The sequence below is a fragment of the Cyprinodon variegatus genome, unplaced genomic scaffold, assembly GCF_000732505.1.
Source record: "Cyprinodon variegatus isolate N-32 unplaced genomic scaffold, C_variegatus-1.0 Scaffold185, whole genome shotgun sequence".
NCBI lineage: Eukaryota > Metazoa > Chordata > Actinopteri > Cyprinodontiformes > Cyprinodontidae > Cyprinodon > Cyprinodon variegatus.
This window is the reverse complement of record NW_015150638.1, coordinates 833,592-905,680: the sequence shown is the minus strand read 5'-3', so window position 1 is coordinate 905,680 and position 72,089 is coordinate 833,592. Positions and strand designations below refer to the sequence as shown.

At 37.3% G+C, this 72,089-nt stretch overlaps 4 protein-coding genes across 4 annotated transcripts in view; 3 read left to right on the top strand and 1 right to left on the bottom strand.

The window, feature by feature from the left end:
• LOC107087471 (adenosine receptor A1-like) overlaps positions 1–10,671 on the top strand; it is a 16,137-nt gene extending 5,466 nt beyond the window's left edge. Inside the window, exon 2 of the mRNA XM_015379057.1 lies at positions 4,596–10,671. Within this exon, the coding sequence (XP_015234543.1) occupies positions 4,596–5,403 (808 nt within the window). The 3' untranslated portion in view covers positions 5,404–10,671. The remainder of the gene's footprint in view (positions 1–4,595) is intronic.
• A 14,199-nt stretch (positions 10,672–24,870) lies between these two features.
• Positions 24,871–29,450, top strand: mmp9 (matrix metallopeptidase 9). The gene is made up of 13 exons (XM_015379056.1): positions 24,871–25,174; positions 25,426–25,664; positions 26,236–26,384; positions 26,469–26,597; positions 26,685–26,858; positions 26,947–27,120; positions 27,218–27,391; positions 27,472–27,627; positions 27,718–27,937; positions 28,041–28,180; positions 28,267–28,417; positions 28,536–28,639; positions 28,730–29,450. Exons 1-13 carry the CDS (start codon positions 25,034–25,036, stop codon positions 28,852–28,854), a joined length of 2,076 nt encoding a protein of 691 aa, XP_015234542.1. The 5' UTR covers positions 24,871–25,033; the 3' UTR covers positions 28,855–29,450.
• An 8,065-nt stretch (positions 29,451–37,515) lies between these two features.
• Positions 37,516–55,237, top strand: znf335 (zinc finger protein 335). Its single transcript, XM_015379087.1, has 28 exons — positions 37,516–38,151; positions 40,259–40,452; positions 40,529–40,805; positions 41,392–41,469; positions 41,681–42,814; positions 42,896–43,078; positions 43,731–43,892; positions 43,972–44,230; positions 44,311–44,488; positions 44,577–44,689; positions 44,783–44,801; positions 45,536–45,652; positions 45,757–45,830; positions 45,921–46,081; positions 46,162–46,382; positions 46,474–46,573; positions 46,650–46,738; positions 48,209–48,465; positions 48,558–48,666; positions 48,751–48,942; positions 49,098–49,240; positions 49,327–49,466; positions 50,139–50,236; positions 50,811–50,897; positions 52,453–52,536; positions 52,612–52,653; positions 52,774–52,879; positions 54,470–55,237. The coding sequence occupies exons 2-28, from the start codon at positions 40,261–40,263 to the stop codon at positions 54,589–54,591; spliced, it is 4,737 nt and encodes a 1,578-aa protein (XP_015234573.1). The 5' UTR covers positions 37,516–38,151; positions 40,259–40,260; the 3' UTR covers positions 54,592–55,237.
• An 11,852-nt stretch (positions 55,238–67,089) lies between these two features.
• On the bottom strand, positions 67,090–70,639 carry prok1 (prokineticin 1). The gene is made up of 3 exons (XM_015379076.1): positions 70,493–70,639; positions 69,565–69,690; positions 67,090–67,510 (listed from the first exon to the last, which is right to left on the bottom strand). The coding sequence occupies exons 1-3, from the start codon at positions 70,565–70,567 to the stop codon at positions 67,391–67,393; spliced, it is 321 nt and encodes a 106-aa protein (XP_015234562.1). The 5' UTR covers positions 70,568–70,639; the 3' UTR covers positions 67,090–67,390.
• Positions 70,640–72,089: the final 1,450 nt, after the last annotated feature.

Genomic DNA, 72,089 nt, shown 5'->3' with positions numbered 1-72,089 from the left:
TGTAGGGGTGTAAAGCACCAGTTTTATGGTGTTATATTGATTTGCTTGGATTACAATACAATATTTATAGATATCAAAAAGTCTCTCACAGTACGATTTTGATCCACTTTGCTTCAGAAATCCTCAATCAATGTGATGCTTTGATAATATATATAGTATAATGTATGAACTTACAAATCTGGAATATGAATTAAAAACTGCTTTCTTCTTAACAAAAGAATGCTAAAAATAGACCAGCTGTTTACACTGACACAATAAGCTAAGACGTCCTTCAGGTGTTGATGTGGATTGATATCTTCATGTGTGCATCAATGTAACTGGATGATTAATCATTCAATCAATGAATCAATATAGATCGATTTATTGTTACATCTCTAGTGTTTCAGTGCTGAGTGTTGGAGGGCAGACAGGTTGCTTGAGGTGGATGATCTGGAGGGTTTATGTCACAGAGAATTCAGAGACTATTCTATAGGATAGGGTTCAGGAGGTTACTTTAAAACGGGTTAGCAGGAGCTTAAAGTCAGAGACACATCAGATCGAATTTCTGCAACTGTGTCCGAGTAGCTCCGACTGAAGTGGCACCCTGGTCTATCTTGGGTGACGGAAATATCATGAGTGTAAGAGGAAGAGAGACAAGGTGATAATGCAAAGTACATCTACTTTGGGAAAAATAACATTTAAAATCTTAAAAAATTGTACAGATGTTAGGCATATATAGCAAGCACAGCCAACTAGCACATTCACAATAAGTACAATATTTTAATAAATAGTGTTTCTACTCATGGTAGGAGCTCAGGAGTACAGAAACAAGGTTAAACAGGGCTTGTTAAAGAAGCAACTGTATCTTTATGCTTACTGCCCAGCTTGTGTATGCGGGTGGAATTTCAGCTATACTTGAGATAAAAATGGATCAGAGCTCGTAGAGTTGTATGCAAACAATATATTCCTGCCTAAACGATTGCAGAAGGGGAAAAGTAGAAGGATCTAGTGCTAGAGGTACAACTCTGGTTATCACTCAAGCATTCATTGACCTGCATCCTCTTTCTGTTAAGCTCCAGCAGATTGGTAATAGGAAGCAGGTGTGTGGGAACACACCACTCAGCGCCGCCCTTACAGGGAACCTGCAGCTTCATGGAAGTCTGGGGGGAAAAAAACAGACTAAAAACACAGACTCACACAGATCCCTGAACCATGACAGGTATGCATGTAGGGCAAGATCACATCAGTGAAACTTAGGTGAGATCTAGTTTTGAATGAAATCTGATACTCACATGAAACCTCATGAAAAACACCCCATTAAATTGCTTAGTTCTTAATTGAAAATATTTTCATATGTGTGCTTTATCTTGCCGAAAGAAAACATTATGTAATTGCACTCACACATCCAACAAAATGTTATTTTACCTAAAGAGGTATTGACACAAATTCTCTGGAAAAGGTTACGACACCCTACCAGACAGCAGTTATGGTTATCACCATTGATGGCGATATGTTCAGTACTACACACTGCAGCCCTCTATCATTCTTTAGCAGTGGTCTAAGGAAGTTTGTCCCTGTCCTTACTTTAGGTCTATGTACTTCTTACTACTGTTCCTTGTGTTAATTATATCACAATACAGCATCTCTATGAGATTCAGTTTTCAGTTGTTTTTATTTTGAAGATGGTCTCACATTTTTTCTCCATCACCCTCTGTTATTAGGTAGAAATTATGGTGAATTTTCAAATGTTAAACTAAATAGCCACTGCAACAGAAAAGCAAACCTTGATAATTACACTGCAACAGTTAACACCTGGGGTAATTCTACCAGATTGATTGATTGACTTTATTGATCTCACGTTGGAGAAATTTACTTGTTACATCGGCTGAAATATTCAAAAAGAAGAAGAAGGTGCCAAAGGAAGAAAAGGTGCATGGCTGAATATAGAGTGTATATATATATATATATATATATATATATATATATATATATATATTAGGGGTGGAACGGTTCACAAAATCCACGGTTCGGTTCAATTCACGGTTTCGTGGTCACGGTTTTCGGTTCGGTTCGATTCGGTATATGTTCATTGTTACACTGAAATCCCATAAAAATTAATGAAATTAATGAAAAAATCCCCCAAAAATAATGGATTGTAATTATTTTAAATGATCCGCGGAAACCCTGAATCATTTCCGTATATTTTGCTGCTTTGAATTTAATCATCTCGCGCATGCTCTCTACCATCTCCAAGGGACTCAGAGGGGAGCGGACGAAGCCACAGTGGGGGCTGTAGGCTTTTCTTTGAGCAGCCGGTCTGGAGCGCAGCGGGGGTTGCTGACGGAGTATGAGGGATTTCGGGGTTAGCATGACATGTTGGTCATGTTGCTGTTAGCATAAACAAAACGTGTTGCACAATGCTTGCACACTGTTGCACTTTTATCCACAACTTTCTTTCCGCCGTCATCGTAGGTCACTCTAAATGCAAAGCGGTCCCATACAGCAGACCTTTAAAGTGCTGCTGGCGCGTCTTCCAACTTCTGTTCTTTCCCACTCGCCAGTCCCACCCAACAACTGATTTTTTTCCCTGTGACACCCGGCTAAGCTGCTTCGCTTCTTCTTGCTTACTACACAAAGCACAAAGCAAAGCCTACAGCCTCCGCTGTGGCTCCCGTCCGCTCCGCTCAGAGTTCCTTGGGGATCGTAGAGGGCATGCGCGAGATGATTAAATTCAAAGCAGCAAAACATGCGGAAATGATCCATGGTTTCCACATATCATTAAAAATAATTACAATTTCATAAATTTCTATTTTTTCATAAATTTTTATAATTTTTATTAATTTTTTTATTTTTCGTTGTAACAATAAACATATATCGAACTGAACAGAAAACCGTGAGAACGAAACCGTGAACCAAACCGAACCGTGGATTTTGTGAACCGTTCCACCCCTAATACATATAAATATATAACTGTTGCACTGGGTTTCAGCTATAAAAACAGGTTATTGCACTGGGTATTAAATGGTAATTGCACATTAGATGTTGCATAAGTTACGGTGTCTGATAGTTGGTGTGCTTTGTTTAAGCGAAACATGTCTTCTGGTGTCCAAACAATTATATTTTGATACCACTTTGAATCACTTACCAGTCTCTCTAATTTCAACAATGTTCTCTTTTAAGAAATCTCACTATAGTGTGAACTCAGATCTCAACAATCAGGAATAAACCAAATGTCTGAGGTTGAAACAAGACAAATATCCATCACAATGTGTTCAGTATTGATAATGCTTGGTATTGATCATCTGTTTTCATACACCTGTGTGTAATTTTAGAGATTTTAAGAGGGAATTAATTTGAAGATGTGTCTGATTTTATCCTCATTAGATGTTGCATAATTTAAGGTCATGTTTGATACAGTATAAAAAGTTGTTTTTCTGTTTAAATGTGTCTGGTTATAATACTTTCAAATTTAATATGCACACATGGACAAAATAGTTTGCATCCCTCTATTAATGAAAGAAAAACTAAAATGGTCCCAGAAATAACTTCGATCTGATCAAAGTAATAATAAACAAAAATTCTATGAAAATGAACAAATGAAGGTCAACCATGTTGAAACAGAATAATTTAAAAATAACAGGAACTCTTAAAACAGACCTGGACCAAAATACTGGTTTCTTTAGAAAAGACTGAAAATAATGTGTACTATGAAAAATGGAGGACGCCCTGTTATGTTCTGGGGCAGCTTTGCTTCATCTGGTACAGGGTTTTTGAATCTCTGAAGGGTAGAATTGAATCTCAAGACTATCAAGGGATTCTAGAGCAAAATGTGCTGTCCAGTGATGGAAAGTCTTCACCATGACAATGACCCAAAACACTCAGAAATGGCTTAGAGGAAAATATTGGACTATTCTGAAGTCCCCTTCTATGAGCCCTGACCTAAATCTTAATGAGCATCTATGGAAGGAAGAAGTTTAGGGAATGCTGACTCCTCCAGTTCATACTGTAGATCAGTATTGGTTGCCCGTCCTATGACTCAGTGCCCATGAAGTAGCCCTCAGTCTTAAAAAGGCTGGTGACCCCTGATGTAGAAAAGATCAGAATTAATATATATATATATATATATATATATATATATATATATATATATATATATATATATATATATATATATATATAATATTTTTTGAAGAAGAAGAAGAAGAAGAAGAAAACCATGATAGAAGTGTTAGTGACTCTGATATGGAGATTTGCTATATTTCATATATTTTTCTTGGGAACAGATCTGCACAGAGAAAGAGGCCAGCAACCACTGAAAAAAGCTTTGTTTTTTCGGCCTCTTCCATTCAGCTCAGTTTACCTCACCCTGATTAGTTGGATTAGCCAATATTCCAGAGAAAATGACTCATTGTTCAGCATGTAGGTTAATTGCAAAGCTGACTAGTCAACAGTTTATGTGCATTAACTTACTGTACATTCATCTTTTAATCTCTGCACATTTTACTTACTTCACTATTTTACTTAATTACTAATATTATATCAGAGAGAACATTCAAGTCCTATCAGTGCTTCACTAAAAACATCTTGACATATTGTTTTTTTTTTTTTTTTGGCAGGTACAAGCGGGTGGTGACCTCTCAGCGTGCTGCCCTGGCTGTGGTGGTATGCTGGACTGTGGCATTTATTGTGGGACTAACACCCATGTTAGGCTGGAACAAGCTAAAGGAGCATCAGCAGCAGAATGGCTCAAACAGCTCGAACCCTATTGTCACCTGCAAGTTTGAAGAAGTCATTGGTATGGACTACATGGTTTACTTCAACTTTTTCGGCTGGGTGCTGCCGCCACTGCTGCTGATGCTGGTCATATATATTGAGATCTTTTACATGATCCACAAGCAGCTTAACAACAAGAAAATCACCTCCAGCTACTCAGACCCAAACAAGTACTACGACAAAGAGTTGAATCTTGCCAAATCTTTGGTTTTGGTGCTTGTCCTGTTTGCCATTAGCTGGCTGCCTCTTCATATAATCAACTGCATCACACTCTTCTGCAAAAGCGCTGCTCCGCAGGTTCTGCTCTACATCTCCATCCTGCTCACCCATGGCAACTCCGCTGTAAATCCAATCGTCTATGCTTTTCGGATCAAAAAGTTTCGCACCGCATTTCATAAAATTTTGCAGCAGTACTTCTGCTGCAAGAAGACGCAGATGCTGGACTTCCAGCAAAGTGACAGAAAAGACATGACTAATATGGGACCGCCGTCGTCCTCTCCACAGCAACCCACTCATATAGGGGACTTTAAATCTTATCCTCCACTTGAACTGCAGCAGCAGCCTCCACAGACACTCCAGGAGGAGCAGAAGATTAAAACACCTCAGCAAACATACAATTTTTCCCATTTCACGGAGCAGAACGCATCCTAAACAAATGAGAAAACAAATGAGAAAACTGGATGGACAAGTAGGCTCCCTTCTTATTTGAATGTAATTTAATGAGACTGATGGATTAAAGCACAAGACTACAAAGCTCTTGCGATTAGCAACATGGGTCTCTGGAAGAATTTCTTGGGAAGAGCATGCAGAAAAATATTGCAGGAAGCCTGCAGTAATATAAGTATTTGACTATGTGCTTTTCTTAGTAAGATAATGAGTTCATGGCACTTCAATTGTCTTATTCTTTATGATGAAACGTTTGTGTGCAATATAAGTTATTGTGGTTTATCACTATCAAAGTCTCTATCTTATAACTTGCCTGAACATTTATACATTAAATAGAGAAGGGTAATATTACTATTTAAGACTGTATATTTTCACTGACTCCTGCAAAAAAAAAGAAAAAGAGATTGTAATCATGTAAATATGAGACAACATTCAGCTGTGAATACTCGACTAATCTTCAGGGTCTAAACTGTACAGCAGCGTGTGCAAGGAGCAGACTCCTGAGGTTAAGAAATAAGGGGTGTTGTATGCAGTTAGTGTCTCTCAGCTCCAGCTTTGGCCTCAGGTGATCGAACTGCAGATTTCCACTGCAGAAGGAGTGAATGGTGATAAAAAAAACGAGCACACGGAGGTTTTAAAATTACAAAATAAAAGTAATACATGTAGGACATTTGTAGCAGCGGACAGTCAGTATCCTGTAAGTTTTCTTTTCATCATTGGCAACAGTTTACTATCACCGACTGTGGCTTTCTTGGCCTTATTCAAACATTTAAAGAATACTGATTCAATACTGAAATGTCAGCCTGAAGATTGTGAGGTTTCACTATTCTGTAAGCTCGTTATTTTTGCATATTGCCAAACTGAAGCATTTTAAGACTGATAATTAAAAAAATGTCAAATTCCTCTTAAACACACTATAAGAGAAAGTAATGCTGTTTTTGTCTTTTGTGAAGCATTCTGGCCATAACTGATTAACAGTCTCGCATTTTTTAGATAAATCTGGGTTTTTGAAATGAAGTTATGTGGTTAACATCTGGCAGTTGTTAATGCTGTTGACAGCCTCATTCTGAATACAGAGCAGCTAAGAGCTGTCATCTACTTCAAGATGGTCAAATGGTCTCATCTCTTACGACATTAGTCTAAAAAATCTTAGTGTTTATGAGAATTATTTTTTTTTAAACTACGCCATTGAAACATTTGTATGTGGTCTGCCACAAATGATTTCTCCTTCTCAAAATGAATGTACTTGGAACAAAAGATCTGAGGAGTTACCAGTTTAGAAAAAGAACCTATTAAAATCAATATTTTCATTTAAAATGATTGTAACATGTTTGAAAAGCATAATTATATTTGCTGGAATAGATTCTGAGTTTCAAGAGATATCAAAGGTAAAAAATATATATATATAAATAAATGAATAAATAAATAAATACATTTTTTTTAGTTAAAGATTTTATTTGTTTAGATTTAGATGCCTATATTTATATGATGACATGATTTAAGGTGTGAATTACCCTAAAATGTGCAGTATTGTTTATGAAAGAAAGATTAAACCTTTCCCCATTTACTAGATCATTTTGGCAGGCATGGGGAACTAGAATCACCTTGTTTCATTCTTGGCATGTTTTTCACACAGTAGTAGTAAACTATTGTGACGATTAATTTCCTAAATACATATGATGGTCCTGGTCGCTCTGTCTTGTAACCTTTCAATAGAACCTCGCCAAAGCAATTCCTTGAAGGTCAGCATTTTAGTAGATGATATGAAGAACATTTTGATACCTATAAAAAATGAAAAGGAAACTTCAGAGGAGTCCTATAAATGAGTATTGATAACACAGTCGAGCTTGTCTTTTTAGAACCTGCGGTTGTGAACTCAAGATGATTAGCAGCAGGAAATATGATTTGAACGAAAGGTCAGGTAGACCAGTCTGTGTTCTATTCATTTGCAGAGTAAATTATTGTAAATAGCAACCCTGGCAAGCCACAAATTACTGTTGCTAGACACATCCACGCAAATGGAGCATTTCTGATTATTTTTTGTGCGCTCACAGGATATGCAGCGTTATGAGTCATTTCAGCAATGGGTTTGGGTAGTAAAAGTGTTATTTCTTTAAATTTGTTTCTTTAGTAGAACAGAAAGACATTGAAATACAAAAAATAAAAATCCAATAAAACATGAGAAATTTAAATGTTTGAAATGTCCAAAGGAAATTGCACTGTGTGAAGTTCTACATTCTATAAAACAACTGGAGTTACATATGCACCCATGTTGTTCTTTTTGTACAAAATGCACAAACTGCTTAAAAATTTATATAAATGAGTGGTTGTTTGCAAACTAACTTAGAAACATGCAGTCCTTCCATTCTTGATAAAGATGTGTAAAAAGCAGGAAGATATGCTTATTCAGCAAAGTCAGCTAATATATAACAAAAGCACAATTAAAAAATAGCAGGTTGCTATCAAAGTGTTGAACAATCAAAGACAGAGAATAAACCAGATTTATATCGTACATTTTCTGGTAGAAAACACGATGACATAAAATTGAAAATGGTCCTAGGAATTTCTGAAAAGAAGCTGTCCCACAGCAACACAGACCCCCTACTATGCTTAGCAGCGGACATGTGTTTTTTTGTTTTGGTTTTTTAGTATCTATTTTTTGTTTAACACCAAACCAACAGTAAGAATTTTCTGACACATTGTTTACCAGACAAAAAAGTCTCACTGATTTAAATTCCAAGAAACTTTTAACAATTCTGAAAAAGTAAAGTATAACTTATAAAATTTAAGATAAACATTTTTTGTTTGTTTTTATCATTTAAAAGCAACATCAACAACTGTACCACTGGTGATCTTGTAAAAGCAAAAAATCTTTACAATAACTGACAATACAAGTAAAGTTTTATTTTCTATGAGAGAAAATGTGGTTTGTTTGAACTCAGCCACTCAAATTGTATATCTATTTAGTTATTTCCCGTAGAAAGTAATGTTTCTTTTCTACTGTTTCCTCATTATGATTCATCACTTGAGATACAATTGTTTGACCACAATCACCAGCTCTAAGCCTTTGATATTCCTCATTGCCTTGCAGATTGCTGCAGCAGAGGGCTTTCAGGGTCCTTTTCTAACACAGCACAGTAATGCAGCTCGTGCTTGTTAAGAGAAACATTTTTTGTTCCCATCATGAAAAAACCTAAATTCTTTGATAGGTTGAGACATGAAATTTCTCATAACTCATGTAATCTCAGTAAACACTTCCCATGCAATGCTGTGTCTCTGGCAAGTTTCCTCCTAACAAGTTGCCAACATGATAGCTTTACTCTCTACACTAGGATATAACATTCCCAAGAATTCCCACAGCAGAATATGTGGTCCTGTTTTACGCAACACAATATTGAACCAAAACCTTTTAGAAATCAATGGCCAAGTTTGATAATGGTTTGAAAATGATGTTAAAGAGTATAGCTACAACATTTCAATATAAGGCCATTCTTACGCTGAGCGTAGAGAGTGGGATCAAATATCAATATGTTGAAGAGTATTTCTGAAATGAAAATACTAGAGTTGTGTTTTCCAGCTGGACGACTATGACCTTTCCCTTAAGCCACAAACTGTCTGTGGGTTTAGGTGGGTATTAGCTACAGGTTCTACAACTAATCAGATTTACAGTTGCAAAACAAAATGTTATCAAAAGAATATATTATAAAAAAAATTATAAAGAGTTATTAGACACATATCATGGTCTCATAACCTTGATAAAAAATGGCTGGGCTGAGAATCCTACCTCCTTAAGGACCAGCATGAAGGTTTAACTGACCATATTCACTGTTTGGAAAATTAGACTAGTTAATTATGTGTCTGATGAATGTTACTAATAACAGCACAAGTGCCCCTTATACTCCTGACCCTTCCCTTTGGTGGACTGCACATGTACTGATCAATAAATGCCTCTGGTCTGTTTATTTCTGTCATGTTTTATGCTGATCATCTTGCACAGTTATCAACCTTCCAAAGACATCCTGCAGCTCGAGCAATGCTGCAGGCTAAGGAAGAAATGCATGGCATAATATCTATGCCACCTAATAAAATTTCTTAAGGTAAACATGGGGAAGCAGTTTGATCTACTGTTGGCTTTCATCAGGCAGGAATAATGAGTGAACTACAAAGTTCCCCAAGGAAATTTTGAAGCTGCCTGCCACTTGGTGCGTAGTTGTTATACTGGCAGCAAAGGCTTCATGGAAATAGTTAGATTCAACTCATATGAGGAGTGTGAAGCCTTATGGCAACTTATGTCTCCATACTTGGTACCAACTAGCGCTGCCATACCTCGTGGTGGTGCCTGTCAGAAAAGGCTTTTCCGAAAAGGCCGTGCTCGTCTAATTTGCTAAAGTGATTGAGTTTGGGTTTTAATGCTTAGCCATATGCCTCTATGACTTGCTGTGTATAATGTTAAGGCTTTTGTTTGTTCGAGTACATACATTTTGAAATTTGCAGTGGGATGTGTTGTGAAAAGGCCGTAATAGTCTAATTTCAAGAAAGTGGTTTTAGTTGAGCAAAATTAACATTGATATAACAAGAATAAACATAAATATAAAGGTAAATATAAATATAAAGGTAAAATAAAGGTATAAAGAGTCCTTTTAATTCACAGAATGATAATAGGTTTCTCCATGCAATGAGAAGGAACATGGAATGCCATGGCAATGCTCCTTTGCATTGCTTTGGCAGGTACTAAAAAGAAATTGTATGCTTCTGTGTTTCAGTTTGTGCTCCACAACAGGAATAATTGCTCTTGTAAGAATGCTTTTTGCTACTGCAACATCTGTTGTAAGGAAAAGCTGTTAAACAATACAGCTGAGACCAGGAAACCTTTCACACCTCGGTGGTGCTACAATGTAAAGTGCAGAATCCACTGTTAATTGTGAGCATTAGCTCTGCATGTTTGACTTCTAACAGAAGCGATCCGTCATAAAAGAAAAACAAGCACGCTGATTCTGCATCTGTGTCAAGCTCTGCTGTAGTATATATATAAAACAAATCAGAGGGAATGAACCCCAGGTTGGCATCACAGATAATTATGGCGCTTGCATCAACAATGATATGCAGAGAAAATTATATGCATAGAAAAAACAATCAGACCATCTAAATTTGCAGCAGATGGAATATGTACACTCAGTATTAGCCAGCGAGGTAAACAGAAATTATGTCTAACATGATTTAGAATAACATCTGGAACAATGCAAAGAGAACCGAATGAAGTCATTAAAAATTGCACATTAAAAAGCCTTAATGGTTTCCCTTCAGTTTATCATTTTGCAACAAGATTTGATTCTATGTTGAGACCCTTCAATAAAAAAGGTCATGTAAATGTACAAATTCATGTATGGTCACAATCAATTATTAAAATAAAGTAAGAAAATGCATTGATATGTTTCTTTAATGGCTTAGATTTGCTCTTTATAATTTAATACATAAGAACAGTTGTGCATAAAGTGGATTAGTATTAATGTGTGATGTGAAAGGAAAATTAACATGGCAGCAACATATTTTATTCAAAATTATATTTTCACAGCTCAGACTGAACTGTGAGGATTGTTTTAGCTACATGTTTATTTTTGTGTGTAAATCAGAGCTTTTCCAGAGGCAATGCATGACTTTTAAAGCTCACTGCTGCATTATCTGCTCTGCCATTAATTCCCACGACCAAAGCTCTATTTTTTAAGCCACATTGGCCCTGTTCTGGTTCTAGTACCAGAGTGCCACCTGCTGGTAAAAATATTAGAGGTAAAGTCTTTCATTTCTCCTAAAGTCATTATTTAGCTGGCTCCTTTCCAGAGCAGAATCTTTTATTAAAACTCGCTTGATGGCAGCTCTGAAGAGCAGCCTGGCTCTTATTCAGAAACTAATTAACTCCAGAAGAGAAAAGAATAATCAAGCTACAAAAAATAAAGTTTAAAGAAATAATTGCACATAATGACAGCTGAAAGAGAGCATATTCATACGGGGATATTCAGGGCCAACATAAAAAGATTATTAGAAATAATAGTCCAATGGATTTATGGATAAAATAAGGGTTACATAAAATTTATCACTAGTGCTGCACTACTGTGTGACACTTTCCGGTTAAGTCTATAATACAATTTAAAAGCCCCCCTCTCAGATTAAAGCTCTATTATACTTCAAAGATCTAACTGTTTTTTCTAACAGAGACCACCTTGCGCCCAAATTGATGGTTTGCAGATAATTCCTTGAGTTTGTGAAAGGAGTGGGAGGCAAGCCTTTTAGTTTTCAGCCCATCTCTTAAAGAACCAAAGGCCAGTTTAAAGTCAAAGAGGCAGGCATCCACTCTACTTTTAAAGGCTTTCTTTTTTATAAAGCTAATAGTTAGAGTGGCTTACCTATATTTTCCTACCAGTTTCTAATTTTGCATTCATTTTTATTTTTTTCTATATGTATAATTTTATGTTTGCTCTGTTTTTTCTCAACAGTGTAGCTACAGCTGGCCTGGCATCCTGTTCAACTGGGATACAGTCTTAGAGGGCGGGCATCGACTGAGCTACCCCTGTCAAGAATGTCATGTACTCCTATAAATTACATACTTTGTCCTGCCTTTCAGTGGTTAACTGTCTCTCTCCTAGACAGAGCTACCGGCTGAGCTTTTATTGTGACTGACTTTATGTGCTCTCTTTTCTTTTATGTGTTTATTTCTCTCCTAGATGAAGCAACTAAAGGAGCAACTACTGCCATTAATCTTTTCCTTTTTTCATAAATAGAAAGCACTGTTTCTGAGTTCTTTTTGTGTGTATCTACCTGCTTAAATTCACAGTCCATCATTGCTGAAAGACGACATTGAAACTGGTTCTCTTTTTGCTAAAGGGGAGTTTTTCATCTCTTGTCTTTACATGCATACTCAGTTTGAGGGATAACCTCAAAGTTAATGGCTCAAAAGACAGGGTCCACTATTGCTGCTGATCCAGCAGGAGGGAATTCATGTCAGTAGCTATGTTTACCTCAAAATGAGTAATTAGAATGAAGTGTTGATCTGAATCAAAGTAAGTCGTGTAAACACAATCACAAAACTGTTTTAAAATTGTGAAATGAAATCATGTTCCGTTTGAGAGGAGTGGCTTATGCTGAAACATAATCCAATTATCGTCTTTTAAAACCTTTGTTCTATGTCATTCGGATCAAGCAAAACTGACCTGGTTGCACAATAATGTGTACGATGAGATGACAGCGCTGGGCAGTGAGATGTTTACATCCTCCTGTTCTCTCATCTTGTAAAACTAAAAAAAGCAAGAGCATCAGTTTTGTTGGTGACAGGCAAGGTGAGGCAGATCCATTGTCTTGCCTAAGGACGCAGCTAATGAGATGAATGGAGTTGGGATTCAAACCAGCAACCCACAGGTCTCAGCACAAACCTCTACCTCCTCAGCAAAGAACCGAAATAAAGGAATTCATAAGCATTTACAGTGTTCTTTAGTAGATGTGACAAAAAAAAAAAAACATGGGTTTTTATTGTAAACATCTTTCTTTATTATTTTTCTTAAATTGGTGTCTGAAGCTTTCAGCCATGGTGGAGAATGTATCCCATTACCCACATCAGATGATCCTTACTGTGTCATGTATTATTTCTATCACCAAAGTCAATCTCAGCGTTCCATGTTTCGGAAAATGCAATGTTGTTTTTGCTCCTGATGCATTTTAAAAGTGGGTGAGGTCAGCACCTGCCTTTTGCATTGATAGTGATCCAGTCATCAGCAGATGCGTAACTGGAGCAGTAATCCCACAGTCCAGTTTTGTTTTGCTTGATTACTGGAAACTGACAAGAGTGTGAACAAATAAGCAGTGTGTGTACTGGTAAGAAGCGTTGCTTTTACCTATGACTGCGCAAGCTCAAACCTCAGTGACCGCACATCTGGCAGTGTAGAACCTGAGGGGCAGCAAACATTCATCCAAAGGAGGAACATCTGCCTGCCTCAACAAGTTTGTGCCCAGAAATGTGGCAGCTGAGGCACTGCTGAGCCTGACTCACTTCCAACCTACTATCAGCTGCTCCTACTCTATTGAGGAGGGGAAATTCCCATAGTTTTTCCCGTTTTTTTCCCCGGAGGCATGTATTTAAAAAAGTGCAGAGAAGTGATGGATCAGAAATCTTTTTTTTTTTTAACTAGAGGGTGGTGGGGAGGTAGATGGGTTACAGGCCTTATTCTCTTGGTGGCAGATTCTGAAAACAACTTAAAAATGTTATAAGGGCGTTAACAGACAATAATAATATTCTGTGCAATCAGAGCTCCCATCATGGGCATTGCTACCCTCCTTGTGGTTATGTTTTGGACAGCATCCACCCATATAAACCACAGCTTAAGACTGGCAGCACATTATTTTTAATGATGAAAAAAAAGCCTGCCCTTCTATAATCCCCCGTCTGCCTCCGCTTGTTCTGTGCTGACAGCCGGCTCAGTGAATCTTTATGCAAAGGGGACAAGCAGAGCTGTCTTGTGTTACTGTTATAGATTCATACCAGTCGACACAGATTGCAAATAATATAAGTTAGATTTGCAGTTCCCTTGGGGTGGACTAGTGGTCTGGGTATTAAGGCGCCAGCCATGAACCACAGTAACCCCTTTCACTTCCTGCTTCGTAAGTCCTCTCTTCAAAGCTCCTTCTCATTCTTATTGTTTTATCTTTTGTCATATTCTAAAGTCTCTCTGAAACCTTTAGAGCCTTGTTGGGCATTTCAAATCCAGTAGAACATGTATACATTTAGAATGACACATCAGATACTGCAAACCCAAAATTACCCAATAAAGCATCAAGACTGTTTTAACCAACATCACTAACCACACAAAATTGTTGCAGAACCGTGCAGACGCACAGACCTTCCATCTGAAAGCACTCCATCATATCCTGTTTCACTCATCAGCTCATTATGTCACAATCCTGTGGAGTACCTATTTGGAAGCACAAGCAGAGGATGTGTTTTGTTCTTCATATAAGCCAAACAATAAGTGCAATAATAAGCGAAAATGGCCTACATGACGCATGCAGTTTAAAAGCTTTCATGTGCTTCACATATTGCTTTATCAATGAAAGAGTCTTTGAGGCTTGCAATTGTCTGTTATGTGAGCAAAATTTTGTTTTAAAGGGATCATTTGTTTTTTCTTTGAAATTATTTTTGTTGAAATGATATTATTCTTATGGCTCCAAAATGTAAGAACACAAAACAAAAAGGTTAGCACAACATGTGAAACAGCAGGGCCAAATTAAACAGTTTTTGTCATAATTCATTCTAATTTTCTCCTTTACTGTGCTCAAACTTTTTATATGATGTTTATTTTAATGCTTGAAATCCAGACTTGTAATGAGAAAGTGGAAATAAATAGGAAGCATGGTACATCAAAGAGCAGGATGGGAAGCTATCAAATAGGGATGTAGTACAACTTACTTTGACATCATTGCATCAAACAATAGCAACCTCAGAAGAAAGAAGTGACTGTAAGCTGTTCAGCTTGAACGAAGAAGAGGACGTAAGGAGAAGTTGTCTGTGAGACAGTGGCTTAAAGACCTAAAAGACCAACACCCTATGGAGGGAATTTATAGCTCTGTGTGGTGAGCCCTGCCTGTTATTTGGTTTAGTTGTGAACTACAGTTTGCTATGACTATAATCCATTAAAGGCACACTATGCAACATTTTTCAGTTAATTAATGTGTTCCATAACGTTTTGGATGATTAAATGAGTCATTTCAGGTTGAAGAAAGGTATTCTCGGCCGCCCTGGTGGTCTGTGGGGGAAATACTGCACTTGCAATTGCAGGAGCACCGACCTGCACCCACAGGCTCAGAAGTCTCGCGAGAGTCAGTCTTGCTTTACGGCGAGAACTGCTACACCCCCCAGTTAAAAGCATTCTCGTTGCTAGCACAGTGGCGATCTTTGTGCAGTTATGCTACGTTCACGCAGCAAAAGCAGCAAAATCGCGTCTGCTGCTTCCTTTTTGCTGCTTGTACCAGTTAGTTCTGACGCGCGGCTGAAGCAGCTTTGCTACTCTGGCTGCGCGGTGCAAAAGTGTGTCTGACGCGCGTTGGGCGGAGCATCACTATCCTTTCTCTGCCTTGCAGCTATATTTGCTGTGATCAGTGGGAATAAAGTAGTTTTAATATGTGTCTAAATGAGAAAATACACCTGAAAACGTAATCAGTGCCGTCAGTTCATTCAGATTATTATCCTGCCTTCAATGTTTTTTCTGTCGGAGCCGCTCAGACCCCCACATACCAGCGGTGCGCCGACAGAAGGAATCCCTTCATCAGCAGCCTCTGGCCGGGTCGCCTCCTCGCGGTTCACCGCGGCAGCTGGTAGGTGTTTTTCATCTAAATAATCCAAACGGCATATTCTGCCGGCAGATTTCTGCATTTTAAGTTAATTTAGGCGTCAATAAACTGTTTAAGAGGAGTGGTCATAGCCTCTGATCATCAGCGCTGTGTCTCTCTCCCTGCGTCAGATGATTAAACGCGCCTGACGCGCTGCTTCAGCTGCTCAGACGCGCTGGGCCTGCTGCTCAAAACACGCCGCGGGACCTTTTGCTGCGCCTTGACGCGCGTCAACCATTGACTTTGCATGTAAACTCGCTGCTTCTGTCACGCCAGCTGCGGTGTGAACGCAGCATTAGTCATTCGTTGCGTTCGCCTCTCTGCTAAGCTCAAAACAACCGCGCCTGGCTTGACGGAGAAACCAGGAGAACAGCTGTGCATATTTACGACAGTGCACTTTTACTTTCGCCCTCTGGGGGGAGCCTCGCTGGAAAATCAACACCGGTTGCATAGTGTACCTTTAAACAGCTAAACTTTGAATTATTCAGCTAAATGTGACTTGTGCTTCAGTTCTGACCAGAACTGTAACCCTTTTCTCAAACAACCACGTCTCTCGAAAAAATCTTTGTTCTGGTCATATTGCCCTCAAAATGTCGCCTCTGTAGAGCCACCCACAAAGTTTCCCATAATCACACAGCAATCCACAGTCTATAGGCACCTAAAGGTAACTCAACATATTCTAGTGAAGATATGAATGTGAACAATAACTTTCTGATTACAAGATGACCACTCTAGTCACTAAGCCACAGTCATTTAAAGGCAGTGTAGGGCAGCAGCTGAAAGGTTCCCATTGTTACAAATAATGAATCTATATTTAAAGCCGGGCATACAATATAAAGTGTTTTTTTAATCGTTGCACGCAGCTACAACTCAAACTGTATGACAAAACCACAGGGTTTAAAAGTTCACACCTCACGATGCATGTTCCCACAGTGTGCGGCCTGACACTCTGATGCGATCTTACGAAAGCCGACTGAATTTCAGACATGTTTCTCCCGACCTTACGATTCCTGATCGGGAGGTGGTCATGAGAGATTAGTCACCCCTTGTTACACCCTGTATACTATACGACACACGATGAGTCTGAAACTCAGTCCGAGGGGAAGAATTCTGGCATGACTGAAGAATCGGCCTGAAAAGGGCAAAAAAAATCTTACATTGTATGGCCAGCTTTATTAATAGGTGTTTGACAATACATACTTACAATCAAAGTGAATCCCTGGGAAGCTTTCTGTCACCACACTCTTATGTTTACAATTAATTTTCTCTCCTTCTTGGCATTTAAAAAGGAAGCAGATTATTGTGCAGAAGGAGAGTGTGGAGAGTGTGATTTTTGCAATGACTTAAAAGCAAGAACAGTGCAAAAATAATAAACAAACATGAACAATGCATTTTATTCCCCAAAACAAACTTACCCATTGTCTCATTGTTTCATTACTTGGAAGTTGCTACAAACATAATTGTTGGGGATTTTAACTAGGCTAACTTGAAGACTGTGCTCCCTCATTTCTACCAACGGGTGGACTTTGCAACTCGGGGTGTAAACACTTGACCTGGTTTACTCTAACACCCAAGATGCATTCAGAGCAGCTCCCCGCCCTCACCTCGGGTTATCAGATCACCTTTATGTCATGCTAATTCCTGCATACAGCCCCCAGCTAATCAGGGCTTAACCGAGAGACAAAGAAATCAGAGTGTGGTGTGAGGGGGCCATGGAGAATCCCCAAGACTGTTTTGAATGCTCTTAATGCATAACCAACATCCCTGGATGAATGGGGAGGTTTAGAAATCGCTAAAAGCATGGAACTCAGCTTTCAAGTCTGGTGATAAAGATGCACTGAGGACAGCTGGTGCCAAATTAAACAGTGCTATCAGATCAGCAAAGCAGAACCTCAGACGAAAGATCCAGGATTCCTCCCCCCGGGTAGATGCAGCAAATGTTGACTTCATTAATGTCCTAAACAACTTCTTTGGAAGGTTTAAGGCAATAAACAACACTCTAGCAGTGAAAGTCGTTCCACACCAGGGGGAGGAGATACTCAACCTTGACATAGCTGAAGTAAGGAAAATTCTGAGGACACAAGAAAGGCCAAAGGTCAGATAGCATACTTGGGTGGGTGTACAAGGAGTGTGCAGACCAGCTGGCTGGTGTCCTCACAGACATTTTTAAGACCTGGAGCAATCCATAGTGCCAGCTTGCTTCAAGTCTGCCACATCATTCCGGTCTCAAAGAGGCCTCAGGCTTGAGACCTCATTTAATGACTACCAGCTTGTCGCACTGACTTCTATCATTATGATGTCCTTTGAAAGGCTGGTTAAAGAACACTTTGTTCTCAGTCTCCCCCTAACTTTCAACCCTTTCCAGTTTGCGTACTGACGAAACTGCTTCACTGAAGACGCTATCTCTTCACCTGAGCCTGGCACCCAAATAGGAGAAGAACACCCACGTATGAATGCCATTCCTTGACTTCAGTTCAGCTTTCAACACCATCATCCCACAGCATCTGACAGGAAAACTGGAAAAGCTGGGTTTCAATACACCCCTCTGCAATTGGCTGCTAGACTTCCTCACAAACAGACCTAAGTCAGTCCGGGTTTGACAGAACACCTCTGATGTCATCACCCTAAGCAGAGGCTCCCCTCAGGACTGCGTCCTAAGTCCCCTGCTGTTCACCCTGATGACACATGACTGCGTCCCCAGGTTCAACACGAATCACATCATGAGGTTTGCAGACAACACTATTGTGGTGGGCCTTATCAGAGACGACAATGACCAGGACCACAGCAAGGAGCAGCTGGTGGACGGGTGCAAAGATAACACCCTGATCCTGAATGTGGAGAAAAGGAAGGAGATCATTCTTGACTTCAAGGAGAATTGGCCCAACCACGCTCCACTGGTCATCAACAGCTCAGGTGTAGAGGTGGTCAACAGCACCAAATTCCTAGGGGTTCACATCACATACAACCTCACCTGGACTGTAAACATCACCTCACTGGTCAAAAGGACACAAAAGAATGCATACTTTCTGCGGAGGATTAAGAGAGCCCATCTGCCCCCACCCATCCTTGCGACCTTCTACAGAATCACCATAGAGAGCGTTCTAAACAGCTGTCTCACTGTTTGGTGTAGAGGCTGCAGCGCTCCTCTTCCCTCCATTAAAGACATTTCATCCCAACGCTGTCTGTCCCGAGCCCATAACATCATAAATGACCCCTCACACTCCCACCATGGACTGTTCTCCCTGCTGCTTCTCCCTGCTGCCCTCTAGGAAGAGGCTTTGCAGCATTCCGTGCAGGTCCAGATTCCGAAACAGCTTCTTCCCAACCGCCATCAAACAGCTTAGCTTTTGAAAAAACTCAAACTCCATCATGTCACAGACTCTGCATCAAACAGACAACACCAGACCAAAACACTGCAAAATTACACAATATATATTTAAGGCTTTGAACTTCTATATGAATGTGTTTTTTTGCACCATGTTTTTTTCTCCCACACTGTTTACATTTGATCAATGCTGCACTTTAAGAAATGGAAAATGTCATTAAAGCTGTACAAAAAAAATTATTCAAAATATCTATTTGTCCTCAATCTGTCTGAAACATGTTATAGTTCAATTCAAGGTAGTACATCGTCTACACTGGTCCAAGGATAGACTGTGCAAATTCAAAAGGGACTTAGATCTGACGTGTGATCGTTGTAAACAATCTCCAGCCACACTTTTACACACATTCTGGTCTTGTCCAAAGTTATACAGGTATTGGCAAGGCATTTTCGACACTTTTTCAGGAATATTTGGACAAACTGTCTGTCCATCACCTTTCATCTCTCTCTTTGGGGTGGCTCCAGCAGAGACCTCCTTCAGTAAACATCAGAGGACTGTGTTAGCTTTCTGCTCTCTACTGTCGAGAAGACTCATTCTTCTTCGATGGAAGGATCCACATCCTCCAAGTTATGGACATTGGTTAAGAGAAGTTATGTCTTACATTCATTTAGAGAAGATCAGATATACTGTTAGGGGATCTGTAAACAAATTCTTTGACATTTGGCAGCCATTTATATCTTATGTTGGGAATATGTCGGCAGATAACTTTGTGTAAAGGTCAAATATTGGTTCTGTGTGTGCAAACCTGTGCTCTGTATCGGTTGATGTATGAATAAAAGGTGTACTCTTGTTGGGGTAGTAGATCTGGTATAGGAGGGGAGGGTTGGGAGGGATTTTTGTTGTATATTTCGTCTTTTTATTTTTTTTATTTTATTTTATTTATTTATTTATTTTATTTATTTTATTTATTTTATTTATTTATTTATTTATTTATTTTTTTTGTTTTTCTGATGTGTATGTGTATGTGTGGTGTATATAAAAAAAAATAATAAAAAGACCTTGATCAAAAAAAAAAAAAAAAAGCTGTACAAAACGAAATTTCCTTTTTTCTAAGTCTAATTCTAAAACATAACAGCTAATTTTGACAGCTGAGGAATCCAATATATCCAATGACTATCTGCTTCAAAAATTTTTTTTCCAAAAAAAAAAAAAAAAACCTTTTTAGCTTTTTGTGGCACTCTTGGTTTGTGGTAGAATCTCTCTGATCATTATCCATATGTTGTTTTTTTTTATAGATTATCTTCTTTAAAACCTGATCAAAGTTTCCATGCTTCTAAATTTTTTTTGTTTTTTTAATTCTGAAATATGAAATGTATTACCATTCAAAAACAATTCAAATATTTTGTGGTCCATTTAAATGGCGTTTACGAAAATGTGAGAAATAATGAATTAAGTAAGAAATTTTCAGCTGTGCCTGGTACTGTAAAAACGTATTAGGTTTGATAAACAAGCAAACACAGTCATAGTAAGACTCCCCTGAGCTGACGCTAAGCCTCTATTTGACGGAGATATTGGTAAAGCTGAGGTAACTTTCCGGTCTTTTTCCTCGGGAAAAAAATGAGTCAAACTCTCCTGTACTTATCCATTTCCTATTAGATGACTGTACACACCATTAGACTTCTCTGTCTCTGAATTATTTCCTTCTGTCTTTTATTTTCTTTATACAAACTTCTTTGAGAGTGACATTTAAGGTTTTAAAGGCGATAACATGCTTCCTGTCCTTTATTTTCAGTTTTTTGGTTTTAACATTTATGCCAGAAGGATGGTTGATGTATCACTGATACCCATAAGCACGCAAAGTGTCCCGACAAAGGTTTAAATATATATTCTAAGACAATGTATTTACACTGTTTTTACTCTGAAGAAGGGAGGTTGAAAAAAACAACAACAATGGACTAAAAATAAAGCTTCAGACTTTTCTTGGAATATTAGAATAAACTGTTTGACAGGGTTAGAAAAACAAAACTTTTCCCAGAATCACTGCAGGGCACATGAGAGTCAGCTTGGTAAAGTACCTGGAGTTCGATGATGGGGCAACGTTTCCTCCACATCAGATGAGGTGACGGCCCTCTTTGTTGACAAGTCTCTGAGTCCCACCACAAAGTCAACAAACCAAACAAGCCAGTCGTCATAAAACACAACACAGCTGAAAAGGAAGCAGGCCAAAAACCACATTAGTGGCAGCAGACAGGGAGTGATTTATTTATTTATCTATTTTATAACAACCTACTAGAAACATACCATAAAGCATAAAAAAGCCACTTAATGAGCTGAATCCAAACAGGGCATGGCTGAATTAGAGACAAATTTAGACCGAGATTATTATGCAATAACTGAATAGTAAACAGTGAATCTAGGCCGCCTGAGGGAAAGACAGAGCACAAATGTTAAGTTTTTGTGAAATACTCTTCACACGCAGAGTGAGATTTGCATGTAAGCAATTTCTCTACTTAAACTATAAACACTGAATCTCCGTAGGCTGACAGAAAATGGGAGTACTGTAGGAGTTGGTTTCTTGTGAAACAGCTTGGTTTTGAGTTTCTGCTTAAAAAAAAAGAAAAGATCTCTCACTCTTTTGTAAATAGGCACCTTAAAATGTCAACATTGAAAAATACTGCTCAGATATGAAGCAGTATTTCTGCATTGGCATTTCTGTCTTTTTACAGACTAAATGAAGTAAATAGAAAAGTCAGAAAGGATAATATTTTGGCATTTCATGTCCTTGAATGTAATAAAATTATTATAAAAATCCCACCCATATGAGGAGTGAGGGTGTTGCTGCTTAGCTCTGATATAATCCAGTTCTCCGGTGACGCAGTTTGACCTCATATGGGTCTATTGTGTGTGCCAACAGGCTGTGGCAGGGCCATTTGCGGAAGAATGCCATGCAAAAAAAGTTTATCCATGGGTATGAGCCAAATTTCAATTTAAGTGCAAACTGTAGAAAACAAATGAAAAGAGGCATTCGTAAAAGTCAGTGGAGCCGTTTTCATTAAATCTTTGACGCCAAGGGAAATCAGTGACAGATGTTTTCGAAGGACAGCTGCATAAGCTCTAAGGAAGTACAGACAAACATAATTAGCCTTGTAATTTTGGATACAGTATTAAAAAAGGAAACAAATAAAAAGAGAATATTATTTTCGGCACAACAAAACACCAAAAAAGCGAGTTTCAGCAAAAAAGCTGTGTTAAAAAAAAGAGACATAATGTAGCTGCTGTTTTGCTGCTACATAATTTGTCTTTAAAGACAGGTAACAAATTATTATAATTTATTTTTTATTTTGTTATTCTTTTCCATGTTTAAAGCACTGAATAAACACAAGGTTGAAAAGAACAGAAGGGAAAGTTGCTGAAGACTAATGACACATAGAAATTGCTGAACTTGGCATTTCATTCATCCCATGGTAATCAAGAAAATCAGAGGTAGCAATAGAAAAATGTCATTTTCCAATACATATTTATAAGTCAAACGTCTTATCCATTAAGGAGGAGGAAGTCATATCGGAGAAATGTGTTCAAAGAGCAAGGCAGAGAGAGCTCTGCCCAGCATTTAGAAGCAGCTCTAAGATGAGCACAGTCTGCCTGAAATTAGCCACAGTTGTGAATGACTTATTGCGACCAAAATCTGAATAGAAAAAAAGGACAATTCTAGCAATATTGAAGTAGAAGTTGCAATTTCTGCTTCAGTACTGCGGAGCACTGTTACTCTGATGTACACTGATGTACATTAAAACAACAGACACACTTTTGAAAACAATTTAGAATATAAATAGGACTTAATAATAAAAGTGCGATAAACAAATATTAGCTGGTACCATAAACCTATTTTTACACAATGTAGTTTCTAGTTTTATCAGTATTAGCTTTTATTTGCATTGTATGCAAACAGTAACAGTATTATTACTGCAACTGTCAGCCTATATTTCTGAAAGATGAACGGGAGGAGATAAAAACATTTATGAGTCACATCTACTAAAAGTTTGCAGAAGGATATGTGTCAAACTAAGTAAGACCGACCACATCTTCCTCTATAGGAGGTGAGGCCATCATCTTACATATTTTTGTCCCCTTGAAAGGCGGACAACTACCATAAAAGGTAAAACATCTGAAAGGCAGAGGGTGTGCAGAGGTGGTGAAAGGCAGACTGAATTAGGTCAGTGCAGCTTGACAACAGGTTTTTCTTTTTGCAGAGGATTCTAAATTATATTAATATTTTACACTGGAATCATTACTCATCATGGGTTTGCATGGGGCTTTCTTTCTCGGCCTTACAATAATTTTGCAGATTTCTGCCTGCATTAAAAAGTGCTGGACAGCAAACTAAACAAAACATGTTTTTGCAGTAAAAACAGTGTCAGCAATGTGTTCACATCAAAGACAAGCCCAAATCCTCTACTCTAACCATCCATGTGGGTTTGCAAGTCACAACATACTACTGTATCTGGAGAACATCTGACCACCATGATTCTTGCATCTCCCAAAATTTGGATAACATTTTTTTATCCACCATTATGATGTACCTATCTTGCTTTGATCCCAGATAAATATGCAAGTTATTCTTTTTAATAAGAAGGGAAATGTCAGTTAAATATATGTCTGTCTCCATCCTGTAATTGCTGCAAGAGGGAAGCATGCGTGAGAAAAATAGGCTTACCTCTTTTTTAAAGGAGGATAATCAAAGCATTTGAGGCAATATGTGTTTTGAAATTTACAAGCTATTGCTAATGATTTGGGTCATTTCTGAATAAAATCCTCAGTGTTGCATCAGCAGGTACAGTGACAAGATAACCGGAAGTTACAAATAACCAGCCCAAACATGCACTAATGTATTGAAACTGTCTGAAAAGGTTTAATAAGCACATCTGATTCATTTGGTCTTTATTTGATCTCCTTTAATATTGTTTCTTATACAATTATATAGCATTTAAGCTTTTATTTTGAAACTATTATATGTATAAAATGCACACTAATTCTGGTTTTGAGAACAATCAGTAAAAGTAAGTTGGTTGGTGTATTAAATATCAGAACAATCTTTTCCCTATTCTCTATGATTGTCTTTTCCTTGACCTATTTTCACATTTTAGTTGGAATCCATCTTAAAATAAACAGGAAATATAATTCTATATTTAAAAAAATGGAAGCAGATATTTTTATATAAACTCTTTGAGCAATAAAATAGCAGAAGTGTCTGGCTTGGTCTCATGATGTTTTGCTTATTTATGAACACACTCAAACAGCTGTTTCAGGATGACAACAAATCAACTCCTTTATCTGTCTTTGATGCTCTTAATTAGTTTTTTTGTTCAATGTGGTGAATTTTAATCTATATGAGTTTGTTTGATTACATAATCGCCTTCAATACACTGTTTTTTTTTGTTTGTTTTTTTTTTTTAAGTGGATTCTGTTAGACAAAAGAGCCAAGAGGTTTAATACTTAACAATAACTTGCTACAATTTATAAACAAGAATAATATGATATAAGTGTTCTTATTTTACACAAACGGAATGTTTTCCTAGAAAAAAAATCTACTTATCAACCACTCATTAGTTCATAGGCATAAAATAAATGTGGAAATTCCCTGCCTTGTAAAGTCTTGAGCAGCACTTATGACAGAGGAGGCGGGAGCGACGTATGGTGACTAACACTTTACTCTGCATAAATACTAGATCTACAACCCCAAGCAGCAGCACAGTGCAGACAGACAGCAACAAGAGCCACCTCAAAAGCAAAGAAGCCATCGCTGAAGTGTAGACGTTGTTGATCATCTGAGATTTTCCGTTTTTTTTTAACCTTAATTCACACTTAATATTCTGATCTTGAAGTTCGTTTTAAAATTTGTTGCGTTTTGTGCCACAGTAGATCTCATGATGGGAGGCTGTGCGTTAGTCGTGTGTTTACTTTTGGGAATAGGTGTGCAGAACGGATGGAGCCTTCCTGTCAAGTCGGTCTTTGTCACCTTCCCAGGAGAAGTTGTCAAAAACATGACAGATACAGAGCTGGCAGAAGTGAGTAGCAGATGGTTTGTTGTTGTTTTTTTCATAGGCTCAGGGTCAGAAAATTAGGTTTTGATAAATCTGTGCAGGAAACAAATTACCTTGAAAAAGATTGACATACCAATGTTTGATGAAATGTTTATCTACTAAATGAAAACTACAAATAACTTTTATAGAACCTATTTAGAAGTTCCACTTAACAAAAAATGAAAAAAAAAAAATGCATTTAACTGAACTGTGATCTGCTTTACCTTCTTCTTCAGAGTTATCTAAAGAAATTTGGCTACATGGAGACAGAGCTCCGCAGTGGCTTCCAGTCCATGGTGTCCACATCCAAAGCACTGAAGAAGATGCAGAGGCAGATGGGTCTGGAGGAAACTGGAGAGCTGGATAAACCAACACTGGAGGCCATGAAGCATCCTCGCTGTGGTGTTCCTGACGTGGCCAATTATAAAACATTTGATGGGGACCTCAAATGGAGCCATAATGATGTTACATACAGGTGAGTTGAAATAAGGCATCCTATTGTTTCACATTAGTGGTTCCATACAGTGGCATGTGAATAACTTAACTTATATCCACTGATTCTAACAACTCTGCTTTTATGGATTTTACAAAATATATATATTTTTAAAGGCTTCAAAGGGTAAACAAAAACTGCTAATGACATCACAAAGGCCACAATAGTGCATTTGATTAACACTACTAGTGAAGGATAGAGGACTTCTACATAATGTACAAATTGTTTGAAAAATGCCAAAAAATAAAAACAAAAAATAGACACAGTGACCTGGCCCTTTTGTGATATAATGTGATATATACCACAGGTATGTCCATGAAGGCTTGCTCTTGCCATGGTCAATTTTAGTATAAAAGATAATGTTTTACAGCCTAAAATCAAAAGAATACTGTATAAAACAGTTGCAAAACATGATGTTCTAATGTTAAATAACTGTATTTAAATTGAGTTTGGTTGACCTCACTGAAAAGTCTGACCTGTAGCTTTATAATACTGTTGATCTGAAATGGTAGAGAAACGTTTGTTAAGTCATCTTGATTTTTCATCTCCTCAGAATCCTGAACTATTCTCCTGACATGGACAGCTCCCTGATTGATGATGCCTTTGCAAGAGCCTTCAAGGTGTGGAGTGATGTCACTCCTCTGACGTTTACTCGCCTCTTTCAAGGCACTGCTGACATCATGATATCATTTGGAAAAGCTGGTGTGTGTCTTTTGCACATCTTAGAGAATTGATAAACATAGCTCTAAAAATCAAGCATTGATAAGCTGCTTCTTGTTCTTTTAGACCACGGGGATCCATACCCTTTTGACGGTAAGGATGGCCTCCTAGCTCACGCCTATCCTCCTGGTGAGGGTATGCAGGGTGATGCCCACTTTGATGATGATGAGTACTGGACTCTGGGGAAAGGAGCAGGTAATTACACCTGAGAAATCACATGCTACTGCCTCCCTCTGGTGTTCACTGTCAAGATTTTCTTTAACACCCAACCTGTCATCTCAGTGGTGAAGACTCGCTTTGGTAATGCAGAAGGTGCCAACTGCCACTTCCCCTTCACTTTTGAGGGAAAATCCTATACCAGCTGCACCACTGAAGGTCGCACAGACAATCTGCCATGGTGTGCAACCACAGCAGACTACAACAAAGACAAGAAATACGGCTTTTGCCCAAGTGAACGTAAGTATGACAAATATCACATATGTTTAAAAGCTTGTTGAAGAACACTGGAAATAACCCAGCCTTTCTTTTAACCGTAACCACATAGTTCTGTACACATTTGATGGAAATGCGGATGGAGCTCCTTGTGTTTTCCCCTTCACCTTCCTGGGCGACGAGTATGACAGCTGCACAACAGAAGGCCGCAGAGATGGATACCGTTGGTGTGCCACCACAAGCAACTTTGACAAGGATAAGAAATATGGCTTCTGTCCGAGCCGTGGTGAGTAAAGGAAGCACAAGGCGTAAAACCCACAAAGTCCTGCCACAATGGCTTGTTAATTTGTTTAACTGCTTGTCTTATGTCTTTGTTTGTCCAGACACTGCTGTAATTGGAGGAAACTCTGAAGGAGAGCCCTGCCACTTTCCCTTTGTGTTTCTGGGCAAGGAGTATGACTCCTGTACAAGCGAGGGGAGAGGAGACGGCAAATTGTGGTGTGGCACTACTGACAACTATGATGAAGACAAGAAATGGGGCTTCTGTCCTGACCAGGGTGAGCCTAATGAATGCAATAGATTAATTTGCATTCATCATTATTATACAATATTAAATGTACTACTGGTCATGTTCCAGGTTATAGTCTTTTCCTGGTGGCTGCCCACGAGTTTGGACATGCCCTCGGCTTGGATCACTCCAACATTAGAGACGCTCTCATGTACCCCATGTACAGCTATGTGGAAAACTTTTCTCTGCATAAAGATGACATTGAAGGCATTCAGTATCTCTATGGTAAGCAGACAGTTCGATAGTTTCAAATTAGGATTTTCATCAAACACAACAAAATGTTGTATTAACCAAGAATATTCTGATCTTTTGCAGGAAGTAGAACAGGCCCTGATCCCACCCCCCCTCAACCTGACACGCCTACCACGACTCCTTACCCTGATGAGACTGATGAGACTGACGAGACTGATGCCACAGAAGAACCATCCATCATGACCACCCCATCCACAGTAGATCCGACCCAAGACGCCTGCAAGCACATCAAGTTTGACACCATTACTGTGATTCAGGGACATCTGCATTTCTTCAAAGATGGGTGAGTGAATCTGTAATTATATCTATAATTCTTTAGATAATTCCACTCATTTTCTAGAAATACTGCCCAATGAGGTGCTACATCATACTTTTTGTGTCCACAGACAATTCTGGAAGGTACCAAACAGGGGCGACGGAGGCCAGCAGGGGCCATTTTCCATTTCTGAGAGTTGGCCAGCTCTACCAACTGTAATTGATTCTGCGTTCGAGGATGTTCCAACCAAAAAATTGTACTTCTTTTCTGGTAATGGATGGTTTCTTCAAAAACTTATCAGAGCAGAAATGTAAGCCAAATTTGTTATTAATGTTATCTCTTCTGGATTCCAACAGGAAGCAGGTTCTGGGTGTATACAGGAAACAGTGTGCTGGGTCCTCGCAGCATTGAGAAGCTTGGTTTGCCCTCAAGTGTGCAGAAGGTGGAGGGAGCTCTGCAAAGGGGGAAGAGCAAAGTACTGCTCTTCAATGGAGAAGACTTCTGGAGGTGAGTGGAGATGTTTCTTCTTGTATTTCAATTATTTTAGAATGTAACACTCCATCCTCAGGTTACTATCTGCATTAAAGGAGCAACAAAAGATTTTATTTATGTTTGATCCCAACAGGTTGGATCTGAAGACCCAAACAGTTGACAAAGGCTACCCCAAAAATACCGGTGATGTCTTTGGAGGTGTCCCTCATGATGCTCATGATGTGTTTCAGTACAAAGGTAAGCAAATATCCTATAATAAAGCTCAACAAGCTGCACCAGAAAATCAAATTCATGTTGGTTGCTTTAAAATCAATGTTTCTTTTTCAGGCCACATTTACTTCTGCAGAGATCGCTTCTACTGGCGCATGAATTCTCGTAGGCAGGTGGACCGCGTAGGCTACGTGAAATATGACCTCCTGAAATGCGCAGATCCCTCAAGAAATCGCTATTAAGATACATGCACAGATGGGTATAAGGTTGTGGCAACCAACTGTTTCTCTGTGCAGGTGTCAGTAAGAATGTGATGCAATGTTTGCGTATCATGCCTGTTTTATGATGTTTGTTCTCTCTGCGACATGAACAACTGACCCGGAATGAATTTGGCTAATTATCACTCATACAGCATTGACCTGAATAACAGTCAAAGAACCAGAACAGGAAAGCAAATGTTTCATCTTTTGCACTGCCCTACCCTAAGTCTGATATTCTGAGAGCTGATGGCCAATAGGGCCTAAAATTTGAGACCCATACAAGTAACTTAAACACATGTTATCTGGATAAAGATCCAGACTTGCAGATTAAATTTTATGTCTGACTGGTTCAGACCCTTGACAGTATTGGATTATTTTTGGTATTTATAACAGTATATTATGTTTTTATTTTAATGTCACAAGCCTATTTGTTCTGTGTGGTTTTATGTGTTTTTTCTGAAAATGGTTTTAAAGCCGAATACTTGCACTGGAAGACGTTTTGTGTCTCCTTCATTGAAATTATTTATAAAACTAATAATTTTGTATAAATATTCCAGCTTTCAATGCAATAAACTTTCTGTGAGAAAAAAAAAAACTTCCTTTGTCAGCATCTTTATCATTCACCAGCATCTTTATTATTCACTTTGGGACAGACTTTTATGACTCATTCCAATGTCTGCATTTAACCTAATGTGACTAAAAGACAGCCGGTACTGCAGCAGTTAAAACATGATTCATAGCTGTTTTTTTCTTCTCAAAAGACATGCTTGAAAAAAACATGTTTTACATTTATTTTGCATTATGTAAACAACTGCAGAAAATTTCAAATCTCTGGGTATAACAGTTCCAGAGCTATTGAACTTTTAAAGGTATTGTGGGGGATTTTTTAAAAGATCCACCCTCTCCACTTTAAAATAATGCTTGGATCATGCATGCTCTGCATGAGCCTGTTTCTTCTCATCCACGCCCTGTTTAAAATGTGCTTTTCACATAGCTCATACAAGCTTACTGTGTCCATACAGTGGGGACTATATAGTGGACTTTGTAGCAAACTCCGTTAACTGACCGTTCGGACGGATGATCACTGGTTTTTGCTCCGTTGGTAACTTAACTCCTCCTCCACTGCGTGGTGCCTGAGCCATCTTTGTAATTAGTCGCCACTGTTGGGTAGCGACAGTCTATGGCGGGCCGCAGTGACAGCAAATCCCATAATGCTTTGCGAGGAGAGATCTCTGTGCAAAGCATTCCAGGATATATCTGCCTCTTCTGCGGCCCTTCTTTTCTTCTCATGCACTTCATAGACACGTTTTCTCATACAACCCAATGCCATTTTCAAAGAACTGCAGTGAGGAAGGCGAGCTTCAATGATTGTTTGAAACCGTAGCTAACCACACATATTCTGATGAAAGTGTGCATGTGCAGAGAAAGATAGCTAAAGGAGCGAGCACATAGGACAGCCTTACGTAAACATATCTCCAGATTGATTGACAAGTAGGGGGACCACTTATTTTGATGATCCACTCGGAAATAAAAGATTTTCCTTTATATGATCAGTTAGAAATTAAGTGTCAATATGTGCCAGGACATTTCTCCCACACTAATACACCACAACCTTTTGTCTGAACTGATGATTTTTTAAGGTATCTCAAAGACCATTTTTCCTTTACTCTCTGTTTAGACGCATACGGTAGTTTGAACCTTAGCATGTCTAATTGCATTTAGCTGCCCTGATTTGTTTTGCACTGTTGGTGTCAGTAAACAGTTGAAATGATGATTTGGATTTGTGCTATTTAAATAAACGTAATTGGACTGAATTGAAAAAGAAAATAGATTCAAAAATACACTTTTCTTCTTCTCAATTTTGTACATGAAATCAATGGAGCCGTTTTTCAATTTTTCAGCAAGAGAAAATTGCTGTAAAATTTGTACTCATGTTGGAGATCCCTCCATATGCCTCTCTCAGTAGTTTGATGAAATTACCAGTTCCTCCTGTAAGTACTGGTGTGTCTAGGTCAAAATTATAGACTTGCAGGCATTTTTGACAACTGCCCACAAAGGTCAAAGCTTTGTGATGACTGCTTAAACACATTGACTACTTTGTCCTTAAGCATCTTTGTAACTTACTTGGAGGGATGGGTTCATTGTCTATCTGAGAGATCAATCTATTCCCAAGCTTTACCCGCCTGGCTGATGTTCTTGTTGAGCATGTCCAACCTTGGCCATAGTGTACTCATCTTCTTATGGATTTTTCAAACTGGACAATGCACCATCTTTCAAAGCTCAGGTCATTCAGACTTGTTTGCTGAATACAACAAATTATTTACTTTAGTCATACTGTATGTATTCACCGCATCGAAAATACAGATCTCAACACACAATCTAGAGCCAAGACATAGACATAACACAGACAGTATAAAAAGCAATCATTGGTTTTAATTGGGTTGTATAGATGTTCAGGGGAGAGCTTTCCCTCTTTGTGGAGATCGTATCAAAACAATGATTGATATGGAGCTGGCAAGATGCAGTAACAGATGGCTCATTTTGTCTTCATAGCCTCAGACTCCCCAAAACCAAGTTTAGTCAAGCTGTGCATGCAAACTAATTACCAGTTACACGAACCCCTATCACAATGTTAATAAAAAAGGATATTTTCATATCCATGCCACAAGAGGATTCCACAGATGCACATGCACACGTGTGATAAACATCTCATTTATATTCTGATGGAGTTTAACATATTCTCAGGTTTTTAAAATTGACATCAGGTCTAAGACTTTCCCCTTCAAAGTTCAGAGGAGGCAGCAGGGACAGATAATGACTAAAAAGTAGAAAACTTTATGGAGAAAAAAAAAAAGAAATTAAATGAAACTGGATGCAAGCACTGGCTTGAGGAGAAAGTCTGTCTGAAAATAAGAAAATTTGTTAACCTCAACAAATTACAAAACAATCACAATTTTTTCTTATTCGATTGGTGATTCAATTCAAACAGAAAAATGTTTTTAGATGATTTGTTGAATACTGGATGAGATTTTCAAATTTGGGTATGTGAATGTAGAGGATTAGGCCTTACCACTAAATAAAATAAAAAAATCCACAATTACAAGGAAAACCTATGTATTAGATAAGACTATTGTTATTGTATTTAATACACAAATATCAATATGCTGACAAAGTATTTTTATGTACCACATAATGAATGCACTCAGTAATTGGTTGAGGGTCCTTTTACATTTAATACGTCAATGTCTTCAAATTGGGAGGCATTGCAGGCAATAAAATCTTTATCTTCATCTTAAAAGAAGATCATTTTTAAAATGAATGTAAATTACTGGATCCATATCCAGTTCATTTTTATCCTTAGCCAAGTTAAAATGTGACTAAAGTTGTCTCTGGTTGCAGAGTGACACAACACGGTGATCCTAAACTTTCAGCTTCTTACCCACAGAATATCAAAGAAAGAGACTAGTGACCCAAACTCCTCTGGTCAGTTTAAAAGTGGTACAATGAAAACACAAACAGCAGCAAAAATTAATGTAGCATATGTTGTGTTTTTATGTATTATAACTCCCTAGTGAGAATGCCTCAGGAAGAATGGGCTCATGGAAATTTCCTGTTTTGAGTCCCTTCTCCATCTTTGTGTCCCTGGCCGGACACTTTAACCTCCTTGCAGGCTGTTGGTGTTCAGGGGGTTCAGTGACGCCATGTATTGTAGCCATGCTTTTGTCAGATTGCCTCAAAGCAGTTTTGACTTGCCATCATCAGTGGGTAAATGCAAAGTGTTTATAGGTCCTGGGATTTGATCAATAAGTGGAGACCAATAAACAATTTTAACAGGAACTGTGGGCTATATTTTTTTTGTGTTAGCCTGTTCATTTTTTTAATATTGGGACGCATCTCTTAATCTCAACGCCCTACTGAATTTACACACTGCACATTCTAAGAGGGGCCACGACTCACACTCTCAAACTGAGACTTTAACCTTGTGAATCTTCTTCTCACACTTGTTTCCCTCCATTAAAATGTGACATTATTATGTTTGAATACGACACATTGTGAGTTTTCAGCTTCTGTAACAAAGATTGTTGGTATTCTGACTAACTGCTGAATAAATAAAGCCTTCACTCAAAAAAAGCTGTTGTTTAGGATTTGACAAAGGGGACATTTAATTAATTCACTTCAGGTTTTTGCCTGATTTTATTGTTTCTTTTCTTTCCAGCAAGTGAAATTCGATTTTTCCAAGTATGGACTACAGAATCGGTTGGAAAAGAAATACTCAAAATCAAACTCCAAATGCTAATTGCAAGATATCACTAGGCCTCTAGCTATAGACCATAGCACAATTTCAAACAATCAAAAGCACAAAGATTATTTAGCAAAACTCAGATATATTAATAAAGCTGTTATGTAACTGCATTGTTTGCATATGAATGCATTTTCTTTCTTTTTTTTATTTTTATGGTGTGGCGCTTACAAACGCCTCAAGGTGCATTATAAATGTAACATTCCACAATCAGGTTATCTTTATACGGCTTTTGGAGGCCTCTATATCATGTATTTATTTTTCTTGACATGACCCGGTTTTGACAAAGATGGGGAGTAGTTAGGAAAAACACAAATTCATTATATGATGCTTGCATGTCTCCCCCTAGTGTTCAAATTTAACACCAACGCTTTCTGATTTTTCTAAAATTCACTCAAAATGTGATTTTTCTTTTTTTTTTTTTTTTTTTGGTCAACTGATTGAATACACTTAACAATGCATGAACGTCAGACATTTCTTCACAAAATTTTGTAGCAAGTTGTAAATGTTTTGTATTAGAATTGGTTTGCTGTTTAATAAATGTTAAGTGATTAGAACTGCTTCCTGACTACAGATAGATTACAGGTCAGGGTTTAGCTACCAATAATATAAAAAGCAATAATGAGGTCTACAGTGATAAATCAATAGAAAACTACCTTAAGAAGACATAATGTAATTAGCTTTCAGGAAAAAATAAAAAAATAAACAAAATCAAGGGATCTTGTTAAAGGACATTTTAACATAAAGGTTTTGTTTGTATTACCTAAATAACACATCAGGCTAAAAATTGTTCTACTGTAGAAGGAAAATGAATCTAAATGAGAAACTGTGACAAATTAAACCTTGGCATAACTTTTAACATTTTAAGATACTTTTTTTTAATACATGAATTTTTCTTAAATAGCTTTTTTATGTGACCCACCAATAAGTGGAAGTTTTACCTGAGGCCTTGAAAGTGATTCTCGACTGGCACATTTACAGATTGAGAAAGATTAAAGACCAGTCTTTTAGGGGTAAGATGATGGTTCTATGGCAGTTTTTCTTGTTTCATTTTTGTCTGTTTTAAAATAATATAAACATCTTGTTATGCAGGGCTGCAAAAATTAATTTTTTTAACCGAACATTGGCGTAGTTGTCAACTAATTTGGTAAGCGAATCCTAGTTTAATTGTACACAGACTCTAAAATATGCAATTTGCTGATGGAGTATTCAATTTACTGCAGCAATTAAGAAAAAAAGACTGTACAATATATACGTATACATATCCTTAAATGTTTTGCCATTCACGTTTCATTCAGAATGCAGAATAATACTATTTTTACCAAATTTCTAGTTTGTTTGTTTACTTAGAAAGGACACCAAAATGTATATATTTTTTTCTATTAATCCGTTATTCGAAAAAATAATCTGTAGATTAATTTAGTGAAATAAACTAAAGCTGCACCCCTGATATTATGTATGATCATTCTTTGAATGTTTTAGTGGTATTTTCTTATATTTAACCATAATCTCAATATAAAAAAGAAAGAAATGAAAGAAATTATGCAGACTATAATAAACAAAGAAAAATAGAGATTGTTTTCTGACAGACTTTACTGATTTCAGTATTATGCATATTTAGAATATATATCTCATTGAAAAGTACCTGTCTTGATACTTATTAAGGATGTTAATGTTTAGAAATATGCTTTAAATATGGTAAAGATGCAGGTTTGTTAGTCAAGATTTATAAAATGTAACCTGATAAACTAAGATGTCATTCTAATAACTTCTTAATTTGCATTTTATAAAGAGGAATCACTTGTTCTTTTTCTGTAGAAAGTGCTTGTGGCTCAGTGCTGCTCAGTTCTTGTGGGCATGGGCCCCTACCCCAGCCAAAACCATGATGGGGATCTTTTTCTTCTGATTTTTTGTCACACTTTTCTGACATGTACCGGTAAATTACTCCTGGCCCAGTGTTTGTGTTTATTTTATGGATTTATTTTATGGTCTTTAATGGATGAACCCACTGACAAAACTATGCTCCCATGAACTATGTGTACACTTTCAGATTAGCTTTTCTTATACAATGATTACTTATTATTTTTCTGCATGTCTCAGCTTCTTTTGCTGAATGAACTAATCCTGTTAAAGCGTTTCCTTTTCTCTGTCAAAACATTCCTTTGCAGGATTTATTCAGGAGTGACAGATTGAACGTTTTGGAAACAGCAATTGGGTGATGAAATACTTTTCTCTTATGGAACTTTTCATTCTGCTGGAGTGATGGTGCTTTTCAATACATTTCTAGGAAATGTAATTGTGCATAAATGTGATACTCTTGGACACTGGCTTATAATGGTAGTAGAGATGCATGATTAAAGATGAATTCTACATTGTGTTTATGGATATACATAAAAACAGGAGAAATAATCGGGTCATGATTGCAAATCTAAGTTTGCTCATAAATGATTGGAAAGTTACTTTTATTACAGATAAAGTGGAGGAGTATAACATAGCTCCTGATTCATGGCTTGATTGTAAACCTCATAAAAGACTGCATCATGAATATGATGACATTATGTACACATACAGTTGCTTACTGTAGAATTTCAAACCTGAGCTCTGTAAAACACACTTGGACTAACTCTGCAAATAATAACCAGAGTTCAAGATCAGTTTATTTGTTAGTTTCTCAGATTATAGCTGAAGATGTTTTAAAATGTGAAATTTTTGCATCCCCCTTAACAGACCACTGCATGATTGAACTGTCATTAAGAATAATTCAACAAAACAAATAATCAGAAATCACTTGAAATTAAATAATAGTTTATTACTTAATGAAGAATTCTGTAGGCAAGTTAAAATTCTTTTTCAAAATGTAAATGGACTTGACAGGTCGTATATGAAGAAACGGGAGTGGTTCAAATTTAAAATCAAACAGTTAGTGACTGGAACAGGAAACAAAAATCAAAAGCAAGAAAACAAAAACAAAAAGAACTCATTTTAAAAATATAATAGGAAAAACTGATATAACAACAGAGGAAATGCCTTTAAGTCAAATTAGATGACATGTACAAGGAAAAAGCTTAATGAGCATTATAAGATCAAAAGCCAGGTGGATAGATCTAGGAGAAAAAATACATTTTACTTCTATAGATTAGAAAAACAGAGCAACGCAAAAAGATGATAATTTAACCAAAGAAAAATTATACCATTATTGACAACCAAAAACAGATAAACGTTGACATATGGGGCTTTTATAACAACTTGTATAAATCCAGTTTCCAAATAGAAGACTGTGACATACTGCTGAAACAATCAAAGATAACATAAAAATGCTAAATGCAGAAGAAAAAAAATATCAGATGAAGTCTTAACTAGATCAGAAATGGAAAGTCACCAGTAAAAGACGACATAACATCTGAATTTTATAAACACTTCTGGAACGACATTAAAGACCTGCAACATAAAGCTTTTTTAGAATGTAAAGATAAAGGATGCTTATCCCCCACAACGAAAACTGGCCTGATAACTTTACTACCAAACCTAATAAGGACTTAATGAACCTCAATAACTGGATGCCTATACCTCTTCTGAGCAATGACTACAAAATTGTCTAATCTAGTTGCTGAGGTTCAGTCACCCTATATAAAAGGCTGACATATTCATAATAATGTGAGATTAGTTTTAGATATGCTAGATTATCAGTCGCTTATAGATTCTGAAAGTCTCATTCTTTTATAGACTTTTTCAAGACTTTCAACTTTAGAATAAGTAAACTCTAAGTGCACTGCCTGATTTTAAGTATGAAATTAGTGCACTTTTAGTATACTTGAATAAACTACTTTTTTCTAAGGGTGGATGTGCAGAACAACTCATTTATCCAGGATTCATAAAGGGAGCACCACAGGGATGTTCTCATTTTATTATTACTTATCTTATTAATTTATCCTTATTTTGGTCCTTTGAATATGTTAACTTAATTTCCATCACATTTTCCAAATGAAACATCCAGAGAAGTGCTGTCTCTTGTCATAGTGAGGTTTTATAAAATCTGCAGCCTTAGGTTTGAATTGTTTAGGTGTTTTGTCAATTGTAAGAAAAACTAATAACATAATGAATGACGCTTTTTAATCCTTAGCCTATTAGCAAATATTACAATACAGTGTATTTTGCATAGGTTTCAATTGCACTAGTCCCTGTATCAGTGCCTGTAATCCAGTGATAACCTTTTAGTTTCCCATTGTTTATTTTACTTAAACTACAGAGAATAATTAATAAACAAAGTTGTTAAATTCTTAGTTTACAGTATATTTAAGATGCAAGTATTTCACTACTTTACTTCAATTCTCTAAAAATCACCAGAATATAGAAAATAATGTATATTGTGAGTGTTCCACATAACTACAGACCACTTATTGTTACTCAGTGATATTTACTGTGCTATAAAAATCCCACATTCTGACACTTTGTTTCAGTTAAATCATCTGAAAACCTCCACCCTACAGCTGTCTCTATCCTCACAGCCTTTTGATCGAATCCTGTAAGGGTTTCCTGTCCAAACTATTTAAAAATCTCACCCTAAGGTTTGGTGAAAAGCTGGCAGCCCTGTATTTAACCTACGAAATGTTTAACAGACCTTAGATTTAAAAGGAAAGGTGGTCTAATATTCATCCGCACTTCTGTGTAATACGTCCTCCACTAAAAACAATAGTCCACAAAATGACACAGATATCAGAACACTACCCGATCCGATTAAATAATGAGATACGGTTAAAAAAGAAAAGAAGAAACGCTAAAATCGGACAATTAGGATAACCAACACATATCAAAATAGGCTGTTTTCAACCAAAACAATAAATAAGATCCGGTCGCAGTGACAGGAAGCCAGGAGATACTCATGGCGCCCGACTAGAAAGAATCGACTATTATTGGTTGCTATGTTGTGATCTACTCGGCGCATCTACCCGACGGAATATTCGTCTACTAAAAAATACAGGGTAAGAAAAAAGGGTTGCAATTCTGTTGTAGGCGAGGGAAAATGTTTTAATTTTCTTCAGGGACGGTGTTTGGGCGGTCTGTCGCTGTTTAGGCCCTCGAGGTCCCCGGTCAGTAGATCCCGCATAATGCCTGAGTGGAAAATACGCCTGTGCAGTGTAGAATGGCGAGGCGGAGCAGGCAGGGTGAAGGGCAGCTAGGCCTGCTTCAAACGACGAGCCGCTAGTCTGTGACAAACTAGCCTGGCAAACTAGCTCCGACTGCGACATTGTTCAGTTTCAAAGTGTTTTTAGCTACAGCACCTTGTATAAAGATTGTCATACAAGGTTATAAACTGGAGTTATTTATGCTGTAGCATTATATAGTATGTGCTAAAGCCGACTAACCCAACATGATGCTAATCCGTTAGCTTCTCTAGCTAATGTTCCAACTATGCTAAATAAACTAACCTAGTAGACTTGAATTATGAGCAATATACATTATCCTCTTATTGAGAATGAGACCAAATATTCACTTAAAGGAATATTCACTTAAATGACATGTACATGTACTCTTGGTAGCAAAGCAACTCCAAGTTTAAAATTCCCACTGGGAACTTTGGTAAAACAGTGCTTGGGCTGTTTGTATTAACTATTATAATTTTAGTTTTTTTGTTATTTCGTTCCACGGATAACTCTTCAAAGTAAATGTACCAATAAAAAGCCTGTTTTTACCATGTAAAGATAAATCCTGTTTGTTGTTTTCATGAAAAATGTGGATGAATTCGCTGTGCTTTCAGCAGAACAACTTTTAGCAGAGGCAGAGAAAAGGTGGGACAGCATTTCCACTCCTGGAAAATCATTAAAAACATTGCTTGTCATCCCTGGAATTACTTGTGTAGTGTGGATCCCATATTTACTCTGTTAAATGCTTATTCCAAAGTACAGAAGGAGAAATGCCATTAATATTATCTTTATATGCAATGACACACATTTGCTGATATTGTTATATTTGATTCCTGACATATGCTGTCTGTCAAAGAAAGCATGATGTGGAATTTAGGATTATGCACCATGAATTAAGACACATACAATTTCATCATTCAAAAATTCTATCATAATCATCATCATCAAACTGGACTGACAACACTTGAAATCATTTTCTAATTTCTTACTAAGGTATACTTTAGGAACCGCTGAGTTTTCTTCGTAGCGCTAGTTCCATTAAAGGATTTTGATTATCTTAAATAATTTAGAGTTTACCAAGAAAGCATTAAATGGCCTCAATTAAAACTCATCCATGTGAGAACATGTGGTATACATAGAGCTCTATATGGATGAATTAATATAGCCTATTACTTTTCAATAAAGTTGGGGTCAGGTTGCCTTTTGGTCATGGATGGACAGCAAGGTCCTTTAAAAAAATTAAACCAAACGATAAACATGATGATTGTAAAGCATGTGTATGCAATAGCCATAAAATTGTTTAAACACATCACTTAAATACATTTTGATCATTTGTTATTTGTGAAATTGTTTGTATACTCTGCCAATAGTCTGGGTCATGAGAAGGTTGTAATTTTCTGCTCTAGACATCGTACCATAATGACATCAGCCCTACCTAATGCACCATGTTTTAAAATACTTAAGAACATTTCAGACATGGCTGGGAAAGAAACATCAAATAACTGTTACATCATGTGAAACAGTAACTGTAAAACATGCCAGTAGCTGATAGAGTAACCCACCTAGAGCAGTAATTAAACCAAGATTGTAAAAAATTATATAAACATTTTGCATTTAAGATTAAAAATTGTTTTTTTTTATTCAATAAATATGCTCTATCCAGAACTCCTTTAGTGGAAAAGTTAGAATTTCACCTGGTTTATTTTTGTATAAAGATCTTTGTTAAAGTACCTTTGGCTATCCGATTATTAATCAATTGATTGACAAGATAAATGACAGATTAATCGATTTGCAAAACTGTCATTAGTTTCAGTCCTACCACCCAGTTACTCTGCTACTTTTCTGTGAAATCAAACAGCTTAATGGCAACTTAATGTTTGCCTACTAAAGCTTCATATTTGTTGGAATGTTTACAGCAAGCTTTAAAGATGACTGTTCTTTGTAGTTATGGATTCAGAGGAGAATGAGGTTGAAAGCAGCAGTGATGCAGGTCCATCGGGGATGGAGGAACCGTCTGAAAGCGGCATGGGCATGGAATCATCAGAGGCAATGTCTGCAGACAGCAGCGATGCTGCCGCCTCCCATGTGCAGGCCCCAGAGTCAGACTGCCATGTGGGACAGAGCTCAGAAGGACTGGTGGTAAGGCACTCTCCTGAGAAAAGACAATTGCAATGAAGCTGTTAAAAGACAATGAGGTGTTTGCCTCTCTTTCTAGGTGTTCATCCCAGAGACCAGCTCCAGTACAGATGTCAGAGTTTCTTCAGTTCATCTTCCAGACTCCTCTTCCGTGGCTCAGTCCACCAGTGTTTCCAGTGTCTCCACAGTGACCCAGTCAGTGCTGGTGACAGGATCGGCTCAGGTGTTGGTCCACTCCAGTGCGGTGTCTGACGGAGCTATGATGGTTTCTGACTCCACTGCATCTACCTCATCAGATCTAGGATCTGCCATTGACAAAATCATAGAGTCAACCATCGGTCCAGATCTTGTAAACGGTACCTTTGAACAATTTCTGTCTTTTAATAGCATACTAAGCCTTGATATATCATTCATCCTTATAAATAATTTCATGCTCCTGTCATGTTGCTACCACAAATGTTGATAGGATTTTATGTGATAGTCCAGGACGGGGTAGGGAAGAGAGCATTAGTCACTGATTATCTAAAAGATTTAGGTCTGGCCTTTGACTAGACCATTCTAACTTATGAATGTGTTTTGTTTGAAGCCATCTTATTGCAGCTCTGGTTACATTTAGGATGATTGCCCTGCTCTAAAGTAAAAAAAAACACCTTAACACAACTCCTGTCTTTTGCAAGTCTTCTTCTGGGATTGTTCTCTATTTAGCTATTTATTTTTATGTTGAATGATGCTCCTTCTTTGGTCTTAGCTGGGGGGGTTTTTCAGTGATAGCAGTTTTTATGGGTTAAAAATTTTGAGTTTGACCTCATCTGATCAGAAAAGAACCTTCTTTAAAGGTTTGCTGTGTCCCCTGTGTGGTTTATGAAAAAAAAAGAAATAGTTACATTTATAAATATGCTTTTTCAAGGTAGTGTGTGTGAAGTTGCTATATTTCCTTTTAAGGTTGTATAGCTGTGACCAGTGCAGAGGATGGACGAGCAGAAACCACCCAGTATCTGATTGTACAAGGACCAGATGACGGTGAGCATGTTTCATCCCCTCAGACCATTTTAAAGGCTTTTATAAGCTTCATGAAATGTTTAATTGAAGAACAAATTAATTATCTTAATCATTGTGTTGCATTGTGTAATATGAGTGTAAAGCAGAGACGTCATGACTTTTTGTTTCTGCTCAACCTGCACTGAACCCATCATGTAAATATTTTTAAACTTCTCTCCTTTGGATATTGCAGGAGCTCATATGGTAGCCCATATGTCATCTTCAGCCACGTCCAACCGTGTAGCCATAGAGGCTCACGTTGAAGGTCCTACATCCACCTGTCAGGATCAGGGAGATCTTCAGGGTAATCTTGAGCCAGACCAGCCTGATGATCATCCTGGACCTTCTGGCTACAGAGAAGATAGCAGCAGCCACCCTGACCAGCCTCAACATTCCCACCCATCCCAGTATATGGACTGCAGCGCGGATGGTCCTGACCAGACCGAGGAGTCCTCATCATCATTTCTGGAGTGTTCCGGTGAGGAACCTGACCAGACTCGCTCCCAGTCAGGTTTTTCTTACTACAGGGGGAGTAACCGTGACCAGGAGCTGCCTGGGTATGTAGAATACAGCGGAGCTGATTCAAACCCTACCAGCAGAAGTCGCTACGTGGTGGATTGTAGCACTGGGTATCTTCCCCGAGCAGCAAATGGGAGAGAACAGCCACATGAATCACGGAGCTACATCGACAGCAGCGCAGACCACCGGACCCAGACGAGTAGAAAGTATGCTGGAGAGTCTGGGGGGGAATGTGTTGCAGCTGCAGACTCGGAGCAGCCTGGCTGCTCACGCTATCAAGCAAGACTTGATGACGTTGATGATGATGACGATGATGAAAGGAACCAGGATCCAGATCAGCCGCAGCACTCTCTGCAGCAGCCTCAGCACTCCTGCTATACAGAGAACAGCAACGGACCCGAGGCGTCCTTCTATCAAGATGACAGCTCTTCTTCAGACCACCCGCTTGCAGACACGGCAGGCACAAACGGACTTCCTGAGGGGCTGGAATGTAACGACAGTCAGCCTGGCTTGTACATCAGCAGCAGTGGCACATACGCTTCTATTCAGGAACCTGAAGTGGCCCAACAGAGTTCCTCCAGCCAAGAGGAGCCTCAAGGCTCCCAGGATGAACCTCGGTTCTCTGCAGCCACAGAGACATCAGCCATGGTGGGAGGCTCTGAAAACCACCAGCCAAACCTGGCTGAGTTGGAGGAGATGATGGAGGTGGTGATTGTACAGCAGTTCAAGTGCAAGATGTGTCCGTATAAAAGTGTTTCCAAAGACACGCTCATCAACCACATGAGGGAAAAGCACTTTAAACCTGCTGGTAAGGATTCTAGTAATGGCAACCGTCATTACCCAAGCTGGCATATGGTAACAGTGATTTCATCTTGAACATTTTGTTTAGGAGACATGCCGATTAAACGTAAACGTGGACGACCCCCCAAAAGTGAGACGTTAGCTCGGCAAAAAGCAGAGCGAGAGGAGGCAGAAAGGAGGAGGGCAGAAGAAGCGAAGGCTGTCGTAAAGCAAGAAGCAGAAGATGAAGAAGATGATATCGTAGACGCCGGTGCAATTGACGATCCAGAAGGTGAGAGAGGAAGATATTCTCCTTATGTCGGTCTATGTATTTACAGCATCTACCAAATGTATTCATAAACCTTTTTGCATTTTGTCTGCTTATGATAATAAAGATTATGTTGTATTTTTGTTTATTCATGTAGTTATAAATGTAATAAAAAAATGCACATAAATTTGTAGGGTGGAAGTTAAACTGATTTTCAAAGTTTTTTCAAAACATAATAGGAAGGAATGTTATGCCTTTGTATTCGCTCCATTTTAGCTCTTGTTGTATATTTATGTTTGTTGTTCTGTTCCTTCAGAGGTACCTCGCTATTAACACAATTGTATTCACAGGTTAGGTATAACTAAACTAACTTGATTTACCTCGCATTTATAAAATGGACATAAAACTGAATATAAGAAAAACAAAAATCCTAAGCCTGATGTTGATCAAAGGTAGACTCAGGGCTTTTGTCCTTCCAAGAGGATTTGTACATTTATAATTTAGCTGAGAATTGTAAAGTAAGGTGCTTGAGAGCATAGCTGTCAGTTTTTGATTATTTAAATATTTTAAACTCAATATATTCCTTACACTTTACAGTCGTGTTATATTCTATTGATTTATATCATCTTAGTGATAAGCAATATAACCTTAACATTGACTGTGTGTGTAACTCCAGAGGACAGCGATTACAACCCAGTAGATCAGGAGATTAAAGGAAGACCTCCTAACTTTCCCAACAAACCCTCCACTCCCACCCCCTCCTCTTCTCAAGGGCGCCCCCGACGAAAGGTCGGCCGCCCAAGGAAATACAACATTTCCAGTGAAGGCAACAACAAAGGTGAGATGTTCGTTTGAGGACATATTTATGCTACTATGTTGCAGTCAGTACCTTCCTCATCCTCCAGTGTTTCTCACAGAAGCTGAAGGCATTTCAAAGCCATCCACACTTAGCGGGGATCCCTCTGCCTCTGAGGAGGCAAGCTCTTCTGGGTTGGGTCAAAGTCTGGTGAGAAAGAGTAATGAGGACACAGCTGAGGCAGCTATAAGCCAGTCGGACTCTGAGAACAAAGACCCTTCATCCAACACCCAACCAGAGGAGGAGTTCCTCCCAAAGAAACGGGGGAGACCATCGAAGCGCTTCCTACGGAAGAAATATAGGAAGTATATAAATCGCAAGTAAGCTTCGAAGTATAAACACATTGTTAATTGTACAAAGAATTGTTATGACACACACATTTGTCTTCATGATGTTTCAGTCGGTACTATAAATCCCTCAAACCTCTGCTCCGACCCCATAACTGCTGGATCTGTGGCTCACGCTTCCTCACTCAGGAGGACCTGCGCTTTCATGTCAGCTCCCATGAGGGGAATGACCCAGAGCTCTTTAAGTGCCTACAATGCAGCTACCGCTGCAAGCGCTGGTCTTCACTGAAGGTCTGTAAAAACAAAGCAGCTTTTGCCATGTTGTTTTTTTTTTTTTTTCTACAGATTTTTTTAGAAATTTTTTTCCTTTTTTTTATAGGAGCACATGTTCAATCATGAAGGTAAAAAGCCGTTTAAATGTGAAGAATGTGACTACTCCAGTGTTTACAATAAAGATGTTCTGCGACACTCAGCAGTTCACAGCAAGGAGAAGTAAATCATACTTAACTAATGTAAAGCTACTTTTTCCCCTGTATTGTCTAAGATAATAATTAATAATATATACATATCTTTGTTTTCTTGCAGGAAACAAAAAAAAGAGATGGTGAGTAATATTTAGCATGCCTTTTACTATACATGCCACAGCTCTTAGACTAAATTTAAAACACTCCTCCTGTTGGGTATGAAGCCATTAGCTGTTTGCCTTGCAGTGCAAGGGAAGACTTAAATTCATCAACAAAGGTGTTGTGTTTCCCTCCCATCCAACATCAGAAATATTGCTTACTTAAAAAAAAAGGCTAATATATAATTTGTTATATTTCTATCCAACGAATGTATAAAGTATTTTTTAAAGATATAGTATAGTTAAAGATCTGAAGATCAAAAGCTAAACATTATGATGTCCATAGGTCCTTACAGTTAAAAAATAGAACCATACATAGGAAAATAGAGCTAGTGCCAAAATAAACTTTAAAAAAACGTGACTAATGAGGCTTTAAGGACTTTTCAGTCTTACCCCAAACTAAGAAATAAACAAAAAATCCCAAAATATGTTTTAAATAGTCTGTGTTTAGCATGAAGTAATCCAATTGAGGTTTTACCAGTCCAGATGTGCAGAAAATATTTTTAATGATGCCAAGGTTAATCTAAAAACATACAAATACTATTATTGTTTGGTGTTTAATCATAATCTATGAATAAAAAAAAAAAAAACTCCTTCAGCGATTAATAAAAGATGATCATTTGAAGTAGTGTCACTGCAGCTGGTTTCTGTTGAAGTGGGCAGATCCTTTTTTACCGCATCTGTTATTTCTCAGCAATGTCTTTTTATTCCTGCAGGTTCCTAAGGTGTTAGAGTTCCCCTGCCCTGTGTGTGGTAAAGTGTACCCCATGCAAAAGAGGCTGACCCAACACATGAAGACCCACAGCTCAGAGAAACCACACATGTGTGACAAGGTTTGGGAATTCCCTCTACAGTTTACCAAATTCTGCTTTCACATCAGTCTTTTATGTATAAAACAATTTTTTGTGATTATTTTGTTTTTGTATTCATCTTGCAGTGTGGCAAATCCTTTAAGAAGAGGTACACATTCAAAATGCACTTATTGACCCACATTCAGAGTCTCGGAGACAAGTCAGTAATCTAATCTTTGCATTGTTCGACGTTCCAAGCGAAAAATAATAATTAGAACGTGTTTTAAATCTATGTTGTTTTTTTTTTCAGGTTTAAGTGTGAGTTTTGTGACTATACCTGTGAAAACAAGAAGCTTCTGCTCAACCATCAGCTCTCACACACTAACGACAGGCCCTTTAAGTGTGACTACTGTAAATATTCAACCTCCAAAGAGGAGTTCCTGGTCTCACACATGGCCATCAAACACACAGGTAGGTGTAGGCCACATATCAGGATATTTTAAGTTTTGCCTCCTGTATATATTCATGTTATCCTGTGTGTCTCTGTCCAGGGGAGAAGCCTTTCTCTTGTGATATGTGTCACTTCACCACCAAGCACAGGAAAAACCTGCGTCTCCATGTGCAGTGTCGCCACCCGGAGACTTTTGACGAGTGGTCTCTGGCTCACCCTGAGGAGCCGGTGACACGACGACGGAAACCCTTTTTCACCCTGCAGCAGATAGAGGAGCTGAAACAACAACAAGACGACAATCCAACATTACAGAACACTATAGTGAGTCTGTTTAGGGCATTTTATAAAAACAGCACAAATCACTTTGCTTTCTATTACATTCTGTAACCTTTTTTCCCCCTATTTTTTTCAGATAACTGTGGATCATGAGACATTGCAAGCTATGCAGGGGATAGAAAAAGCTTCAGTGACCCAGGATGCTTTGGGAAATACAACTATCATCTATGAGCATGGTTAGTTAGTGTTAGAAAGGCTAACAGTGATATTCATCTGATCGGGTAACTTAACTTTTCTAAAACTGTTTCTCAGGTGAATCTGGCGGTCTGTCTGCTCAGAATGCCCTGGACCTGCTGCTAAACATGAGCAATGCTCGGGAAATTGTTGGAAACTCTTTACAGGTTTGTTAAAAAAAAAATCTTTTTACATAGGAAACACACATTTCTAACAATGCTTAGCAAAGGTATGCATTCCTTCAAGAACCTTTCCAATATTATGTTTTAAGCACAAACATGGATACATTTATTGGGGTTTTATATCACAGATATTATAAAGTGTCTCCACTTGTTTTAATTTTTATAAACTGAAATGTCCCATTTTTCATGTTTGTTAAAAGTTCAGACGGTGCCTGTGGACATGAGTTTTCAGGTTTTGTCACATCTGGACTGGAGTTAAGTCTGGACTTTGACTAAACCATTCAAACATAACAAAATGCTTTGATCTAAGCTATTTCATGGTGGTTCTGGCTGTATTCTGGAAGGTGAACCTCTCTCTTAGTTTAAAGTATTTTGCAGCCTCTGACAGGCTTTCTTTAAAGTTTCCCATGTATTCAACACCATGCATCATCCCTTAAAACCTAACCATCTTTTTTACCCCTGATGGAGAATTGAATTAATTTCAAAAATGCTCCATTAATAAAACTTGTTAAATGTTTCTAGATTTATTCTACACGCCGTAGAGGCTGTATACTGAGGGAAGGAATAATCTCCTGTCTCTGTTAGAACAGTTCTGAAGAAACCTCTGACCTCAAGACACTCTGCTGTTGTATAATGGTGTGAATTGAGTGCTCATGTTTTCCAAAATATTCTTCATTTTATGGAAAATCCTTCCTGGCAAAATCATCTCCAGAATATCCAAATCAGTCCTCAGAACGGTCATCCTTCTTTATCAGCGCATTGAGCTTTTTTAAATCTACTGCATGTAATGCTATCCCAGCAGATGATGGCATTAGCGATAAATCTCCTTAAACAATCAGAAGATCCAATACACAAGTTTTTACTGCAACAGTATGATGTTTCAACCATGCTATTTAACTGCGGTAATGGCGAGGACATAATCTATTTTTCTTTTACCTCGCTATCTTGTAAAAATCCACTTAGGGAATAGGTCACTTCCTGTCTTTAATAAAGAATGCACTTTTGGCCTTAAATGACCTTTTTTCCTCTGAACGGATATTGCAGCTGAGTTGTGAACCTCTATAGGTTTGACCTGCAGCTTTAGGTGCTGTGGTGAACACAGTAGTGATGCATTGCAATGTGTATTATAGAACTGGTTGTGGCCTTCACAACATCTTCAGCAACATCTTCCCTGACCTGATGGCTGTGTTTTGTTGTCTTCGTGATTTTTGATTTTATGTGTCTGAGTTAAATGGTCCTGTTACAGTCAACACACACTTTTTTTGATTTGCGCCATTAAATAATTTTGTAAAATTTCACAACCATACGTTATTTGTGTTGGGTAATTACGTAAGATCTCAGAAACTTGCATTAAATATGTGAATGAAATGTAACAAAATGTGAAAATGTTCAAGGGGTGCTCGTAGAATCTGTAAAGTAGATATATGTTTAGAAATGAGCTTGTCATGTCTGCAGGTGGCAGTGCTGAAATCCGAAGGAAACGAAGCAGAAGAGGCAGCAGTAAGTGCTCTGACTGTTGCATCCGGCCAGGGTCAAAAGATCATGACCTTTCATGTGTCTGAGAACGGTGAAACAGTGCTGCAGGAGGCCTACCAGGCAGCCGCCTCGGAAACTGGGGAGCTGACCCACATTGCTATAGAATCCTATGAGGAAGGAGGAGAGTTTAATGTGGTTGAAGAGCCTGCTGGAGAAATCCACAGCCCGGCATACAGGTGAAACAACCAAAGACTGTAATTCACAGCGCTAAGAATAATTTCTAGTTGCATTATTGTTTTCAGGTTTTAATTCTGTTAAACTGTTTCAGTGTGGATGAAAGCAGTCAGGGTTTAGAAGTCTCTGCATCAGAGAGCCTGAAAAGTGAGAAATACTATTTAACTTCAGCCCTGGCTGATGGAGTTTTGCAGCAAGTCGAGGTAATTATTTTTACCCGTGTTGTTTTTATGGTGCTCATAAATATAATTACTAGATTCTCATGTTTGCTTCTCCTGTAACGCTAGCTAAGCAGTGAAGCTCCTGCCTCACCTACTGCGGTGAGCTCCCCCAACACAAAGAGGTTCTCCTGCCGCATCTGCATGGAGTCCTTCAACGGTCGCTCTGACATGGAGAACCACAAGAGGGCGCACTTGGATCCCAACACTTTTAAATGTCCTGACTGTGATTTCACCTCAAACTCATGGCCTGAAGTAAAGGTGTGTCTATCCGAAGCAGTCCCATAAACTCATTTCCTTCTTTTAACATTTGAATTGTCTTTATTGTTAATTCTAACAATATTTAGAATCCAATGCATCTCTGAGATTGTTGAGCTAGAAATAATAGTCTATTTTTTTATACATGGTTTCCTCAGTCTCACATGGGAATGCACTCCTACCTGCGGCCCCATAAGTGTCCGAGCTGCAGCTTTGCCTCAAAGAACAAGAAGGACTTGCGTCGGCACATGATGACCCACACCAACGAGAAGCCGTTTGCTTGCAAACATTGTGGACAAAGGTTGGGACTAAACCTTTTCAGTGAGGGTTAAGGATGAGATGCACTGATCAGATATGGGTGTAACTGTTTCTGTTTAACACTTTAAGGTTTAACCGTAACGGCCATCTGAAGTTCCACATGGAGCGTCTGCACAGTCAGGATCCACCAGCTCGCAAAGGCCAAAGAAACACATCTCAGCAAACAATCATTGTGAACAGTGATGAAGAGGCATTGGCCACCCTGCAGTGTAAGAAAAACAAACTTGTGAATTATTTAGAACTGGTGCAGATTGAGTTAGTACACACATATTCAGATCAAATATGAAGAAAAATAATTAAACAACACTTCACACAAAAAGAAAGAGATTAGTTGGTTATTTTATTTTTTGTTTTTTTGTTCTTTTTCTTTTCTTTGTAACATTCTCTCAATCCAACTGTTTGGTACTACCGCCTGCAGCCATATAATGCTATAAACACTCGTACAACCAGTTTAGATGGGCTGTTTATCCCAGAAAGACCAACAGAACCACATTTCTTGGATGTAACAAAAGCTTACTGAGGAATTTGAAGCCACACCTAAAGGCAGTGTGGGTTAAGGATGGTTACCAGTATAAGGTAGCAGACTGCTGTTGTTATGTATGGCTCTCTCAATCCAGTAAACGACTCCAACCAGTTTTTTTTTTAGCATAATAGATTGTTGGATATTGACAGAGAGACAAGTTTTCATAGGGAAAACCGCATAACCAACTGTGATGCTCAACCCACAAATGCATTTTCCTTTGCATTGATGCACAATTTAAAGGAAATAAACAGCCAAGAAACATCATTACAACTAGAAAAAAAAAAAAAAAAAAAACTTTGTTGTTCTATCTTTTCATATTAAATAGCATTAACTCTGTTTGTCTTTGTTTTTGCAACAGCCTTGCAGGCACATCAGACAGCGATCACTCCAGAGCAGCTGCAGGCCTTGGGTCAGGATCACATTATTGTATCACAAGAGCAAACTATGCCAGAGCAGGTAACAGCACCAACAGACCATTAAAAAAAATCTTCGCATGAAATCCCGTATAAAGGAGGTCAGGGGGAAATTGATAAGGGCTATCGGTGTACTTGGCAAAATTATATAAATTTGTGATCCACTGCATGCTCTATCTAGCTATATTGAGTTGAGATCTGGGGAAACGCTAATAAAATCAACCTCCATCTTGTTTATTTTCTGCAGAAAAAAAAGGCCATAATGATAGGAAACTATATTGGATATAATCAATATGGCGATAATCTGTTCATAACCTGGGAGTATTATAAAATCTGATTTACTGTCTAAAAATATTCAGGAGATTTTTAAAAGAGAGAGGAGCAACTTAAGAGGGAAACAAATTAAAACAAAAAAGTATCAATACTACATTAAGAAGCATGCCAAAGCCTATACATGTTTAATCTTTGTCTGTCTTACAGTGAACCTGAACGCTGATTAATTATTGATTAATGCAATTAAACTTCTACTACACCTTACCTTTACAGTCAGTCTTTGTTTTTTGATTTTTTTCTGTTTTAAATCTCTAAGTGCATCTATTTATTTGTGCGTCCATCAGGAGGAAGCTCCATACATCCAACAGATAACCACCATAGATGGTCAGACTGTCCAACACCTGATGACGGGAGATAACCAGGTGCATGAAGTAAGAGACATTTCATTGATTTGTCAGACTACATTGTAAATGAATGTATAGTTCTATGTCCACTCATCTACTGGGATTTTGCAACAAAGACGCTTTGCTATGCTTTTATTCCCATATTTGGCTAAATATGTCTTAGGGAGTTGCATTTTGATGGCTGGGCTTTTACCAACCACCTTGTGGTCACTGTTAGTCAGGATACATTTAAAAGTGGTTGTGAGGAGGTTCTTTAGAAACTTGGGTGAATGGGTGGGTATGCTGTCATCAACCAGGCTTTTAAGCAAAAATTATTTTAAATGTGTGTTAAAAAAAAAAATCTATTTGTTTACAGTTTCTATTTCATGTTTATGTAAAAGCCTTCCAATGTCAACTATTGGCATATTTGATAAGAATTGACTTTGGCATAATGGAGTGTTTTGTTGGAATTTGGGAAAAAAAGTTTATTTTCCATATTTTTTTTCAACTTAGAAGAAAGAAACTTGCCTCCACTGAGCTGCTGCCTTTGCAATTCGGAGTGTCACACATTTCATAAGGTTGCCCATCATGCCAATTCTCCTAATTAGGCTCTTCCTTAGGAGGGCTTTCTGACATCTCTCTGAACCCAAAACACATTTTTGTGACATAGACCTTGTCTAAGAGAAAAAAAAAGGGCATTGCTGTCACTATGCAGACTATTTAGATTTAAAAAAAAGCCAGTTCATCTCAAATCTGCAGAAATGCTGCCTCACATTGACTATTGTTGATCGGGGACATTAGTGTGTTATTTACTGACACTGCATGGCACAGTCAAGGTAGGCGCCCACCTGGAGAGGTTACTTAATTCACTCTCCCAGGTCAAAATGGTGAGGTTCAAAGAGCAGAGTTATGTCATGAATAAAGCGAAATACCACTTTGGATATAATCTAGATGAAATGGAATGAGGCTATTTGGTTGTTCTATAAAACAAAGTATTTCTGGAGGACTCTAGTGTAAAACTTTCATACACACAACAACTGTATATATTTATGAAGGGTGGTGGTGGCAGTGGGTTGTTTCAGTGCCAAAGGTACAGAGGCACTGAAGAGTGACTGAAACAGTTCAGAAACCAAAGTTGTTACTCTAAACAAGCGACCAAATGTTAAATATGGACTCTGTTATCTATGCAATTATCCCATATGTGAAAACTAAGAAGAGATGTGAATGAAATGTAATCTGATATAGTCTCCTCTAATGTTCAACCTTAACCCTGTTGACAGTTTATGGGCTATGCTAAAAAACTGCATCGCTGCCTGGAAACCAACCAGTTAAAATTAGCTGCTAATCCTGACAGGGAAAGCTCTCAGTGCTCAAAAATCCAATCGAAACTTTGCTAGAATATAGTTGCTTTCCAGAAAAAATGTATCAGTGTTTCCATTTGAGCCTGTATCTACAGTATAACTCTGACTGTGTGGATTACAACATTTTGAGTGTATTTTACTTTATACTGGTGATTTTATAAAGAAACTCAACATAATCTAGTCACATGTAGGTCATTATTACAAGTTTCAAATGAACCTGGAGGGTTTTTTGTTTTGTTCAGGTTCAGTACATCATCTCACAGGATGGAGTTGAGCACATACTACCTCAGGAGTATGTTGTAGTTGCTGACGGTAATCACATACAGGTAAGTGACAATAAGGTTCTTAAAGTTTTATCAGATAAAAGCCTTCAGTATCTAAGGGTGTTTTCTATTGTTCAGATGCCTGATGGACAAATAATCCAATATGAGCAGGAGCAACCGGTGAGGCAAATTGGATTGACTGTAAAATTAATTTACTTTAAATTAGACTAGTTAAGCAATTCATTTACTGAGATTCTTTTTTTATTGTTTTTTTTTATGCCTTTGTGTGTGTGAGTACAGATTGCTGTAAGTCACGATGGGCAGATCCAGTATGTACCTGTCAGCCCTGAGACTCAGATGGTGAACGCTGAGGACCTGGAAGCTGCTGCCCATTCTGCTGTCACAGGTAAGCTCTGTGGAAAAGGCTTAATGTTCTTTTATTATAATAGATTCAGGCAAGGCAGCTATATTTATGTCACACCTTTTGCCAAAAAACAGCTCAGAGTGCTTGTATAAAGAAATGTGTAGAACTCCATAACAAGTTATAAGAGATATCACATGAAAACAGATTTTTTTAAACAGTTTCAATTAAATCTTTTTTTGCAAAATCAGCTTGAAATCAAAACATTTTTTAAGATTTTATGTTAATAAAGAGCTCAGGGTGTGAGCAGTTCTAAACTGTAAGGGAAGATTATTCCAGATTTTTGGAGTATAAACACTGAAGGTTGCTTCACTATGTTCTGTTCTGAGTCTTGGCAGTATCTTAATCTAAGTCATTTATTGTTGCTGAAAATCAATTTTGATAAAGAAAATCATCAAACCAGCATAACAATACCCCAAGATTCCCTTTTCCAATATTAATCATGGCGTTTATAGAAAATATAATATCCCTGTCAATATTCTCAGTGTTTTTTTATTTATATTCCTCTGCTTCTTTTCTATAAAATAACAAAGCTTCTGTAACATGTATTTAACATGCACTGGATTGTTTCCTCCAACAGTACTGATTTAACATATAGGTAATATTTAAGGTTTATGCTGCTCCACCATTAGTGTCAATCTTGCATTAAAGGAGAAAACGCCATCTGAATTGCTATTGGCTCATTTTCTTTGTGCACTGCTGAGCATGCATTTACATGCTTTTTCATAAAATGCTGCATCCTTTGTCTTAGCAAGTGGTGTCATGAGGAAACACTTATACAAAATAAACATTCTGCTCATATTTTACTCATCACATAAACCTGAAGTTTCTTTTAGGACACTTGCCCAAACCTTTTATGAAATTTACTTTAAATCCTGTAATTTGCACTTCCATCATGTTTCTCATCCCTTATTCTCATCTACGGTTTACTGGATGTCATGGCTTCTCTTTAAGAGCATCATAAATACAGGTCTTTGGACTGCAGCCTGAACAGCTTACAGATCCACTCCTAGCATCCATCTAATACGTCCAATTTAGAGGTATGGACACTTCTGCACAGTTGGGATTCATTTTCTCAGCTCCTGCTCATTGTGCAGTTATTTTTGCACGATGATCCTTCATGTTGCTGCCACTGCATCGGCAAGTGGACTACTTAATAATTTACAATAGATGACTTGCAGTGCTGCCAACCCAATTAGGGCGTAATTTGGTTTGTATGCAGTCAATCTGCTTGGGTTTAGGTACAAGTCTTTCAAATCCAGAGAGGATACTTCCCGGAGAAGTTGCAGAAACCATCTGACATTTAATGCCAAGGTGCAATTTTAATCTGGTCCAAAAGACACAGAATAATTCAGAGGATTTGTTTAAATGTAGGCTAAGATGAAATTTGTTGCCTTATTTATTGATTTGTCCCAAACAGAGCTCCTTTCTTTAATTGTTTTGTAATTTTTTTTCACATAGTTTTTAAAGTTTACTGGCATAAAGAATAAAAATACCTTTGTGAGAAAGAGTCATCTCTTCAGAATGCAGACATCAATTCATACTGATTATCTTGTTTTTTTCTTTTTCTTGCAGCTGTAGCAGATGCAGCCATGGGACAGACCCAAACACTTTATACTGAGGCGACACCTGAACAGCTGGAACAGCTGCAGCAGCAGGGCATCCCCTATGATGTCATTACCTTTACCAATGAGTAGCAGCAGAAATGTGTTGTGAGCTCCAATAAAAGAACAGTGACCTCAGCTCAGAAATGCATCCATGCATATTAAAGGCTGTGACCAGAAGCCTTATATACAGAAGATGCAGAAAAGGCTTAATAAAAACAGCTTGTTAAAGTTATCAAATTTCAACACTTGCTTTTAAATTATTAAAGGGGGCTGAATATTTCAGAGTAAATATGAACAATGTGTGTCTGTTTTGTAAGGTTTAAGAATAGTGTTCATGTGCCTGAACTGCTTTTACTTGCAAGACAATGTTATCTGCTGCAAGCCTAACAATGTTTTAGGAATTCCTTGTTTAAATTTGTTTGTTTTTGAGTGAATGAAGGGACAAAGGGAGTGTTTATTTTATATCTGAATTAAGTTAATTGTTAGTTTGTTACAACCCTCTGAATATTTATGTAAATACATTTTAATTTCCATTTTGTTTTGTCATGGATGATATGTTTTGAGTTGGCAAAAAGTGTATCATAAGATAAAAGCTAATACCAAATAAATCGCTTTGTGTATAAATATCTACAGTCTGTAATATTGCAGCAAAATGTTTTTTTTTTTCTTTACTTTATAAATAAGTGGTTTTAGCAGCAGAGAACCAGCTCATTGTTTTTTTAGAGGGAGTAAAATATTTAAGCTTATATTTTATTCATATATTTATATATATATATATATATATATATATATATATATATATATATATATATATATATATATAATATAATATAAGCTTAAATATATTATTTTTTTAAAACAATGAGATGTTTTAAAAAAATAAAGCTCTTGCAACATCATATTCATGGGGGAAAAAATGAACCTGCTTTGCGTCCCCAAATAGCATTTTTCTGCAATTATTATTATTGTTTTTATTGCTCTACCATAGAATTCTGTATAAAGGGAGGATTTTTTTGACCTACTCATTAAATAAATTGTTACAATTTTGTTTAAGTAACAGTTTTTATCGTTATATTTCCTAGTTTATTATTTATCAATAATCAAAAATAATCATACCCACTGTGGCAGAGGGGTGCAAATGCATTGTGAATTCATAAAAATGCATTAAATCCTAAATGGACCGCAAAGATAAGTATTGGGCTAGCAAAAAAATTTTACAAACTCACAAAAACGTATGCGAAGCACAAATGCAATCATTGAAAAAAGGAGAGTAACTAATTGCAAACATGAAACAAATTATGCTAACACACAACAATTGCAAATGGATAATGTTGCAAGTGGCAAAAACAACTGCAAGTTAAGGAAACCTGCTAATTAGCTCTACAAATCACAAGTACTCAAGACCACTAGAGGGAGATCAACATCAACACACAGTAGACCAGAATATAGACTAGACCCTTGGCAAAAACACAAACAGGATACCTGTCCAGGAGACATTTGGAGGGAAGAAAGAAAAGGTAAGTTTTTCTTATAAACCTTTATTTAAAAATCTATTAAGGATTTATTATGACCAAACTCTCAGTCCCATTTTATAGAAGAAAAACTTAATCTTTCTATTCTGCCCTTCTTCAATAACAACGTTTCAAAAAATGTCCTCTATGCTTCAAATTCAAAATCTTTAATTTTTTTTGTTGAATTATGTATGTCAGCTATTTTATGCATAAAACCCCTCCCTATCTTTCATAATTTCTTGTTAGTTTATTGTCTTTGTATGTGACAAAGAAAATTCTTAAGACATATAAAATCAAAGCAAAAAAACTCACATAGAATTGGACAATTGGACAATCGGTAAGGATGCTTATGCCAAAGTGAGAGTGCATCAGCAATAGGCATAAGTGCTGTTTGAAAAATGCTGCACAAATGAAAGAGGTAGGAAGACAAAGCTTGATGCTTCCTTTCAACAGTTTCTCCTGATGTTTCTATACGAGGAACAATAAGGCTTTTCACAATCCTTTCCATGACAGGCACAGCCCACCTCATGGAATATGAGAAAAATACACAATTTCTTCACTTGTACTGAGTGTGACACATGCAAATGTAAACACCATCCTCAGTTTCAGGCATTCACTGCATTTGTGTAGCTTTTGTTTTATGTAGTTCCTTTTCAGAAGGTTGTAGTCACGGCCTTGACTTGCATCACCCGTGTGCGTCTCAACAGTCCGGAATTTCTTTCCTACCCAGGATAGAGTTCTTACTGTTGACTTGTCAACAGGTGATGGAATTAGAAACAGGAATAGAAGCTATGATTGGCCCAAATCAGAATCAGCTTAAATCTCTTTTAGCGCTCCCTTTATGTCTTTACAAAGGGTCTGCCCCTGATTATCTAAGGCAGTTCTGCTATCCACATCTAGTTTGCTGATTTTCCTAACTTTCTGTTATATTTGCTACTTCATTTTGCAGCATCTTCCTTTTTGCATTAGTTTTTCATTGTGTAATAGCTTCATCTATGTGTCTGTAGCAGTTTTTATAATTGCACTGCTTGTACTTTTCTGTGATTGCTGTATATTTTCCTTTGCATGTGTTTTATAAGTTTGTCTCATTTTTGTGTTTACAGTACTTTTAGAATTATTAGAAGGGCATTTGGACCCCTCAGTCAATATACATGCTAAATTTATGGAATAGTTCAAAACAAATAGATTCTATTTTTTTTATTTGTGAATTCAATAAATGGAAGTACTTTGGTGTTGCAGTGGTTAGCGCACATGACCCATGTATGGAGGCCTTGGTCCTTGACCTGGCCGACCCGGGTTTGCGTCCAACCTGTGGTCCTTTGCCGCATGTCTTTCCCCTTGTCTCATGTCCCCTTTACTGTCAGCCTGCTGTTAAAAAAAAGAGCCACTACTGCCACAAAAAATGAAAGTCTTTTGTTAGAATCATATCATATAAATTAATTTTTTATACTTATCTATTTACTCAATTATAGCACATTGGCCCCTAATATTATTCCAATGACCATTAATAAAAAACAAAGCAATAACTAACTAGAAGAGCTGCCACCTGTGCTGTTTAATGGGGAACATAAAAGCACAAGGCTTTTGGTTAACTAGGACATCTGGGAAGGTATCATTAATGCTTAACGATAGATACAAGTTCTGGATGAACATATGTCACTTATTTTTATAACTCCACACACATTTTTCATCAGCAGTTAAAGAACATTATCATGGAAAGAATTTGCAAGAATAAGTGGATCTTTTTAAACATATTTAAGACATTGTGGGGTATTGAAAACAAGCAATAAGCACTGTCAGGAAGCAATCTCTACTGTTTGCTATAAAACCTACAATTAAGCTTCTTGCCATCTGTTTCATTTAAAAAAGTGTTTCTGCATTATGCAACAGCAAAAATAAAAATCTTCTCAGACAACCTCCAGTCATATGTTTGTTTTTTTTAGCTGGTGAACAAACAACTTCCCTTTTCTTTTTTCTGAGAAGGATATTACAAGAAGAAAACCTCTTCACAGGTGCTGCTACTAAGAAGATGAAGGTTCTCATCATATTTATCTGTCTTATACAAGGTATGGTTAACAGAGAAAAGTAGGAAATGTTCTGCTAATGAAATTAGAAAAGGCATCTTAAAACTAATCTTTCTTTTCCAGATAGCTTCCTCCTAAAAGCACGGCAGAGGACTAAGGAACCTCAGCACATTTTACTGAGACTCATCTATCCACCATTTTACAACAGCTACAATAAGTCATGTTGTAAACTGTATGCTGGAAGATGTTACAAACTGCTGGACAGTGCAGGGTACACCTTTGATTCCCTGAGAGGAAGAGTTACAACAACAGAGAAAGATGGCTTGATTGAGTTTAATATATCCCATGTACAGGCTGAAGACGCAGGTTTTTACAGATGTAGTGTTCTGGGTAGCCAGACCCACATTTATGCTGACTACTATGTGAAGATATTCGGTAAGTAAACCTAAATAAACATGTTTAACCTATAATTTATGATGCAAATATTATATATCAAGGTGCAAAGGAAAACGTTTTATTTTAGGTCTTACTCTAATCTCTGAAATCTTAACTTGCAAATCTTGTGTCTTGCATTATGCAGAGGTTTCTGATTACTACCGCCAGTCTCAGCCTCCAATGAAAACCACAACAACAATCAGTGCCTTAAACAGCTCCACAGCAGGTCTGAATTCTACTGGACATGTTCTGGTACAGGACAACAGGGACAGGTCTAATCTTTAAGCATTGTTTTGTGTTTTTTTATTTTTACATTTATATATATATATATATATATATATATGTATATTTATTTTCAATAATGTCTTTGTTAGTTGTGGCTGAATTTTAAAACCTGTTTCTCTTTCAGATCTCCCTGGAATTTTGGTGTCCCTCTCTTTATCATTGTGTCCATCACAGCCGTGATTTCTGCTGTTGCTATGATTGGTGCCGTCTGCTGCAAAGTCAAATCGAAACTTAAAAAGTCAAGTAAGCATTTTCCTACCTCTGATGTTACTGTCTCAGTGACAGTGATGAATTATTCTTTCTTATATGATATATAGGGGCCAGTCAATGTAATTGTTTTCATTCCTGTTTTGTAGACATTTTTGGAACAACTCTGAGTGAGTCTGGGAAACAAGAAGCCCTGGTAGGTACAGAAGTGGGAACCAGTAGTTACTGACTCATTGTCAGGTTTACAAGGAGACATCGTTGTTTTGAGCTTCCTCTACAATGCAATCTCTAAACTGACTGTTTTTTTTTTCAGGAAACAAGAGATATTATCTATGCAACAGTGGATTTTAAACCTCACCAGAAACCTGAGGAGCTTTATGCTAATCTGGGAGAACACATAACAAGAACAGACAATGGTGGTCAGGTGGAGTATTCCATGTTGGCACTGCAGCTCTGATTTTTTAATGACTGAAATGTCCCAGCCTTTTGAGCATTTACATACCCATTTAATGTCTCTAATTTTCACACTTGACACAAGTGAAAGCCACAAACTTCAATGCATTGTACAGGATAAACGATTTTCCAAATTTATCTGTAATCCAAATTCTGAGGTATTATATTTGTGTTCTACTTTCCCATCTCATTATTTTGTAGAAATACCCATGCAGCAATTGTAGCTATAAATATCTTGTCTTTTAGGGTGGCTCTTCTGGCTTCATACATGTACTGATTTTCTCTGCCTATTCATGTTTAAAAACCTGAAGCTCAGTCAGTTTATAGAGTGTCTGTGAATGTTCTAGTTTATTGATATGCTTTGCTCTGAGCCATGTCATCATCTGTAGTTATTTCTGTCATGTTTAGAGTTGTCTAGTGTCAAGTCCTTTGGTTCCAGTTTTTTGGTTTTCTCTTGTAACCCCCTGAATTCAGCCCAATCCATCCACCAATCAATTCTTGGGTGCTTGCTTCTTACTGCTGAATAAAATATGTTCTAACTTGCAAACAGCAGCTTCCTCCACAGTTTGTCCATTGCTAGTAGTAAACGGAGCATCTGGTTTTTAATTTATTTTTTTTTTTTTTTTTGCAGTGGCTTTTCATAAAAAATAAATCTATAGACTTCTATAAACTGCATGACTAAGAGCGGCCAAATCTTTTTAGGTTTGCATTGCCAAACTATTTTCAGTGTCTGATGATGACTGAGCATACCATATGAGAAGTTCATGGCCTATGATGCTGCTTATAAACTAATTCTGCTTTTAACTTCTCCAAAGCTTTATTTTTGACTTTTTGCTCTGTTCTTGTTCTCCATAGTGCTTTTTATTTACCTCACTTAATCACTCAGAGGACTTTTCAAAAAGGCTTAATTGATTTTAAGAATAATTTTTCCACGGATAGACTCTTGATTTTAAGTTCAAATCTAGTGGTAGTTGGTTGCACTAAATTTTATGCAGAGTTGTCAGGGTGAAGGGGGCTGTAAAGATTATTCAAATGTATAAAACATGTTTAATTAAATGTCGACCTATCATGAAGTTGGACTCCTAGATCAAAAAAATTCTCCTCTGTGAGTTGTTTGTAATGATGATTACATTTGGTTATCTAAATTCCCCATTATATGCTTTTGATATGATGTTTGCACGAAAATCTAAAGCACAAAATAAAAGTGTTAAAGGCGATGAAATAACCTTTTCTGTGAGTTTTTAGCTGTTTTTGTTGTTCACATGAAAGGATGTCAGCAGGCCCGCAAGATCAGGTCATCATGTTATCTAATTTTGTATCAGTGTTCATTCTTATCAGTGCCTGCAGCATTACATCAGTGGCGACCTAAACCTTCCCTGTTCTGAGAACCGATCAATATTAAGCTCTCGACCTCGTTTTCCAGCATTAAAACTATTATGGTTTCTTTTGTGACATATTCACAAAAACTGACATTAAATAAAAACTTCCTCCACTAAAAAGGTTTTGTTGGCAAAGACAGCTGAAATAGAATCTATCATGTCCAATCACATCACCTGGTTCTGCTTTCTACTGAAAGAAGAAAAATTATTAAACAAAGTTGATGGCAGCAATAGCTGCACCAGTGAAAGGTCTGGGATATTTCTGTCAAGGAAAATTCCAAATCCATTCCCGTTATCAGATTGTCTGGAGCTGCTTGGGGACAGATGTGTGTTATTGGGTGGTTTTAAAAAGTTNACAGATGTGTGTTATTGGGTGGTTTTATATATATATATATATATATATATATATATATATATATATATATATATATATATATATATATATATAATAAAAAGAAAAGACTGCTCAGATAATCCTATGCTTTTCACTTTTGACTGACAACTTTGTAAAGCTAAAGCTTTGTGGGTAAAGATATAAGGCCAATAATAATAATCAAGACACATCTCACAAAACAAAAACAGACAAGACATAAGAAAACGTTTTTTATGCAAATTGAATAAAACAATGCAGTTGTGATCAGAGAGATTAATATAGTTTGAACGGATGTGTTTCTATTTTGGATTTGAAATGAAAATAAGTACGTGGATGTGAGTTACAGAGGAAAAGGGTCTGATTGACAAATTGCAGATTTTTTAATACATTTGGAGACCTCAATGGCTGAGGGAAGGGGAAACACTGACATTAATTGAGAGAGGGAGAGATGAAATGGGAGCAGAGTTGGCTGGAAGCTGAGGGACATGTTTGATTTTGGGAGAGAATAATGATAGCAAGGTGTTGCACAATGTTGGGGGATGGGCAAAGGTGGGCAGAGTAAGAAAAGAAAATGTAAGTAAGAGTATAGCACTTTTTCAACATTTATTGACTAAAGTAAAATAATAAAAGTAATCCTCCAAGACATTACTTAATTAATTGTTGGATAGTAGCATCGGATTACTTCTTAGAAATGATGATGACAGATTTTATGTGCAAAATTTGGTATTTGAAAGACTCAAATGCATAAAGAATACAAATTAATGTAATGGATATGAAAGAGCGAATTCATGGAGAAGAAATACTTTCAAAAATAGCCTGTTGTTTTGTTTTCTCTTTTCTGCTAAAACACAGAAAACCAATCCTCACAGTGAGAACTACATATATTCTAGGACATGGTAAAGCATTTGCTGTCCTGTACTATATTTCCTTTTACTGTATGTTTACCTGGTTTTGGAATAATTCAAATTACGCCCTGAAGATGCAGTAGTCAGTGATTTTACTCAAGTAGGTCTAGCAATACGTTACAAGAACAATCTTTAAGTATTTATAGTGAAGAATATGAGTAGCATGCATTTAACTTTGCAAAATGAGACCAATTTGCCTGTGGAGTTTTTCAATCTGATGTCTTTTTGCCTTTAATAGATAGAGGGTGGAAGTGAACCAAGGTGCAGAATGAGTGAATGAAACAGATGTAGTTTAGTGTGGAGTAGTGTAAGAGCAATTCATCTGGGGGAGAAAACCTGTCAACACTGAGGAGGCTATTGATATAAGAAGATAAACTGTCCAAACAGATGTGCTGAATTTCATGTTAAATTACATTGTGTGAGGTTAGATGTGGAGAGTGAGAGTTTAACACTGAATGATAAAACATTATGGTCTGAAAGAGAAAGTGGATCCACTCTGCAGCCAACAAGTGCGTCAATATATGTTGGAAAATTGATGTTCACTGCAGTCCAAAGCTGTCCAACATAGACTTAGACCTAGACAGATTTATTTTGTCATTTTGTATACACGAGTGTATACAAAAAGAAATTTAATTTAAGCATTTAATTTTTTAAAGTGCAGCCTTGAATATCAGTAATAAATACATAAAAAAACATGAAGTGATATTTATTATTATTTTTGGGATTGTTTATATGAATTTTAAATTCTCCCAGAATGTTTGGTGCGATTTCTACCACTTCTTGCCATAGTTTACTGTGAGACCTCCCCCTCAGCCAGATTCACAAGGACTGACCAAGTAAAAAATGACAAGCATTTATATGGAATGACATCATTCAATTTTTTGCCATGCTTTAGTAAAGATAAAAACTCTAGTTTATGGTCAACCAGGATGTCCTGCACAAGGTACCCTTCACTCTTAAGGGAGAAGAAGTTGAAAAGACCAAGGTTTACAGTTGCCTTGCAGTGCTGATGGCCATCCGAGCTGACCTCGCCAAGCAGGCAAGCTCACTGCAATCTAAGCAGCCACCTGGTCTACTGAATGAATCTGGAGGTCTGTCCACTTTCTCCACCAGAGGGCGTACGAGATCTCCTGGAGCCGGAGCTGATTGCACCATCTGTCTCTCATCTGCTCATCAGGAGATCCATATTTAAGGAGGCAGTAGACTAGAAGGACATGATGGAGTTCGATCAGTTCATAAGAGCCATTATGATTAAATATCTGAAGGAGAAGGTGTAGAATTTCTGGTTATGGAAGCAGAGCTGGGCGTGGCACTGTTACAGCTCGTCTATATTGTGACCCCAGGAGGCGCTACATGTATTTCACCATATATTTCTTTAGGTTTAGGTATTAATCTTGTGACTTTAGCTTTAGGTATGAATCCTTAGATGTTAGGGTTAGTAGACAGCAGACTGGAGAGGGGACTCTACCACAGCAGGAGCTTGAGTCACATTATTAGACAGATCACAGATTTTGCCATAGCAGTGGCACATGCAGGTGTACATGGAACTTGTGTAGCTTAGTGGAAGAGTACTGGAGCAGTACTCTCTTTGACTTATAAGCTAAAAGAAAAAGGACCATTCAGTCCAACATAAGCCACACATAGCAATCCCACACAATTGCCAAAACCATGGGAGCGGAGGAGGTAGCAGGTAGACAAGCTTCATCCAGACTTACACAGACACAATGTCATATAACTATTAATAAAGCACTGATTAACTATTAAAAACAAACACCTATAACATGGACAACAACCTGAGTCCACAAGTGACAGAAATGCCTAAAAAGCCTTAAAAAGAGGAAGCCAGGGAGTGGCAGTTAAAATATGCCAGCAATCACTCCAATCTTGTCCCAATGCAAAAGCAAGCTTCAGCCTTATTTTGAAAGAAATTACCTCTTTACCACGAGTTCTGTTATTATTCAGGAAAAACAATGAGGGCAAATAGTTTATGGTAGCAATTATAAGTAGCTTCATTCAGGAAACAGACAGAGAAAAAAGAAATATTTTCCAAAATTAGGGGAAGCAACAGCTCTGGTAATGTTTTGTCTGAGAGAGAACCAAGCACTTGACCAGGTGTACTTTCTATAGGAAATAAACAGAAACACATAGTTAATTAATATTGAATAAATAAACATGTTTTTTTCCCATCTTTTAATTTATAACCTTTGGTCTAAATGATTTGAACACATTCAGATTACAGCTATACAAGTAACTATTGTATTGGAGAGATTTAGCCCAAACATGTCTCAGGACATGTTTAAGGTATTTCACTGAATTTACACAAATATGCTTCAAAGAGGGAGTGTTAAAAGGGACTTTCACCAGCTCACACAGATATGGTGAATTTGGACTTAATGTGATTTCAGGTAAACTCAGGTTTTTGTTGCAGTTGACCATAGCCAAAGTGGTGCACAGAGCAGAAGACCATGACAAAGCATATGACAGGTTTATTAGTATTTTACAGCTTTACAGCTGAAGCGAAAAACCAACTCCTGCTTCATTATTTTTATTAGAAAGTTTTGACGTCAGAGAACTCAACAGCTGTTTACTCTGGGTTGAGAAAAAGCAGAGATGATATATGACAAATGTTGTGGTTTAACGGTGTGACTCACATCTTTGTACTGGTTTAATGAGACTCCAGCACAGGCACTCATGTTGATGTCATGGGTTTGGGCCATGCAGAGAGAAGGTACCAGTGTTGATGATGGCTCGGCATTTTCCAGCGAAGGCCACAATCTCCTCATTTATACCTCGAATGTGTAGCAGATGGTGAAACACTGTTTAACCACAAAGCTGAGTGCAGCTTGCTTGAACTGTGTATGATGTGGTTGTAGCAGTTACTTTCTTTCTCCCCTGGGTGCTGACGTGTCTGTATTTGCTGACGTCAGAGTGATGGCGATGCTGGTATTGACATCATTAAACCGCATCTGTCATGTAGCTAACAAAAAGCCCAACTTCCACATGTAAATTGAAATATATATGTAGAAAAGTCATACTTAAAGATTAAACAGGAATCTACCAACACAATTAAGGGATACATGGGAGCAGTTCACAACATAAGCTGAAGCATCTAATCTTGCTTCATCACACTAATGATAGCAAGCCGCTCACTGTTAGAGAAATTCCAACGGTCATCCGTCTGCATGTGAGCCATGAGGAGAGGCTCCGTCTGTCTTTTCCCAACCTCCTTGCTCAGCAGAAAGATGCTGCCCACCTGCACTGTCATTCAAGGTTCAACAGACCGCAAGAACACGCCAGCTTGAAGTGTAAATACACATTGAAATTTATTGTTCCAACGATTTGGTGACCTAAATGGTGCTTTTGGACAGATACTCATTTATGCTGCCAGCAAGAAACAGAGCTGGTCTTCATGTTTAAATGGGGGAAAGAGTTTATTGTGTGGAGAGTTCAATCTGTTGTGGTTTTCTACAGATGGATGGTGTTAACTGTGCATCCTATGACAATCACAGCTCGTCATTGCTAGTTTGGTCGTCCTTTCTTTTCCAAGGATGAATTGCTTTTTCTGCTGTTTTTTTTTTTTTTTGCTCCGACACTCTCTTTCCAACATTTTCCTACATCCTGACAATAGAAAACTGAATATTCTACTGCAGACAGTTTTTTAGACTAATTAAAAGGTTTGCATACCTGTCAGCTTTGTGCCTAATTAAAGGTATAATATTTGAAACTCTATTGATTCTTCCTCAATAATTATCAAGGGCATTTTTTCAATTGTATATATTTAAAAGCTAGATATGAGAATTTGATTTACTTATATATAATTCAAATCAATTTAACTTTAGTTTGCGTAGTCATTACTTCACCTGAGTCACAAACTTTATTCAGCCTCTTACTATAACACTAGATACTTATTTTTTGTGTTGCATTTAAGCCAAATTAATCATTTAGATTTTCATTTGTCAAAACTTCAGCATAACTTATAGATCAATGAAAAGTAATGACTCCCCTATTACATTATTTTCTGTTTATCATGGGTCTTCAGTTTTAACCTGTGTTAGCCAACATTTGTGAAAAATTCAGCCTTTAACTACTGGTAACTGTGAGTTAGATTTACTGAAATCCAAAATTCATAGATTGATTAATAATAGCTGGCAATATATTTTTTCTTTGTTTAGTTTTTATGTTCATAGTTTACAAGTTGAATGTTAGACTTTTGTTTGGTTGGAAGTCTTTGCTATAGTGGTGCATTGCTTTAATTTTGTGTTACCAATTATATTTTGCACATGGACGACTAATTAAAAAAAGCATGCATAAATTAAGAAAGATTCCACTTAAGGAGTGGAAGACACATAGGAAGGACTTAATGTTCTTTACAAATAGGTCTGAGCACATATACTCAGAATACTGCATGAAGCAGCAAGTGTTAATGTTGTAGTGGAGTTTCATTTTTTGGTAATTTTAGTACAATTTTAGTACAATTTTGTTATTACGTTGTTATTATCAATTAACATTTAGTAGACAATTAATTATTTTCTAATTGTTGTCAGTAACATTGTTCATAGTTATGAGCAATGTGGTTATATGTAATTATATTATATAGTCAGTTACTATTTATACAAAATAGGAAAACAAACATTCCATTTTCCTGAATATTTGTCTTTCTTTACAATTCTTGACATTTCTCATATTACCAGTATTAAAATTAGGCCACATGAAAAAAGAATTAGTAGGATAGAAGGTGACAGAGCGTCCATAGGACCAACTCTGAGTAATGTTTATGTTAGGAGCAAATTAAAACAAATTCTGGGGGTAAAAAAAATAATTCCTTTCTAGACATTGCTGAATTCTTTTCATAACTATCTAGAATAGCCTTGTTTTATTCTTAGGGAAATCTGTTGTTTGATATATTCACCTGAAACTTCCATCTAAGTTTATCTTTATTACTCAGAATTTTAACATAACAACACTGTTGTAATGGCCATTATCATAATAAAACATTTAAAGATATTTGGTACAGTTTTACATGGAGAGCATATTCTTATAGGTTTATTGACAATAATATATATTTCTATGTACATCTCTATTGATAAATTAGCTTAAAGTGTGCAGAATAGAAATGCATGGTTCACAAACATCTTGATAGTAAACCTTGGCTTGATAGAACCAACCGTGGTGCTTTACAATGAATTGCACTATGCTGTTACATCATATGTTGTGTTTTAATGCATAGTACATAAAGAAAGAATAAAGTTGTTGAGGACGATTGTGATCCACAGCCTGTTTATCTTGATTGCTATTCGTTCGAGCATCTGGCCATCAGTTAAAAGTCTATGTTTTTGAAGTCTTCGGTACATCTGTACTTGCTGTCATCAAACCTGGAGCAAACCAAGTGGGGGAGACAGGGGCAGGTGTGATGTAGCCTTTTCCCAGCGTATGGCACCTGAACGGCACAAAAGAGAGACAATAGAGAGAAGGTGGGGATCAGCGGATTGGTTCTGACATTTTCAAACTTTTATCAGCTAACGTTTGGAGCTTCAGAGATTAAATTGTCTTCTTTATTAAACTATAGAGATGGATTCAGTCCTTGCTAAACAATCTGCTCACAGGTCTAGATGATCAAACAGATATATGACTCTAATCGCCTCATTCGCTAGGGACAAGATCAATACCCTCTGCAGTTATCAGCAGGTTTTCCGGGGCTATAGCCAACCTGCCAGCACTTGATACAATCTGAACGTGTGATAACTCCTGTGTGGGTGTTTGAAAGAGACACAGAGATGCTGGAAGATAACTGCAATGGTAATGGTCCTAAAAAAAAGTATTCACCAATCTTAAACTTTTTTACTTTGTCATGCTCCTGCCACAAAGAGAAAGAAAGAAAGAAAGAAAGAAAGAAAGAAAGAAAGAAAGAAAGAAAGAAAGAAAGAAAGAAAGAAAGAAAGAAAGAAAGAAAGAAAGAATTTCTATATCTACATTTGGCTGCTATGACAGCTAAATGGATGGATGGATGGATGGATGGATGGATGGATGGATGGATGGATGGATGGATGGATGGATGGATGGATGGATGGATGGATGGACTACTGTACTTTGTGTAATTTTGATAACTAGTGACTGTTATGTGCAAAGTAGGCAATGATAAGTCAGGTCTAAAAGAACTTAAAATAGGTCTATTTGTGAACTTCAAATATCAAGCTCTACCTCGGTTTCTGAACCGAATTTAGTTATTTGGAGCTGTTGTTTTACTAATAGATTTTTTTGTGTGTAGCTTCATCTATTTCCAACATCTGAGAGCCTTCCATGTACCCACTGAGACAAAGTATTCCTATTGCATGATACTGCCATGGGGTTTAACCCTACACATAGAGGTCTGTGTGTAAGTGGAAAGAAAACTTCTGTCTCATCATCCAGAGAACCTCCTTCAAAATATTTACAGCATTCCCTCCCTCCTATAGCGAGAGTATCACTAATATCCAGAATCCAAGCAGCTCTAAGACTTTATAACCATGACTGATCCCAACAAACTCAATAAGTTGTGACATTCATGCTAATTTTTGCACAGTTTCTGTCTTAGTCAGTTAAATAACATGCTGCTGTCTTTTTCACATATGCATAACTGTAAAAATATCCACAGCTGTTATTAATTATTTTTAATTATCCAGATACAGAGTGTTTATATTGTAAAAGCACCATAGAGTACAATAATATATTTGTTTTATTTTTTATTTTCCTGTTATTTTTATACACTTTTCTAAGGTACACATTGTGTGACGAGTTCTACTATAACCTTTGCTGCTGTAAACACCACAATTTCCCAATTGTGGGAGAATAAAGGGATTTTTTATTCTATTCTATTCTATTCTATTCTATTCTATTCTATTCTATTCTATTCTATTCTATTCTATTCTACTATAGTCTTGTTGACACATTCTCCCTTCTGAGATCTCCACCTTTGCATCTCCACTAGATGTATCAAGGGTTTTTTGGCTGCTTGTTTGATTTATGCTCTCCTTGCCTATATCTTCAGGTTAAGTGGACAATCGTGTCTTTTAAAATACTTTTTGTTTTACATTTCAATGGTTGAATAGACTATCTATGTTCAAACCTTCTTTTTTACCTGGCAGCAGCTCTTCTCTTCTTTCTTCCCTACCTGTGTGCTGTACTCCTTGGTCATCATGATGTTTTTTGTTCAATAATGTTTTCTAGGACTCATCTAAGCCTTTTAAAAATAGTACAGTTTATATTGACACTAAATCGTATGACAGGTTCGCTAATGAATACAGTTTTTTTATTTACATATTTCTGAGAAAGTGGGGGATTAAATACATACAAATTTTCATGTTTTTTATTATTTTCCCATTTATCTCACAGCTTTCATCTTCTCCCTCTTGGTCTGTCATATAACCTTGCAATAACACATTCTGATACTTTTATTTGTATTGTAATATAAAAAAATGTATTAGCTCCTTTGCAAGCTGTTTTTTTTGGACCCACCTTGTGGCTGAAAGGGTGGCATTCATCCCCTTCCGCTCCTCTTGGGGTGCACATTCTCAGACCACTCAGCCAAAGACTGACGGCACAGCAGAGACCAAAACCACACTGCACATCTCTCTCACAGGCCTGCGGGGCAATGAGGTACAAAAAGTTAGCACCATAACAAATAACTTACAAAATTGATTGAATTGAAAAATATGCATAATGGATCTAACTGCATGCCATTGTTGTAATAGAGGCACTCTATATTAATTTAGAATAGCATGACATTTCTTCAGTCATCAGTCATTTGGTAATTGATTTATAAATGACTAGTACTTGGCAGACTAAGATGATTTCCTTTAGGATTTTTCCAGAAGACGAAGCGGAGGAGGATGTGGTCTGCTGTCAGTCATGTGAAATTCAATTAAAGATAATTATCTAGAAACACCAGCTGTTCTGTTTTGATTGTATATAGGTTGATTTACATCTTCCACGAGGTTTCAATATTTCTTTGTAGTTCGAGAAAGCTAACTATTTTATTAATCATTTTTAATGGATTTAATATGAAAATGATTTGCTGTGATGTGCTTCTTGCGAACAACTATTACTGTATTAAATGTTAAACAATAAATGCATATAATTATATATAAATATGAAACATTTTTGCAATCAACAGCTATATTCCTGAAATGTTATATATATATATATATGTATATATATATATATAAGATAAAAGCCAGTTTCAAAATCTAAATATTGAACAAACTTTATCACAAACAAAAAAATTACTAGGACACTTTATTGCTGAAATTTCAGAGATTTACTTTAAATTTTAAATTAAAAAAAAAGAACAATTTTGGATCATTTCAAACATATTTGTATTCAAAATTCATATATGTGTTATAGTTACATTGGCAAGTTTTAGAGCTGCAAACGTCCCACTCACCCCTGTAATGACAGCTGCTTTGGACCAGCTCAGAGACACCAGCAGGAAGGACAGCAACACCACGCTGAAGTCCATGGCAAAAGCAACAGGAACTCTCCCAAATGTTGATCGACTCTGCAGCACCTTACACCAAGGGTTCCAGATTCTTCACGCAGTCATGAAGGTTTGCAGATCTCTTCATATACAGAGGGGATCCTCACTCTCTCCCTCTCTTTATTAACCTGCAGGCTCCCCCCCACCCCACCCCACTCCACTCCCTACGTTTGAAATTTCCCCACGCCCTCTCTGCTCGTATACTGAGAAGCTTTGTCATCTTAGTCATCAAGGTTCTCCTCAGTCCTCCTGTGCTTGTAGATTCCTGACGTCTTCATGACATTACAGTCTTCCAAAGCATCAAATCGGTCAATTACTAACCCCAAACCTCACAGCAGCACATTGACACAAACTAAAACAAAGCTGACACCTGTCTGCAAGATAAAAACAGAAAGTTCTGAGTATTTTCTAAATGTTAAACAATAAAAAACATAAATCAATGCTGAATAGGCCTGACTAAATAAAGGACTGTAAATAATATAATATTATATTCTGCCCTTGTGAGTCAGTAATGTGAAGATGCACTTTTTGTTGCAATTTACAGCAGCAGATCTTTGATGTAGTGTTTTATCTAGTGACAGAACATGTTTTAATTAAAACCTTTCCACTGTTGCTCCATCTGTATGCTGAAGGTGGTTGTTTTGCTAGCAGGTAAACCATCCGTATTGTTTTAGTTCTTCTGCTGCCTCTATGAGTTGATCTATCTGGATTGCCCAACATTCCTACCATCTTACCTATTTTTCTGACCATCTTCCGTATCCCAGCCCAGTTTGTTTGTTAAGTGTGTGCAAGATATTCAGGTTACCTTTAATTGTGTTTTAGGTTGGCTAAAAAACGGAATTTTGATCACATCTTTGCAAAATAGCTTCCTTTCAGGGTTGCCCAAATTCGATCCGCGAAAGCAAAAAATCCTGCAACTCCTAGATGCATCTCTTATCTCATTCACCTCAATCAAATTAATGATGGACTTTCTGGCCATTGTAGAGCTGAACGATATACTAATGCTCATTTAATTTTGCTAGAGAAGAAATATATCCAAAATCTGCAAGGTATCATGTCTAAAAGACTAGATTTAGCTTCCAAGCTCTACATGTTTGTTTTGACTCATTCATGGGTTATGACAAGGGAATTCTTTATGCTTGCTTGTATTATTTTTTTTTCTCCACAAACATCATATCAATAGAGTGGACAGCTAATATTCTAAATGTTCAGGTTGTGTATTTTTTTAAATAATTTATTTCTATTCATTTGTAAATACTAAACTGAGTTGAATATAGATGCATACCACTCCTTTAATATTTGTAACCACAATATATCCCAATGCAATGCATTGTGGCTGTTATGTTACACACAAAGAAAATAAATGTAGATGTGTTAATACTTTTGTAAGGGACTAAAAAGGTTTTTATTGTGCTGCAAACAAATCAAATACAGATGTAAAGGTTTAATAAGCATAAGGAATGTAGAAATGTGTCAAAATGTGAAATAAAAAAAAATTGTAAAA

What these genes read in the sequence shown, in the direction of transcription:
- prok1 (XM_015379076.1), bottom strand. Translation starts at nt 70,567, where the DNA reads ATGGACTTCAGCGTGGTGTTGCTGTCCTTCCTGCTGGTGTCTCTGAGC. An exon ending in AAGCAGCTGTCATTACAGGG is followed by an intron (nt 69,691 to 70,492) that starts GTGAGTGGGACG and finishes ATTGCCCCGCAG; the next exon opens with GCCTGTGAGAGAGATGTGCA. An exon ending in GCCACCCTTTCAGCCACAAG is followed by an intron (nt 67,511 to 69,564) that starts GTGGGTCCAAAA and finishes TGTGCCGTTCAG; the next exon opens with GTGCCATACGCTGGGAAAAG.
- mmp9 (XM_015379056.1), top strand. Translation starts at nt 25,034, where the DNA reads ATGATGGGAGGCTGTGCGTTAGTCGTGTGTTTACTTTTGGGAATAGGT. An exon ending in CAGATACAGAGCTGGCAGAA is followed by an intron (nt 25,175 to 25,425) that starts GTGAGTAGCAGA and finishes CTTCTTCTTCAG; the next exon opens with AGTTATCTAAAGAAATTTGG. An exon ending in GGGCTTCTGTCCTGACCAGG is followed by an intron (nt 27,392 to 27,471) that starts GTGAGCCTAATG and finishes GTCATGTTCCAG; the next exon opens with GTTATAGTCTTTTCCTGGTG.
- znf335 (XM_015379087.1), top strand. Translation starts at nt 40,261, where the DNA reads ATGGATTCAGAGGAGAATGAGGTTGAAAGCAGCAGTGATGCAGGTCCA. An exon ending in ATTCAGAGTCTCGGAGACAA is followed by an intron (nt 45,831 to 45,920) that starts GTCAGTAATCTA and finishes TTTTTTTTTCAG; the next exon opens with GTTTAAGTGTGAGTTTTGTG. An exon ending in CATGGCCATCAAACACACAG is followed by an intron (nt 46,082 to 46,161) that starts GTAGGTGTAGGC and finishes GTCTCTGTCCAG; the next exon opens with GGGAGAAGCCTTTCTCTTGT.